This window comes from Ornithorhynchus anatinus, chromosome 5, assembly GCF_004115215.2.
Source record: "Ornithorhynchus anatinus isolate Pmale09 chromosome 5, mOrnAna1.pri.v4, whole genome shotgun sequence".
In the NCBI taxonomy this organism is placed as follows: Eukaryota; Metazoa; Chordata; class Mammalia; order Monotremata; family Ornithorhynchidae; genus Ornithorhynchus; species Ornithorhynchus anatinus.
Window position 1 is genome coordinate 17,400,387 of NC_041732.1, and position 60,586 is coordinate 17,460,972.

General features: G+C 49.2%; 1 protein-coding gene and 1 non-coding gene across 2 annotated transcripts; one reads left to right on the plus strand and one right to left on the minus strand.

Annotated features, from left to right (window-relative positions):
• Positions 1 to 3,414: 3,414 nt before the first annotated feature.
• LOC114812598 lies at positions 3,415 to 3,552 on the minus strand. The gene has a single exon (XR_003760249.1). It is a non-coding gene; the product is annotated as a small nucleolar RNA SNORA7 (small nucleolar RNA).
• Positions 3,553 to 20,902: 17,350 nt separating this feature from the next.
• On the plus strand, positions 20,903 to 59,509 carry HDGFL3 (HDGF like 3). Its single transcript, XM_029066039.2, has 6 exons — positions 20,903 to 21,305; positions 44,119 to 44,195; positions 46,803 to 46,941; positions 48,735 to 48,893; positions 52,138 to 52,284; positions 58,248 to 59,509. The coding sequence occupies exons 1-6, from the start codon at positions 21,222 to 21,224 to the stop codon at positions 58,251 to 58,253; spliced, it is 612 nt and encodes a 203-aa protein (XP_028921872.1). The 5' UTR covers positions 20,903 to 21,221; the 3' UTR covers positions 58,254 to 59,509.
• Positions 59,510 to 60,586: the final 1,077 nt, after the last annotated feature.

Sequence of the window (60,586 nt, forward strand, 5' to 3'; positions counted from 1 at the left end):
GTTGCCTCGTTCCTCTTCTCTCCCTTCCTCCAGATGATGTGCAAAGCTTCAGTAGTAGCTCCTCAAAAGTTACTGTTAAATATTTGAAGAGGGAATCATTCTGGGGCAGTCAAGGTATCAATCGCTAGTACAAGGCAGGAGAGACCCGTCTGAAAGCCTTATCGGCAATTAAAGCCACAGAGCAGAGCTTTATTGCAGCCGATAACAGGGCACAAAGAGAAATGTCTGTCCTGTTCCAGACAGATGAGCTCTTAGCCATGCAATTAGGAGATCCTTGATGATCAGATGGAAGAAGCCCTCAAGGGTATTCCAAATGGTGTTCTTAATGAATCTATTATTTTTATGTTATTTGTTAAGCGCTTACTATGTGCCAGGCACTGTACGAAGAGCTGGGATAGGTACAAGCTCATCAGGTTGGACACAGTCACCATCCCACATGGGGTTCATAGTCTTCCTCCCCATTTTACAGATGAGGGAATTGAGAAATGAATTGACTTGCCCAAGGTCACACAATAGACAGGTGGCAGACATGGGATTAAAACCCAGGTCCTTCTGATGCCCATCCCCATGTGTTATCCATTAGGCAACACTGCTTCTTATAGTTGGGGGAAGAAAGTCAGACAATTGACACGTCTGGAAAATCCATTTCAGACTTCACTGTGAGCGGTAAGAAGCAGCCTGGCCTTGTGGATAGAGTATGGGTCTGGGACTCGGGAGGACCTGGCTTCTAATTCCGGCTCTGCCACTTCTCTGCTGTGTGACTTTGGGCAAATCTCTTTACTTTTCTGTGCCTCAGTTCCCTCATTTGTAAAATGGGGATTAGAACTGTGAGCCCTTTGTGGGATGATTGTATCCAACCCGATTTCAAAGAGCCTGAAATTCTACTCCTCCTCGAGCCTCAGCACCTATTGATTTTGGACTTATTTGGTGAGTTTGTCCATGTTGGGTTTTAATGTTTCATCATTCCTGATATGTTTGTCTCCAATCCCTTCTCTTCACTTGTACTCTTGGATTGTACTCTCGCCCCTTCCCTCCTCCCTTCCTTAACTCCCATCTTTAACCACTCACTCTCCAACAGCTCCTTCCCCTCTGCCTTCAAACATGCCCAGGTCTCCCCATCCTAAAAAAACCCTCTCTTGACCCCACTGCCCCTTCCAGTTATTGCCCTATCTCCCTTCTACCCTTCCTTTCCCAACTGCTAGAACAAGTCATCTACACTCGCTGCCTTGAATTCCTCAACTCCAGTTCTCTCCTGGACTCCCTCCCATCTGGCTTCCATCCCCTCCACTCCACCGAAACTGCCCTCTCAAAGGTCACCAATGACCTCCTTCTTGCCAAATCCAAAGGCTCCTACTCTATCTTCATCTTCCTCGACCACTCAGCTGCCTCAGACACTGTCAACCATCCCCTTCTCCTCAGCCTTCACGGACTCTGTCTTTTCTTGGTTCTCCTCTTATCTCTCTGGCCGTTCATTCTCAGTCTCCTTCACGGGCTCCTCCTCCCCCTCCCATCCAATAACTGTAGGGGTTCCTCAAGGGTCAGTTTTTGGCCCGCTTCTGTTCTCCATCTATACTCACTCCTTTGGTGAACTCATTCGCTCCCACAGCTTCACCTTTCATCTCTACACAGATGACACCCAAGTCTACATCTCCTCCCCTGTTCTCTCTCCCTCCTTCCAGGCTTGCATCTCCTCCTGCCTTCAGGACATCTCCACCTGGAAGTCTGCCCACCACCTAAAACTCAACATGTTCAAGACTGAGCTCCTTATCTTCCCTCCCAAACCCTGTCCTCTCCCTGACTTTCCCATCACTGTGGATGACACTACCATCCTTCCCGTCTCACAAGCCTGCAATCTCAGTGTCATCCTTGACTCTGCTCTCTCTTTCACCCCACACAATCCAATCCGTCACCAGAACCTGCCGGACTCACCTTCATGACATCGTCAAGATCCGCCCTTTCCTCTCCATCAAAACTGCTACTTTGCTGGTACAATCTCTCATAACATCCTGACTGGATTACTGCATCAGCCTCGTCTCTGATCGCCCATCCTCCTGTTTCTCCCAGCTTCAGTCTACACTTCATTCTGCTGCCCGGATTATCTTTCTACAGAAACGCTCTGGGCACATCACTCCCCTCCTCAAAAACCTCCAGTGGTTGCCTAGCGCTTAACAAATACCAACATTATTATTATTATTATTATTATCAACCTTCACTCCTCACTCTTGGCTTCAGAGCTCTCCATCACCTCGCCCCCTCCTACCTCACCTCCCTTCTCTCCTTCTACAGCCCTCCCTGTACACTCCACTCCTTTGCCACTAACCTCACTGTGCCTCGTTCTCACCTGTCATGCCATCTACCCCTGGCCCACGTCCTACCACTGACCTGGAATGCCCTCCCTCCTCACATGTGCCAAACTAACTCTCTTCCCCCCTTCTAAGCCCTACTAATAATAATAATAATAATGTTGGTATTTGTTAAGCGCTTACTATGTGCAGAGCACTGTTCTAAGCGCTGGGGTAAACACAGGGGAATCAGGTTGTCCCACGTGGGGCTCACAGTCTTAATCCCCATTTTACAGATGAGGGAACTGAGGCACAGAGAAGTTAAGTGACTTGCCCACAGTCACACAGCTGACAAGTGGCAGAGCTGGGATTCGAACTCATGAGCCCTGACTCCAAAGCCCGTGCTCTTTCCACTGTGCCACGCTGCTTCTCTGAGAGTTCACCTCCTCCAGGAGGCCTTCCCAGACTGAGCCCTCCCTTTCCCTCTGCCCCTCCTCCCCTCCCCATTGCCCCTACTCTCTCCCTCTGCTCTACTCCCTTCCCTTCCCAACAGCACTTGTCTATATTTGTATATATTATTGATTACTCTATTTTATTAAAGATGTGTATATATCTATGATTCTATTTATCTATTTTGGTGGTATTGATGCCTGTCTACTTGTTTTGTTTTGCTGTCTGTCTCCCCCTTTTAGACTGTGAGCCCATTGTTGGGCAGGGATTGTCTCTATCTGTTGCCGAATTGTACATTCCTAGCACTTAGGACAGTGCTCTGCACACAGTAAGAGCTCAATAAATACGATTGAATGAATGAATGAATGAATGAATTGGGATCCCCCAAGGGGCGGACCATGTCTGATTCCCACCTGTGTATTTTCTCCCACCACTTAGTATAGTGCTCTGCACATAGTCTTGTCTTATGCCATCGAGTCTTCTCCGATCCATAGCGACACCATGGACGTATCTCTCCCAGAACACCCCACCTCCATCTGCAGTCATTCTGGTGGTGGATCCATAGAGTTTTCTTGGTCAAAATCCAGAAGTGGTTTACCATTGCCTCCTTCCGCGTGGTAAACTCGAGTCTCCACCCTCGACTCTCTCCCATGCCACTGCTGCCCAGAACGGGTGAGTTTTGACTTGTAGCAGATTGCCTTCCACTCGCTAGCCACTGCCCAAGGTAGGAATGGAATGGATATGCTTCTGCTTGACTCTCACTCCTGAAGTCAAGACTGGTAGAGTACTGGAAACTCTCCAGGTGTTACCCTGAGAGGAGTCTGCAGTACACACTTAATACTATTCCTCCTCCTCCTTCTATTACTACTACTGTGCAGAGCACTGTACTAAATGCTGGGAAAGACAGTCAGTCAATCATATTTATTGAGCACTTACTGTATGCAGAGCACTGTACTGAGTGTTTGGGAGAGGACAATACATCAGTGTAACAGACAAATTTCCTACCCACAACGAACGTAGAGTCTAGAGGGGGAGATAGACATTAATATAAATACTTAAATTACAGATAAGTTCTGTGGGGCTGGGAGGAGGGATGAAAAAAGGGAGAAAATCAGGGTGAGGCAGAAGGGAGTGGCAGAAGAAGAAAAGAGGGCTTAGTCAGGGAAGGCCTCTTGGAGGAGATGTGCCTTCAATAAAATTTGAAGAGGGGAAGAGTCATTATCTGTCAGATACGAGGAAGGAGGAGGTTCCAGGCCAGAGGCAGGATGACATGGGCGAGAGTCTGGCGGTGAGATAGACGAGATCGAGGTGCGGTGAGGAGGTTGACATTAGAGGAGCGAAGTGTGTAGGGTGAGTTGTAGTTAGGAGAGTAGGGAAGTGAGGTAGGAGGGGGCAAGGTGATCGAGTGCTTTAAAGCTAACGGTGAGGAGTTTCTGTTTGACGTGGAGGGGAATGGACAACCACTGGAGGTTCTTGAAGAGAGGGGAAACATGACCTGAACGTTTTTGTAGAAAAACGATCCGGGCAGCAGAAGGAAGTGAGGACTGGATTGGGGAGAGACAGGAGACAGGGAGGGAAGCGAGGAGGCTGCTACAGTCATCAAGGCAGGATAGGATAAACTACTGGATTAAGATGGTAGCAAATTAGATGGAGAGGAAAGGGAGGCTTTTAGCGATGTTATGAAGATCAAACTGATGGGATTTAGCGATGGATTGAATATGTGGGCTGAATGAGAGGAGTCAAGGATAACACCAAGGTTACAGGTTTGTGAGACAGGAAGGATGGAGGTGCCATCAACAGTGATGAGAAAGCCAGTGGGAAGATAAGAAGTTATGTTTTATTTTACACCTGTTAAGTCTGAGGTGATGGGAGGACATCCAAGTAGAGATGTCTTGAAGGCAGGAGGAAATGTGAGAGTACAGAGAGGGCATGAGATGAGGGCTGGAGATGTAGATTTGGGAATCATCCACATAGTTGAAGCCATGGGAATGAATGAGTTCACCAAGCGAGTGAGTGTAGATGGAGAAGTCAGAGAAGAGGTCAGTGCTTGAGAGACAGAATTCAGAGTCATCCACACAACAATGGTAGCTGAAGACTACCCAGGAGATTGGGTGTGAAGTGAGAAAAGTGGGATCCTACAACAGAATCTAAGAAACAGAGGAGACAGCAAATGAAATCGAGACGGAACAGTAATAACGTTGGTATTTGTTAAGCACTTACTATGAGCACTGTTCTAAGCGCTGGGGTAGACACAAGGGAATCAGGTTGTCCCACGTGGGGCTCACAGTCTTCATCCCCGTTTGACAGATGAGGTAACTGAGGCCCAGAGAAGTGAAGTGACTTGCCCACAGTCACACGGCTGACAAGTGGCGGGGCCGGGATTCAAACTCATGACCTCTGACTCCAAAGCCCGGGCTCTTTCCACTGAGCCACGTACCCTCCCCAACATTTAACAGTAGGAGAGGTAGGAGGAGAAGGGAAGCAGAGAAGCAGCGTGGCCTACTGGAAAGACCATGGGCCTGGGAGTCAGAGGACCTCGATTCTAATCCCAGCTCCCCCATTTGTCTGCTGTGTGACCTTTGGCCAGTCACTTAACTTCTCTGGGCCTCAATACCTTGAATGGGGATTCAATACCGGTTTTCCCTCCTATTTAGAATGTGAGCCCCATGTGGGACAGGGGTTGGGTCCAATCCGATTAACTGGTATCTATCCCCGTGCTGGGCACATAATAAAGCAGCATGGCTCAGTGGAAAGAGCATGGGCTTGGGAGTCAGAGGTCATGGGTTCGAATCCCAGCTCTGCCACTTGTCAGCTGTGTGAGTGTGGGCAAGTCACAACTTCTCTGGGCCTCAGTTACCTCATCTGTAAAATGGGAATTAAGACTTTGAGCCTCACGTGGGACAACCTGATTACCCGGTATCTACCCCAGCGCTTAGAACAGTGCTCTGCACATAGGAAGCGCTTAACAGATACCAACATTATTATTATTATTATTATTATTAAATGATTCTTCTTCAAATGCCATCTAATCACTTCCGATCCATAGTGACTCCATGGACACACCTTCTCCAGAACATCCCATCTTCTGCCATAAAGTCGTTCAGATATGCATATTCATAGAGTTTTCTCAGTAAAGATCTGGAAGCGGTTTACCATTGCCTTCTTCTGTGTAAGAAGTCTCTGCCGTTGTCTCTGATCAACGTTTTCATCACTCGATCATCCATCTTGGACTCTTTCCCGTGTTGCTGCCACCCAGCCCCAGTGAATCGACTTTTCCTGACCCTTGGGCTTAGAACTTTCCATAATGGACAACACTATATGGTATAGCTCTAAGCTTCAGCAGCGTATGCAACCTCTCCTGCCGCGATACGGTGTCGATTCGTAGGCGAGAGTTGGTGCTTAACAAGTATTACAATAATAATAATACCCCAGTGCTTAGCATAGTGCCTGGCACCTAGTAAACATTTAACAAATAGCACAATCATTATTACTGTTACTGTTTTTGGAGGAAGATAGAGTGGTCTCTAGCATCAAAAGCAACGGAGAGGTGAGGAGGATCAGGAAAAAGCACTGTCCTTAGAACTGGGCTATGTGAAGGTCACTGGTGACCTTAGAGAGAGCCTTGCTCAGGTGAGTGAAGAGGCCAAAGTCAGACTTTAGAAGATGCGGAAGACAAATGGAGGAAAAGAAATGAAGACAAGGAGTGTATACCACACATTTCAAGAGTTCGGTCAATAATGCTCACTGTAGGCGGGGAATGTGTCTACCAACTCTGCTGTTGTGCACAGTAAGCACTCAATAAATATGATTGATTGATTGAATGGGAAGAGGGGCCCGTGGAGTTAAAAGGGTTTTTTTTTAACTTGGGGAGACTTGTGCAGAGTTGAAGGCAGAGGGAAGGAGCCAATGGAGAAGAGGTTAAAGCTGACAGTGAGAAAGGAAAAGAGAGTAGGAACAGGTGATTTTAGGAGGTAGGAGGGAACAGGGTCAGAGATGCAGATGGAGGGGGTGGATTCATCAAACACGTGGGAGACATAATTGATTTATTTATTTATTTACTGCAACGACATTTATCCAAGCACTTACCCTATCCCGCATTGATTTCTGTATCAGCCTCCTTGCTAATCTCCCAGCCTCCCCTTTTTCACCATTCCAGTCCATATTTCACTCTGCTGCCCGGATCGGTTTTCTACAAAAACGTTCAGGCCATGTTTCCCCTCTCCTCAAGAACCTCTAGTGGTTGCCTATCCACCTCCACATCGAAAGGAAGCTCCTTACCATCGACTTTAAAGCACTCCACCATCTTGCCCTCAACTACCTCAGCTCACTGCTCTCCTACTCAACCCAGCCGGCAAACTTCGCACCTCTAATGCCAATCTACTCACTGTACCTCAATCAATTTACCTATCATGCTGCCGACCTCTCACCCCACATTCACCCACATATCACGCCCTCCCTCTTCATATCTGACAGACCATCACTCTCCCTACCTTCAAGCCTTAGTGAAGGCACATTTCCTCCAAGGGACCTTCCCTGACTAAGCCCTCCTCTTTTCCTACTCCCTTCTGCATCGCCCTGACTTGATCCCTTCATTCATCACCCCTCCCAGGCCCATAGCAATTATGTTCATATCCATATTTTATTTATTTATTTATCTACATTAATGTCTGCCTCACACTTTAGAGCTCACTGTGGATAGGGAACTTGTCTACCAACTCAGTTTTATTGTACTTTTGAAGCACTCAGTACAGTGCTCTGCACATAGCAAGCACTGAATAAATACAAGTGAATGAATGAAGTGCAATTTAGGTTACTGTCTCTTGCAGAGGATATTGTAGAGTTGGAGAACATGTAGACAAGAGCATTTTAGACTGCAAGCTCACAGCTAAGTATTGAAACAGGCCTGTAAAGTGGGGATTAAGACTGTGAGCCTCATTCATTCATTCGAATGTATTTATTGGGCACTTACTGTGTCCAGAGCACTCTACTAAGCGCTTGGAAAGAACAATTTGGCAATAAAAAGAGATGATCTCTGCCCACAATAGGCTTACAGTCCGGGGGGGGGGGGAGACAGACATCAAAACAAATAAATAGGCATCAATATAAATGGAATTATGGATATATACACATGTATATAAGTGCTGTGGGGCGGGGAGTGGGGGGCAAGAGCAAAGGGAGCGAGTCGAGGTAACATGAAAGGGAGAGGGAGCTGAGGAAAAGGGAGGCTTAGTCTGGGAAGGCCTCTTGGAAGAGGTGCACTTTCAGTAGGGCTTTGAAGGCGTGGGGGAAGAGAAAGGATATTTTTTGATTGTCTGGCAGATTTGAGGAGGGAGGGCATTCCTGGCCGGAGGTAGGACTTGGGCCAGGGGTCGACAGCAGGACATGCTGGAACGAGGCACAGTGAGAAGGTTAGCACCAGAGGGGCAGAGTGTGCGGGCCGGACTGTAGAAGGAGAGAAGGGAGGTAAGGTAAGAAGAGGTAAGAATGCGGATGGAGAGTTTTAAAGCCAGAAGTGAGGAGTTTTTGTTTGATATGGACATTGATAGGCCACCACTGAAGGTGGTGGGAAGACATCCAAATAGAGATGCAGGAGGAGATGTGAGCCTGGAGGGAGGGAGAGAGAACAGGGGAGGAGATATAGATTTGGGTGTCATCCGCATAGAGATGATAGTTGAAGTCATGTGAGTGAATGAGTTCTCCAAGGGAGTGAATATAAATGGAGAATAGAAGGGGACCAAGAACTGACCCTTGAAGGACCCCTACAGTTAGGGGATGGGAGGGGGAGGAGGAGCCTGCGAAGGACACCAAGAATGAACAGCCAGAGAGATAAGAGGAGAACCAGGAGAGGCCAGAGTCAGTGAAGCCAAGGTTGGATAACGAATCGAGGCGAAGGGGATGATCCAGAATGTCAAAGGCAGCTGAGAGGTCGAGGAGGATTAGCATGGAGTAGGGACCGTTGGATTTGGCAAGCAGGAGGTCAGTGGTGACCTCTGAGAAGGCGATTTCAGCAGAGCAAAGGGGATGAAAGACAGATTGGAGGGGGTCCAGGAGAGAGTTGGAGGAGAGGAATTTGAAGCAGCGAGTGTAGACAGCTTGCTCGAGGAGTTTGGAGAGGAAGTGTAGGAGGGAGATGTGGCGATAACTGGAGACGGCTATAGGGTCAAGGAAGGGGTCTTTTTTAGTATGGGGGAGGCATAGGCTTGTTTGAAGGCAGTGAGGAAGAAGCCATTAAGACAGGGACTGTGTCCCAGCACGGCCTAGAGGCTAGAACACGGGCTGGGAATCTAATCCCAGTTCTGTCAGTTCTCTGCTGTGTGACTTGGGTAAGTCACTTTTAACTTCTCTGGACTTCCGTTACCTCGTCGGTAAAATGGGGTTTAAGACTGTGAGCTCCATGGGGGACAGGTGTTGTGTCCAACCCGAGTAGGTTTTATCAACCCCAGCACTTAGAAGAGTGCTTGACATGTAGTAATTGCTCAACGAATACTATCGTTATTATTACTGACCCAATTATCTTGTATCTATCCCAGCTCTTAGTTCACTATACATAGTAAGCGCTTGACAAATAGCATCATCATTATTATTGTTGTTCTTGTAGTTATTGTTGATATTATTAAATGCTGGCAAGGGAATTGCTGGGGAGGGCAAGACCAAAACAACCATAAAACCTATGATGTTGGTTTGGCCAAGTCTCCCAGAAGCTTTTGGGGGCATTCTGGGAGGAGTTATCCTCTTGGCCAGTAATGAAAGGGTTCCAATTTCATCTGACCAGAGCAGAGTTTTCCTCAGAAGGAACTTTGGAAAAAAACCTCAGTTTGTCTTGGGTTGCTGTTTCGGACTCCTGTTCCTCCCTATTGCTTCTCTAGAACCTGGCCTGAAGAAGCGTGGTAATAAAAAATAAAAACTAGGTGTACTAATTTGGGGTTTATTCATTCAATCGTATTTATTAAGCGCTTATTCTGTGCAGGACACTGTACTAAGCGCTTGGCGTTTATTAAAACTGAAACCTTTCCACTCAAACCCTCTTCTCTCCCACAACTTTTCCATCACTGCAGACAACACTACCAGGACCCCCGTCTCATAAATCCGTAACCTTGGCGTTACCCTCCACTCATCCCTCAATAAACCCGCATATCAGTCTGTCACCAAATCCTGTCGGTTTACCTCCACAACATCTCACACCTTCCTTTTCATCCCAACAGCTACCAAACCGATTTAAACATTTATGTCCTACCTTGACTAGCTGCAGTCAGAGATGATGCCTTTCGCGTTTCCTCACCTGTAGTTACAAGGGTCACTGGGCAAGGAGATGGGGTAGGAGAGGGGTATAAAGTCATCACTGATAATCCCTAGGATAGGTGCATCTCCCACCGGTCCCACCTTCACAATATCCGGTCCCACCTTCACCATATCGCCAAAATCCACCCTTTCCTCTCCATCCAAACTGCTACCTTGCTGGTACAAACTCTCATAATATCCCGACTGGATTATTGTGTCAGCCTCCTCTCGGATCTCCCATCCTCTTCTCTCTCCCCGCTCCAGTCTATTCTTCATTCCGCTACCCGGATAATCTTTCTTCAGAAACGCTCTGGGCATGTCACTCCCCTCCTCAAAAACCTCCAGTGGTTGCCTATCAACCTTCACCTGAAACAAAAACTCCTCACTCTTGGCTACAAAGCTCTCCGACACCTGGCCCTCTCCTATCTCACCTCCCTTCTCTCCTTCTACTGCCCACCCCATACACTCCGCTCCTCTGCCGCTCACCTCCGCACGGTCCGTCGTTCACGCCTATCCCACCATCGACCCCTGGCCCATGTCCTACCACTGACCTGGACTACCCTCCCTCCTCACATCCGCCAAATTAACTCTTCCCCTCTTCAAAGCCCAACTGGGAGCTCACCTCCTCCAGGAGGCCTTCCCAAACTGAGCCCTCCCTTTCCCTCCGTCCCTCCTCCCCTCCCCATTCCTTCTCCCGCCCTCTGCTCTTCCCCCTTCCCCTCCCCACAACACTTGTGAATATTTGTATATATTATTTATTACTCTATTTATTTTGTTAATGAAGTGTATATATCTATGATTCTATTTATCTTGATGATATTGACGCCAGACTACTTGTTTTGTTTTGTTGTCTGTCTCCCCCGTTTAGACCGTGAGCCCCTTGTTGGGCAGGGATTGTCTCTATCTGTTGCCGAACTGTACATTCTAAGCGCTTAGTACAGTGCTCTGCACATAGTAAGCACTCAATAAATACATGGAATGAATGAATCTCAAACTGCCTGCAGTGCAATAAGCAAATTGTATTATTCATTACACCGTCTGCAAGACCCACTTGCCATCCCCAGACAGCCCCTCACCTGATAGCTGCAGGGGATGGGAGGAGCCCCGTGAGGGGGAGAAGGGGTGGCATCTGGAAGCCCTAAACCCCCAACTCCAAGAGGAAAAACCAACCAAATTGGAGGTCCAGCTCTGGATCACCAAGATCTCCCCTCTGGGCTCTCTCTTCCTCATTCCAAAATGCATATATCTTAGTCAGGATGTTTACTGGAGGAGCAGCACAGTTGGACTCTAGTTTCTATTTCTGGGGTTCAGGGATGGGGGTGTGTGTGTTTGGGGGGGTGATTTTCTTGACCTTCCTGCCCCTGCTCTCTCCGCTGCCCGGATCATTGTTCTTAAAAACATGTCCTGCATATACCTCCCAGGGGTTCTAATCCCGGCCCGGCCACTTGTCCGCTGTGTGACCTTGGGCAAGTCACTTAGCTTCTCTGGGCCTCAGATACCTCATTAGTAAAATGGGGAATGAGGCTGTGAGCCCCATGGGGGACAGGGACCGTGTCCAACCCGATTTGCTTGTAAATCCCCACCGCTTAGTAAGCTCCTGGTACTTAATGAATACCGCGATTATAATTATTATTACCTCTCCATTCTTCAAAACCCCCAATGGCTCCCTTCGATCTCCCATGAAACACTTCTTAGCATTAATTCTAAGGCACTCGATCATTTCTTCCCATCCTACCTGACCTTACCTCTCTCCTACTTCAACCCCACCCCTCACAATCTGCTCCTCTAATGCCAAACGTTTCGCTGTAACTCCATCTCATCTTTCTCACTGTTGACACCTTATTCACTCTCGCTCCTAGTCTCTACTAGTTTATAACCGACAGACTACCACTCTCCTCGTCTTCAAAGCTGAGAAGCAGTGTGGCCTAGTGGAAAGAGTACGAGTCAGAGGACCTGGGTTCTAATCCCAGCTCTGCAACTCGTCTGCTGTGTGATCCTGGGCAAGTCATTTCTCTTCTCTGAGCCTCGGTTACATCTTCCTCCTTCCTATTCAGACTGTGAGCCCCAGGTGGGACAGGGATGGTGCCCAACCTAATCAACTTGTATCGGCCCCAGTACTTGGCACATAGTAAGTACTTAGCAAGTATTATTAACAAAAAATGAGCAGAGGAAGCATACTGTGAGGGTGATCCAGGGCTGCGGGTTAGTGGTATGAGATCAACGGAGGGACAGAGGAGTGAGGGTGTTGAGTTCAGTGGTGCTGTGAGTTTGGATTTGTACATTAGGAGAAGTTAAGTAGGACATGGAGACCAAATGGAGTATGATAACTTTACAGAATTGGAGGGAAGATCAGAGGTCTCTGTGGGAGACTAGGACAGATTTTTTTGGGGTTCTATGTGCCAGACACTATTCTAAGCACTGGGGCAGATGCAGGTTAATCAGGTTGGACCCAGTCCATGTCCCACATGGGGCTCACGGCCTTAATCCCCATTTTCCAGATGAGGTCACTGAGGCCCAGAGAAATGAAGCAATTTGGCCGAGGTCACATGGGGTGGAGCCTCACCCAAAATCCGGGTCTAGAACCTAGGTCGTTCTGACTCTGGGGTAGTTCTGCTCTACCCGGTGTGGGAGAAAATAATAATAATGATGGTATTTGTTAAGCGCTTACTATGTGCTGAGCACTCTTCTAAGCGGTCAATCAGACAATCATATTTACTGAGCACTTACTGGATTCAGAACATTATACTAAGCACTTGAGAGAGTACATTACAACAATGTAACAGACACATTCCCTGCCCACAATGAGTTTACAATCAAGAGGGGGAGAGAGAAGGCAGGTCAGGAGGTTGTTGTCTGAGAGTGGAATTTCAGAATTGGTGAGATTGGAGATTGTACAGTGAGTAATAATAATAATGTTGGTATTTGTTAAGCGCTTACTATGTGCAGAGCACTGTGCTAAGCACTGGGGTAGATACAGGGTAATCAGGTTGTCCCACGTGAGGCTCACAGTTAATCCCCATTTTACAGATGAGGTAACTGAGGCACAGAGAAGTAAAGCGACTTGCCCACAGTCACACAGCTGACAAGTGGCAGAGCCGGGATTCGAATCCATGACCTCTGACTCCCAAGCCCGGCTCTTTCCACTGAGCCACGCTGCTTCTCAGAGAGATTCATTCATTCAATCACATTTATGGAGCGCTAACTGTGTGCAAAGCACTATACTAAAGAGGTTAGAGATGATGATGAGATTGAGTGTGTGACCAAGTGGGTGAGTGGATGAGGTGGGATGGAGCAGGAGGCCAGCGTAAGCTTCTTGTGGGCAGGGAATGTGTGGGTTTATTGTTCCACTGTACTCTCCCAAGCACTTAATACAGTGATCTGCACACAATAAGTGCTTAACAAATATGACTGAATGAATAAATGAATGAATTCATTCATTTCATTCATTCAATCGTATTTATTGAGCGCTTACTGTGTGCAGAGCATTGTATTAAGCGCTTGGAAAGTACAGTTCGGCAATAGATAGAGACAATCCCTACCCAACAACGGGCTCACAGTCTAGAAGGAGAAGACAGAAAACAAAACAAGTAGATAGAAATCAACAGCATCAAACTAAGTAGAATTCTAGATATATACACATCATTAATAAATTAAATAATGTTGGTATTTGTTAAGCGCTTACTATGTGCCGAGCACTGTTCTAAGCGCTGGGGTAGACATAGGGGAATCAGGTTGTCCCACGTGGGGCTCACAATCTTAATCCCCATTTTACAGATGAGGGAACTGAGGCACAGAGAAGTTAAGTGACTTGCCCACAGTCACACAGCCGACAAGTGGCAGAGCTGGGATTCGAACTCATGAGCCCTGACTCCAAAGCCCGTGCTCTTTCCACTGAGCCACGCTGCTTCTCCAATATGTACAAATATACACAAGTGCTGAGGAGGTGGGGAAGGAAAGGGCAGAGGGAGGGAGTAGGGGCAATGTGGAGGGGAGGAGCAGAGAAAAGGGGGGGCTCAGTCTGGGAAGGCTTCCTGGAGGAGGTGAGCTCTCAGTAGGGCTTTGAAGGGGGGAAGAGAGCTAGTTTGGCGGATGAAAGGAAGGAGGGCATTCCAGGCCAGAGGTAGGACGTGGGTCGGGGTCGACGGCAGGAGAGGCGAGAACGAGGCACAGTGAGGAGGTTAGGGGCAGAGAAGAGAGTGTATGAGGTGGACTGTAGAAGGAGAGAAGGGAGGTGAGGTAGGAGGGGGCAAGGGGATGGAGAGCTTTGAAGCCAAGAGTGAGGAGTGAAGGTGGATAAGCAACTACTGGAGGTTTTTGAGGAGCAGAGTGATAGTCCCAGAGCATTTCTATAGAAAGAAAATCCAGGCAGCGGAGAGAAGTATAGACTGAAGCGGGGAGAGACAAGAGGATGGGAGATCAGAGAGGAGGCTGATGCAATAATTCAGTCGGGATATTATGAGAGATTGTACCAGAAAGGTAGCCTTTTGGATGGAGAGGAAAGGGCAGATCTTGGCAAAGTTGTGAAGGTGAGACCAGCAGGTTTTGGTGACAGATTGGATGTGTGGGGTGAATGAGAGAGCAGAGTCAAGGATGACACCGAGATTGCAGGCTTGTGAGATGGGAAGGATGGTAGTGCCGTCCACGGTGCCAGGAAAGTCAGGGTTTGGGAGGGAAGATAAGGAGCTCAGTCTTGGACATGTTAAGTTTTAGGAGGTGGGTGGACATCCAGGTGGAGATGTCGTGATGGCAGGAGAAGATACAAGCTTGGAGGGAGGGAGAGAGAACACGGGAGAAGAGATTTGGGTGTCATCTGCATAGAGATGATAGTTGAAGCTGTATGAGTTAATAAGTTCACCAAGGAAATGAGTGTAGATGGAGAACAGAAGGAAACCAAGAACCGACCCTAGAGGAGGAGCCCGCAAAAGACTGAGAATGAACAGCCAGGAGAACCAGGAGAGGACAGAGTCCATGAAGCCAAGGTTGGATAACGTGTTGAGGAGAAGGGAATGGTCAACAGTGTCAAAGGCAGCTGAGAGGTTGAGGAAGATTAGGATAGACTAGGAGCCATCGGATCTGGTGAGAAGGAGGTCATTGGTGACCACTAAGAGGGTAGTTTCGGTGGAGTCGAGGGCACGGAAGCCAGATTAAAGGAGGTCCAGGAGAGAGTTGGAGTTGAGGAATTTGAGGCAGCGAGTATAGATGACTCACTCTAGGAGTTTGGAAAGGAAGGGTATGACGAAGATGGGGTGATAACTGGAGGGGGCAGTGGGGTCAAGAGAGGGGTTTTTTTAGGATAGGGGAGACGTGGGCGTGTTTGAAGGTAGAGGGGAAGAAGCCGCTGGACAGTGAGTGGTTGAAGATGGAAGTTAAGGAGGGGAGGAGGGAAGGGGTGAGAGTTTCTATAAGGTGAGAGGGAATGGGGTTCGAAGCACAGGTGGAGGAGGTGGCACTTGAGAGGAGGGAGATCTCCTCTGCAGATACTGCTGGGAAGGATGGGAAAGAAGGGGAGGGGTTTGAGAGCCGGGGGGATGGAGAAGGGGGAGGGGTGACTTTGGGGAGCTCAGACCTGTTGGTGTTAATTTTTCTAATGAAGTAGGTGGCCAGATCGTTGGGGGTGAGGGATGGGGGAGGGGGAGGAACAGGAGGCCTGAGGAGGAAGTTAAATGTCTGGAACAGCTGATGGGGGTGATGGGCAAGGGTGTCAATAAGGGAAGAAAAATAGTTTTGCCTGACAGAGGAGAGGGCAGAGTTAAGGCAGGAAAGGATAATTTAAAGAGAACAAGGTCAGCTTGATGTTTAGACTTTCGCCAGCAGCGTTCAGCAGCTCGAGCATAAGAGCGAAGGAGGCGGACAGTGGCAGTGATCCAGGGCTGTGGGTTAGTGGAGCAAGAGCGACGGAGGGAAAGGAGAGCGAGCGAGTTAAGTTGAGTAGAGAGGGTGGAGTTGAGAGCTGTAATCTGATCTTCCAGAGTAATAATAATGTTATTTGTTAAGCGCTTACTATGTTCAGAGCACTGTTCTAAGCGGTGGGATAGATACAGGGTCATCAGGTTGTCCCACGTGAGGCTCATAGTTAATCCCCATTTTACAGATGAGGTAACTGAGGCCCAGAGAAGTTAAGTGACTTGCCCACAGTCACACAGCTGACAAGTGGTAGAGCCGGGATTCGAACCCATGACCTCTGACTCCCAAACCCGGACTCTTTCCACTGAGCCATGTTGCTGTAGATAGAGAGGATAGGGAGGCAAGGTGGGGTGTGATGCTTTGAGAGAGATGGATGGGGTCGAGAGAGCGGAGGTCTCTGTGGGGGAGTAATACAGATTTACAGGGGGAAGGGAGTGTGAGAGAGGAGGCAGGTGAGAAGATTATGGTCAGAGAGAGGGATTTCAGAGTTGGTGAGGGTGGAGATAGTGCAGCGGTGAGAGATGATGAGATGGAGGGTGTGACCAAGTCGGTGAGTGGGCGAGATGGGGTGGAGCAGGAGGTTGGCGGAGTCAAGGAGCGATAGAAGGCGGGCGGCAGAGGAGTCATCGGGTACATCCATGTGGATGTTGAAGTCTCCGAGGATCAGAGTGGGCAGGGAGAAAGAGAGAACGAAGGTGAGAAAGGGGTCAAAATGCTTAAAGAAGTTGGAGGTGGGATCGGGGGGCGGTAGATGATAGCCACGAGAATCTGGAGGGGGTGGTAGAGGCGGATAGTATGGGCTTCAAAGGAGGGGAAGGTAGAGTTGAGGGGTGAGCGGAAGCAGGGAGCTAAAAGGACATCAGGAACAACCAAGTGGATATTGAAATCCCCAAGGATCAGTGTTGGGATCAAGGAAGAGGGAAGGGATGTAGGAAATGGATTGAAGTTTTGTTTTTTTTTCCTCAAGTGGTATTGTTAAGTGCTTACTATGTGCCAGGCACTGTACTATGAACCAGGGTGGATACAAACTAATCAGGTTGGACACAGTCCATGTCCCTCATGGGGGTCACAGTCTCAATCCCCATTTAATAGATGAGGGAACTGAGGCCCAGAGAAGTCATGTGGTTTGCCCAAGATCATCCAGGAGACAAGTGGCAGAGCTGGGAATAGAACCCAGGGCCTTCTGACTCCCAGGTCCGTGCTCTATCTACTAAGCCATGCTGCTTCTCCAGGCCGTGCTGCTTTCCTGGGTCTGGTTCTGCCGGTTCAGAAAGGTGTATTTCTTAAGTGCTTTCCATGTGCAGAGGGAGAGAATAGGGAGCAGCTTGGCTTCGTGGAAAGAGCACGGGCTTGGAGGTCAGAGGTCATGGGTTCTAACCCCGGCTCCGCCACTTGTCTGCTGTATGACCTTAGGCAAGTCACTGAACTTCTCTGTGCTCCCCATAAAACTGTAAGCCCCATGTGGGACAACCTGATTACCTTGTATCTACCCCAGTGCTTAGAACACTGTTTGGCACATAGTAAGCGCTTAACAAACACCATCATTATTATTAATAATAGACTAGGCAGACACAATCCCTGCCCTCAAGGAGTTTATAATATCTGAGCTTATCTGACAGTCACTCTCCATCTCTTCAAAGCCCTATTGAAGGCCCATCTCCTCCAGGAAGCCTTCCCTAAGCCCCCCTTTCCTCTTCTCCCACTCCCTTCTGCATCACCCTCACTTGTTCCCTCTGTTCTTTCCCCCTCCCACCTCCTCAGCACTTACATGCACATCTGTAATTTTTTACAGATTAAAAATTAAAATCAAAAATTAAAAATATTCATTAATGTCCGAAGTGACTTGCCCAAGGTCACCCAGCAGACAAGTTGGCCGAGCTGGAATTAGAATCCAGGTCCACATAGTAGGCACTTGGTAAATAACACTGCTTAGGCTGTAAACTCGTTATGGGCAGGGAACTAGATTTAACTTCTCTGGGCCTCAGTTACTTCATCTGTAAAATGGGGATTAAGAGTGTGAGCCCCATATGGGACAGGGACTGTATCCAACCTGATTAACTTGGATCCACCCCAGTGCTTAGAATGGTTCTTGGCACCGAGTAAGCACTTCACAAGTACCATTATTATTATTCTCACTCTGTTGGATTGGACTCTCCCAAGTGCTTAGTACAGTGCTCTGCACAAAGCACCCATTAAATACCACTGATTGGGTCTTTTGGGGGGGATGGGGGAGGGGGCTTGGACAGGGAACAAAAGAGGGGCAGGAGGAGAGGTGGGGCTGTGTCGGTGTGGCCTAGTGGCTAGAGCCGGGGCCCTGGGCGCCAGAAGGACCTGGGTTCATTCATTCATTTCAATCGCATTTATTGAGTGCTTACTGTGTGCAGAGCACTGTACTAAATGCTTGGAAAGTACAGTATAGCAATAAAGAGAGACAATCCCTGCTCACAACGGGCTTACAGTCTGAGGGGGGGAGACAGACAACAAAACAAGTAAACAGGCATCAATATAAATAAATGGAATTATAGATGTATACATATAGATATAAGGGCTTTGGGGCAGGGAGAGAGGGAAGAGCAAAGGGAGCGAGTGGAGGTGAAACGGAAGGGGGGGGAGCTGAGAAAAGGGGGCTTCACTGTGATCCTGTGGTTGGGCAGAGATTGTCTCTATCTTTTGCCAAATTGTATATTCCAAGTGCTTAGTACAGTGCTCTGCACATAGTAAGCGCTCGATAAATTCGATTGAATGAATGAATGAATGAATGAATGAATGAATGAATGAATGAATGAAGGCCTCTTGGAAGAGGTGCACCTTTAGGGGCTTTGAAGGGGGTAAGATTGTTTGGCAGGTTGAGGAGGGAGGGCATTCCAGGCCAGCGACAGGACATGGACCAGGGGTTGGCAGCGAGACGGGTGAGAGCGAGGCACAGTGAGAAGGTTAGTGGCAGAGGAGCGGAGTGTGCAGGCTGGGATGTAGAAGGAGAGAAGGGAGGTAAGGTAAGAGGGGGCAAGGTGAGGGAGAGCTTTGAAGCCAATAGTGAGGAATTTTTGTTTGATTCGGAGGTTGATAGGCAGCCACTGGAGATTTTTTTGGGGGGGTGGTGGTGACATGCCCTGAACGTTTCTTTAGAAAGACAATCTGGGCTATGAGAGTGAATTATGGACTGAAGTGGGGAGGTTGGGACGTCAGAAAGGAGGCTGATGCAATCATTCAGGATAGGATGAATGACTGTCCTAATGTGATAGCAGTTTGGACGGAGAGGCAAGGACGAACCATAGCGATGTGGTGAAGGTGAGCCGGCAGGATTTGGTGACGGATACGTGGGGTGAATGAGAGAACGGAGTCAAGGGTGACACCCAGGTGGTGGGCTTGTGAGATGGAAAGGATGATTATGCCATCTCCGGTGATGGGAAAGTCTGGGAGAGGACAGGGTTTGGGAGGGAAGATAAGGAGCTCAGTCTTGGTCGTGTTGAGTTTGAGGTGGCGGGAGGACATCCAAGTAGAGATGTCCTGAAGGCAGGAGGAGATGCGAGCCTGGAGGGAGGGAGGAGGGAGGGAGAGAGAACAGGGGAGGAGATAGAGATTTGGATGTCATCCCCATAAGAGATGAGAGTTGAAGCCGTGGGAGTGAACGAGTTCTCCAAGGGAGCTAAGGTAGATGGAGAACTACAGATGGAGACGGGTTCTAATCTTGGCTGGGCTACCTGCCTGCTGTGTGACCTGGGGCGGGTCAGCTGACCTCTCTGGGCCTCAGTTCCCTCATCTGGAAAATGGGGATGAAGGCTGTGAGCCCCACGTGGGATGGGGACTGTGTCCAACCTGGTTACCTTGTATAATAATAATAGTTGCGGTATTCGCAAAGCGCTTACTATGTGCCAAGCACTGTATTAAGCGCTGGGGTGGCTAGAGGCCAATCGGGTTGGACACAGTCAGTCCCCGTCCCACGTGGGGTCACGGTCTCAATCCTCATTCTACAGGTGAGGAAACTAAGGCCCAGAGAAGCAAAGCGACTTGCCCCGGGTCACACAGGAGAAGCAGCGCGGTTCAGTGGAAAGCGCCCGGGCTTGGGAGTCAGAGGTCGTGGGTTCTAATCCCAGCTCCGCCGCTTGTCGGCTGTGTGACCTTGGGCAAGTCGCTTCACTTAATAATGTTGGCATTTGTTAAGCGCTTACTTTGTGCCGAGCACTGTTCTAAGCGCTGGGGTAGACACAGGGGAATCAGGTTGTCCCACGTGGGGCTCACAGTCTTCATCCCCATTTTACAGATGAGGGAACTGAGGCACAGAGAAGTTAAGTGACTTGCCCACAGTCACACAGCCGACAAGTGGCAGAGCTGGGATTCGAACTCATGAGCCCTGACTCCAAAGCCCATGCTCTTTCTCTGGGCCTCAGTGACCTCATCCGGAAAATGGGGATGAAGACGGCGAGCCTTGGAGCACCTTGGATCGCCCCGGCGCTTGGTACACAGTGAGCGCTTAACAAGTACCAGCGTGCTCCTAAGTGGCGGAGGAGGGATGGGAAGCGGCGAGAGTCCCAGGCCCGGGCTGGTCCGTTCTTTCACCGTTCGGACGGGGACGACGGTGTCTCTCTGGGGTCGAGTTGTCGGTTCCAAGCGCTCGGTCCAGGGCTCCGCACCCAGGGAGCGCTCAATAAATGCGAAGGGATGAGTTGGGGGGTGGGGGCTGAGCGCCGACTCTGTGCAGGGCGGCGGGTAAGGGGTGATGGAAGAGGCCCGGCCAGTCCTGGGAGAGGAGGAGGCGGCGGCGGCGGCGGCTCCCCCGGGGTTGGGTCGGGGGCGGGGGGCGTCGAAGGCGGTGTTGGCGGCGTCCGTCCGGGGCCCAATCCGGAGCGAATCCATGTTCCCGCCGAGCCGGGGAGGGGAGAGGCGGGAGCGGGAGGCGGGGTAGGGCAGGCCGGGCCGGGGCACCATGAGGACGGGCGGGGGGACGAGGACGGGCGGGGGGACGACGCCGCCGCCGCCGCTCTGAGAGACATACACAGAGACGGACGGACGGACGGACAGAGGAGGAGAGCGAGCGAGGGGGACGGACGGACGGAGGGAGGCGGCCATCGCCTCAGCAGCGCCGGGCCTGGGGCTGGGCTGGGGCCGGGGCTGGGCCGGGCTCTCCTCCCCGCCCCCCCCGGGGGAGGTCTCCGCCTCAGCCGGCCTCGGCCTGCCTCCCGCCTGTCGCTCGGTCTGTGTGCCGCTCGCTCGCTCGGTCGGTCGGTCGGTCGGTCGGCCGGTCTGTCGGTCGTTGGGCCGCCCTCAGGGCCCGGCGCCATCGCGGGCGGCCGAGCAGGGGCGGCTCCGATGGCGCGCCCGCGGCCCCGCGACTACAAGGCGGGGGAGCTGGTCTTCGCCAAGATGAAGGGCTACCCGCACTGGCCGGCGCGGGTGAGTACCGCACCGCGCCGCGCCGCACCGCCCCCTTCTCCTCAGCTCCATTTTCCCCGCCGGGGCCGCCGCAGCCCGACGCCGCCTGAGGGGCACCGGCGGGGGGAGGCCTCCCGCACCCCCTCCCTCCCTCGGTCCCTCCCGCACCCCCGGCAGGGACCCCCGCACCGGGCCCCGCCGCCCGCCCTCGGCCTCGGCCTGGCCGTTGTTGGCGGCGGCGGGCGCGGCCTAGTCCGTCGGCCGCGGCGGGGCTCGATTTGAGGCAAGGCCCGGGGCCCGCTCAGCCATCCGGACGGGCTACTGACTGAGCGCCTCCGAGGGGCCCGCCGCCCGGGACCCCACCACAGTGCCACCCGCTTGGCCGCCGCCGCCGCCGCCGCCGTCGCCGAGAAGGACAAATAATAATAATACAAACGAGGGCATCTATTCAGCGCCGGGGCGGGGGTATTTACTGAGCGCCTACTGGGTCCCGAGCGCCCCGGGCGGGACAGTCCCCCGGAGTCGGCAGCCACCTTCCCGACCCCCCCCCCCCCCAGCAAGAGTCGGGGGGCGGCGGGACGGCAGGGAGAGGAGGAATCAGAAGATTCGTGCTACTTAGTAGGCGCCGACGATGTGGCGGGTCAGCCGTCAGTCGGTGCTATTTGTTGAGCGCCCCGGGGAGGACGGTACGGCGGAGTTGGCGGGCACGTTCTCTGCCCACGGCGGGAGCGGGAAGGGTTGGGGGGTAATCAGGCAGTCCGTGGGATTTAGTGAACGCTTACTGCGTATGGAGCACTGGACCGAACGCCCCGGGGCGGACAGTACAGCAGAGTTGGTAAACACATCAGTCAGTGGTATTTACTGAGCGCTTCTCGGGTGCAGAGCACTGGACCGAGCACTCGGGGCCGGGGGACGGCGTAACAGAGTTGGTAACCCCATCAGTCAGTCGGTCGTATTTATTGAGCGCTTCTTGGGTGCGGGGCACTGGACTGAGCGCCCCGGGGGAGGACAGTACAACAGTTGGTAAGCATGTCAGTCAGTGGTATTTACTGAGCGCTTCTTCAGTGCAGAGCACTGAACTGAGCACTCGTGGCTGGGGGACAGCGTAACAGTTGGGCAGCACATCAGTCATTGTGGTATTTATGGAGAGCTTCTTGGGTGCAGAGCACTGGACTGAGCGCTCGGGGGAGAGTTGGTAAGCACATCAGTCAGCTAAGTGGTATTTATGGAGAGCTTCTTGGGTGCAGAGCACTGGACTGAGCGCTCGGGGGAGAGTTGGTAAGCACATCAGTCAGCTAAGTGGTATTTTTCGAGCGCTTCTTGGGTACAGAGCACTGGACTAAGCGCCCGGGAGAGGGCCGTACCACAGAGTTGGCAGGTGCCCTGCCCAGAGCCGGACGAGCAGGAGGGAGAGGAATCGGTCTGTCAGTGGTATTGAGCGCTTATGGAGTGCAGAGTACTGTACTAAGCCCTTGGGAGAGGACAAGAGAACAGAGTCGGTAGGCCCATCTCCTCTAAGAGCACACCACGATTTTTGAGAGTTGGTAGCCATGGTCTCCACCCACGAGCTTCCAGTCAGTGGTATTTAGTGAGCGCTTAATGTGTGCGGAGCACTGTACTAAATGCTGGGGAGAGTATAGTGTAACAGTTGGTAGGCATGTCTCCTCTAACAACACAGTGACCATTTGTGAGTACGGATGTATGTCTGTTTTGATGTCTGTCTCCTCCCCTCTGGACCGTAAACTCCAGGTGGGCAGGAAATGTCACTGTTTATTGTTGTGATGTACTTTCCCAAGCGCCTAGTACAGTGCTCTGCATACAGTAAGCGCTCAATAAATGTTTGAAGGAATGAATGGGTATGTGTGCTTGCCTGCTTTCTAGAAAGCAGCTGGAGGAGTTATCCCGATGGGTCCTCTAAGGAGCGGAAGCATGGCCAAACACTGCTCGTTATGGGCAGGGAAGGTCTCTGCCAGTTCTGTCGTATCATCCACTCCCAAGTGCTTAGTACAGTGCTCGGCACAGAGTAAGCGCGCAGTAAATACCATTGACTGTGAGTTCGCTGTGGGCAGAGAATGCGTCTACCGACTCTGTTGTATTGTACCCTCCCAAGAGCTTACCTCTGAGCACTCCCCAAAATAAGCACCCAATAAATATGATTGATTGCGCTGCACGTAGTAAGCACTCAATAAATACCACTGGTTGATTGCACTTGGTGGAGATTTGATTGATTTGGCTCGGAGATTTTGCTGGATTGATTGGACTTGATGGGGATTTAATTGATTGATTGGGCTTGGGAATTCGGACTTGGTGGGCATTTGATTGAACTTGAAGATTTGATTGATTGACTGGACTTGGGGATTTGATTGATGGATTGGACTTGGAGACAGGGATTGTCTCTGTTGCCTAATTGTACATTCCAAGCGCTTAGTGTAGTGCCCTGCACATAGTAAGCATTCAATAAATACAAATGAATGAATGAACTGACTGAATGGACTCGGAGACTTGATAGATTGGACTTGGTAGGGATTTGGGGGCGGGAGCCGGGTGTGCCAATTCTTGTAGACTTGGAAGGAATCAGGATTTTCTAATAATTGTGGTATTTGCTGAGCGCTTACTATGTGCCAGGCACTCTACTAAGCGCTGGGGAGGGCAAGCGAATTGGTTTGGACGCATTTTCGGCTCGTTGTGAGCAGCGACCGTGTCCAACAACTCTGCTGTGTTGTATTTTTCCAAGCACTTGGTACAGTGCTCGACACACAGTAAGTGCTCAATAAATGCCACTCATTGATTCAGCTCTGTAATAGTTTGCAACCTATTGGGTGAGCAGGCTTTGGACATGTATTAATGAGTAGGGTCCAGGGACGATGAAAAGTATTCTCAATCAATCAGTGGTATTTTTTGAGCGCTTACTGTGTACTTAGCGCTTGGGAGGGTACAGTACAACAGAATTGGCGGACACCTTCCCTACCCATAATGAGCATACGGCGGTCTACGGTGAATTCTTGAAGAAAAGGAGAAATGGGTATAAGGGAGAAGAGGTATTAACTGTGGAGTTGCTCAGTAAAGCATTCTCTTCCATTCGAGTGCAAAATAGGGAAGTAAACTGTCTTGCACAGAATAGGGGAATTGATGTGCCCCAGGGAGTTATTGTGGTATCTGTTGGGCACTTACTATGTGCCAGGCACTGCATTAAACACCGGGATGGATGCAAGGAAATTGGGTTGGACACAGTCCCTGTCCCACGCGAGGCTCGCAATCACCATTTACAGATGAGGTCACTGAGGCACAGAGAAGTGAAGGACTAGGCCGCACATGAGAGGAGTGGCAGAGCCGGGATTAGAATCCATGACTTTCTGACTCCCAGACGCATCCTCTATCCACTACGCCGTAAGGCCTGGGAATTTAGGTTAAAAGCACCAGGGGATACCTTCTCAAGGAAGTCCAGTTTGATTAAATTACTGAACGGATGTTGGATGAAATAGTTCTAAACTCCCCCCCCCCCACAACCCTGTTTTGCTCAACAGAATGTTATCAGTCCTCTCCTTGTTGGTATCGTAGCCGCTGTAGCCTAGTGGCTAAAGCCTGGGCCTGGGAGTCAGAAGGTTCTAATCCCGCCTCTGCCGCTTGTTTGCTGGGTGCTCTTGGGCAAGTCGCTTCACTTCTGTGGGCCTCCCTTCCCTCCTCTGTAAAATGTGGATTAAGACTGTGAGCCCCGTGTGGGATAAGGAGTGGGTCCAACCCGATTAGCTTGTACCCACCCCAGCGCTTAGTACAGTGCGTGGTACATAGGAAGTGCTTAGTCCAATAACCAGTTATCATCAACATCACTTGAAAGGAAGTTTTCTCCACAAGTCGGTATTTTTCCTCCAAATGGGTCTCAGTGTCGATAAAAATAGAAAATTGAGGCCAGTTGAACTAGCTACTTTTTGTCTTCAATGATGCTTTAATAATCAAAGGACAGTGTAGAATTTCAATTCCACTGTTTTCTGGCATGTAGTATTTGAAACAGAACAGAAAGCCCTTTGGCATTGTGTTTCTCAATGAAGAGGTGAGTTTCCCCCACCCCAGCACTGGGAGAGGTGTTTGAGGACTGAAGAAAGTGCTCAACAACTGGAAGGAAGGGATTAGGGAGAGGAGGTTTAGACACAGCAGTTTGGATGGGAGGACTTGGTAGGGGTAGCCGAATCGATCCTTTAATGAATCCGTGGTGTGAGTGCTTAATAATAAAAGTATGGTACTTGTTAAGGGCTTACTATGTGCCAAGCACTGTTTTAAGCACTGGGATAGATCCACGTTAATCAGGTTGGACACAGTTCCCGTCCCACATGGGGCACACGCTCTTAATCCCCATTTTTTCCAGATGAGGTAACGGTGGCCCAGAGAAGGGGAATGAACTTGCCCGAGGTCACACAGCAGATATGTGGAGGAGTCAGGATTAGGACCCAGGTCCTTCTGACTCCTTAGTGTAGCCACGAAGCCAGGTTGCTTCTGTGGGATATTGGCAAGGGGGAAAAACCATGGTTCAGGGCAAGAGGGAAGAGAAACCTGAATGTCAACATGTGAAAAGACTACCACTGAAATAAATCAGATGCCCACAGGCTCCGCGGGGGAACTGGAGGAGGCTCAATACTAAATAATTACCATTTCTTCATGGAACGATGAAATAATTCAATAAGAGGAAGCGCTGGTATTATTTAAAAGGCATTGTTATTATTTTTGCAAAATAAAAAGAGAGAGAAAAGCATCAAAGTAGATGCCTGCCATTACTCATTCATTCAATTGTACTGTGTGCGGAGCACTGTACTCAGCTCTGGGGAGAGTCTAGTACAACAATAAACAGACACATTCCCTGCCCGCAACATGCTTACAGCCTAGGTGAAACTCCTTCCTCCCTCAAATCTGCCTAGCCACATCTCACTCCTTCAAAAACTCTTAAAAAGCCACCCCTCCTCCAGGGACATACTCCTACTAACCGCCGCTCCCCCCCCCCCCCTTCCGTGTACATTCCGTGTTATTTGCGGTATATTTAATTGCTTGACAAGTTGCCCTCATTTATTGAAAAGTCATCGACTGCGTGAGAAGAGGATGGGGTCTGGGCGTCAGAAGACCCAGGTTCGAGTTTCGGTTCTGCCCCTTGACTGCTGCGTGACTTGGGGTCTCAGTTTCCTCATCCCCCTAGGCTGTAAGCACCGTTCTAGTCAGGGACCGTGACTGCTAATTCTGTGGTATCATCCACTCCCAAACACTGAGTACAGTGCTCTGCACACAGTAAGCACTCAATAAATACCCATGATTGATTGACCTGTAAAAGTCCCTTCCTCCTAGACTGCGAGCCCGTGTGGGGCAGGAACTTTTTCTGATCTAATTATCCTAGAATCTATTCTAATCCATGTCGTACAGTAAGCACGTAATATGGGCAGGGAACATGTCTGCTAATTCTGTTGTACTCTCCCCAGCATTTAGTACAGTGCTCTGCCCCTAGTAAGCATTCGATAAATACGATTGATTTAATAAATCCTGTCATTATTGCTGTTATTTGTATCTATGTTCTTGCTCTTGTACCTGTTGCGTATTTGGCACTTTAGGATAGTTTGTCTCCTCCGTAAGATTGTAAACTCCTTGAGGGCAAGGGCAGCTTCTTATTTCTATTGAATGTACCCAAACTCATAATCCGGGTCTCTACATAATAATAATAATAATAATTGTGGCATTCGTTAACCAATTGCAACGGGCCTGGCACTGTATTAAGCCCTGTGGTAAAGACAAGATAACCAGGTAGGACCCAATCCCTGTCCCACACAGGTCCCCCATTCTAATTCCCATTTCACAGATGAGGGAACTGAGGCCCAGAGAAGTGAAGTGGTTTGCCCAGAGTCACCCAGCAGACAAGAGGCGGATCTGGGATTAGAGCCCATGACCTCTGACTCCCAAGCCCTTGCTTTTCCCACTAAAGCACCCGTTAGGCACTCTGGAATGCTGTTGGGGAATGTGAGGCGTTGAACAGCAGGTAACGAGCGATCCACAGTCATGGATTCCTCAGAGTGCTTTTCACGGTGCACCTTGGAAGTAACATAGCCTAGTGGAAGGTGCTTGGGCCTGGGAGTTAGAGGACCTAGGTTCTAATCCCGGCTCTGCCACTTGTCTGCTGGCTGACCTTGGGCAAATAACTTCACTGCTCTGTGCTTTAGCAGTTATCTGTAAAATGGGGATTAAATATCCACTTTCCCTCCCACTTAGACTGCAAGCCTCATAAACGACAGGCCCCTAACAGATCCCCTTATTATTATTATTCTTACTCCATGCACTTGAAGTGTTATCTGATCTAACCTATTCCCGCTTTGATATCTGCAAGAAGTTGGCTATGTGTAGTTTGCCACTATCCTTGAGGAAGAATCAGTCAATTGTATTTAGTGAGCGCTTACTCTGTGGAGAGCACTGTATTAAGCACTTGGGAGAGGTCAAGCCAACAGGATCAGCAGAGACCTTCCATACCCTTAACGAGGGGAAGACAGACAAGGACAAGAGAAGCGTGCATAAGGGGCAAGGTAAAAAAGCTTTTTCAGTATTTTGTATTTAGTCATCCCCCGTGAAGTTATTGAAATGGATCATTTCAAAACAAACCCACCGGACACACTCTCCTGAGAGCTTAGAAGGAGAATCAGAAAAAGAAAACAAGGAATATACCGTAGGGATCGGTTTAAAAAATAAAAAGTAGCACATCAAAGGTGAACAGTCTGGAACACTCCTGGACCGCGTGTGAGATCTTTAAGGACGGGATTGTGTTTTTTATGTAAATTGTCTTCTACTTTACAGGAGACATATTTTGAGTGCTTAATAAATAATTGATGACGGTAATTGGATTTTCCTAAAAGAGGGGAATTAAGAAAGTGAATGTTCTAAATTAAAAGGCCAGGGTTAGGAGAGATTTGTCCTTATATTCCGTAATTTATCTGTCATTAGCGTGTGTACCCTCGCCGTCATTTTGAAGCGATATTTTTATTAATTCTCCACGTGGGAGGCAGCGAGGCCTGGTGGAAGGAGCATGGAAGTGGGAATCAAGATATGGGTTCTAGTCACAGCCCTGCCACTTGGCTTTACGCGATTTTGGGCAGATCTCCTACAAACCTCATTCTTTAAATTTTCTCATCTGCAAAATGGAGCTAAAGTGCCTGCTGACCCTCTCTCTCAAACTAGCTCGTTATGGTCAGGGAATGTGTCCCTTACATTGACCTCTCCCAAGCACTTTGTACGGTGCTCTGCATCCCGTAAGCTCTTAATAAATGCCATCGATTGATTAAACAGTGAGCCCCGTATGGCACAGAGATGGTGTCCAGGCAGATTAATTTATGTCTTATCCCAGTGTTTGGAGCCTAGTAAATACTAAATGAATACCGTTATTATTATCATTATTATTACTGTTATTATCTGAGTTACCTTAAAAATAGGAAAGCATAACTTCTTTGACTCTATGCTGTTAAAGCCTTTTTGGACGGAGGGTTGAAGATTGGCCACCACTGAGGATCTAGGAGGGACTGAGAAGAATGTGAAAAAGTGGCAAAATAATATAATGTTATTCTTATTGTATCTGTTAGGTACTTACTGTGTGTCAGCTCTGTTTTAAGCACTGGGGTGGATACACGTTAATCAGGGCAGGCACAATACTTGTCCCGCAAGGGGCACCCAATTTTAAGTCATGAGAATTTAGAATAATGTAGGAAGAAAAATCCCAAACTGAAAAGGAAGCTGAGAAACCATCGGGAATGTGATGCTGGTGAACACAAAGTCAGCAGTAGAGAAGATATTTGTGATGCTAATTGTGGACGAAATAGGAAAATACCTAAGCAGTTATGGTTTAATTAAGGATCTCGGCATGGATTCACAAATGGTAAATTGTGGTGAAGAAATTCGACGGATCAGTTTGAGGAATTGATGAGATGCCTTCAAGTTTTTTGTTTTGTTTTGTTTTGTTGACTTTAAAAAACCTTGTGCTTCTGTGCATTTGTTCCTAAATGACTAATTTCCCAAATCAGTAAGTATGGAATCAGGGGCCAGCAGCTTGGTTAAAGAAGTGTCAGGCTGTCTAGGTAAAAATTGGCAATTTCGGATACGCCCTCCCATCCAACCTCTGAGGTGTTTTGGAGAATGCCATCCGCAACCTTAGTGGCTTGGAAACCAATTGGGGCCACAGACGGGATACAGTCTCTTAAAAATACCAACCTCTTCTCTGAGTGGCCCAGAGATATTAGAAACAGCGGCGTGCTCCCCGGTGGCTGTGCCGTCAACTTTGTTGTCAGTACATTCCGGCTCTCCTCGGTCGCCCCAGTTTTCCTTTCGGGGCATCTCTGTGTGACTCTGCCCAGCCCGTGGCAGTCCTCAGCTTGGGATGGAACCATAGGACTTGAAAAAAACAGCGAAAGCCACTGTTTTGTTGACACCCACCTGAAAGTCAGTTGTCACGGCACAGTGGACAGAGCACGGGCCTGGGAGTCAGGAGGTCATGGGATCTGAACACGGCTCCGCCACTTCTCCGCTGCTAGGGGACCTTGGGCAAGTCACTGTGCTTCTCTGGGCCTCAGTTAACTCTTCTAGAAAATGGGGATTGAGAGTGAGCCCCACATGGGGCAGGGGCAGCGTCTAACCCGATTTGCTTTTATTCACCGCAACACTTAGTACAGTGCTTGGCACATAGTAAACGCTTAACAGAAACCACAGTTATTGTTGGGGGAACTAGCGGGCCTTTCCCGCTCTTTATCAACATTTATGGAGTGCTCATGGTGAGCACTGTACAAGGTGCTTGTGGACAGGGAATGTGTCATATTGTTATGTAGTCCTCTCCCAAGTGCTTAGTACAGTGCTCTGCACAGAGTAAGTGATCAATAAAGATGATTGACCGACTGACCACCACAGGGTGAGAAGACCCCCATCCCCGCCCTTGAGGAAGGGGCTTGTAATCTAAAGGCAGCCACAGATGGTAAAAATATGGACAGTACTAGTCTGGGAGCTCATTATAATAATACTAATAATAATGATATTTGTTAAGCCCTTACTATGTGTCTGGCACTCTTTTAAGCACTGGGGTGGATATAAACCAATCCGGTTGGACTCAGTCCCTGTCCCATGTGGAGCTCACAGTCTCAATCCCCATTTTACAGATGAGGGAACTGAGGCACAGAGAAGCGAAGTGAGTTGAACAAGGTCACACAGCAGATAAGTGGCGGAGCAGGGATTAGAAATTTCTGGCACCAGGCCTGTGCTATATCCACTATCCCACACTGCTTCTCAGTGATTAAATGAATGAAATAACTTTTAAAATCGTTAAGCGTTTATTGCTTGCTTGCTTGAGTCAGTCCATGGTGTTTACTGAGCCCTCGCCGTGTGCAGAGCACTGAACTAAGCGCTCGGGAGAATCCAACAGAGCAGAGTTGGGAGATGTGATCCCTGCCCACAGACTAAGCGCCGGAGACGATGACAGACATTAAAATAAATTACAGATGGGGAAAATGGCAAAGTGTCAGGCTACGTACAGAAGTGTACATATAGAGAAGCAGGGTAGTCTAGTCTATAGAGCCTAGGCCTGGGCGTCAAAAGGACCCGGGTTCTAATCCCACCTCCACCGCTTGTCTGCTACATGACCTTGGGCAAGTCACCTCACTTCTGTGCCTCAGTTTCCTCATCTGTAAAATGGGGGTTGAGACCGGGAGACCCACGTGGGACAGGGCCTGTGTCCAACCCAATTTACTTGTATCCAGTCCAGCACTCTGTACAGTGCCTGGCACATAAAAAGCGCTTAACAGATACCACAGTATTATTCTTATTATCGATGATCCCTGTCACCCAAAGCCATACGATCCCTGTCACTTCTCAATCCTGTTCACCTCCTGCCCCACCCCGCTTCTGCCACCAAGCAGCGTGGCCTTAGAACAGTGCTTGGCACATAGTAAGTACTTGACAAGTACCGTAATAATAATAATAATCGTATGTTATAGTCATTAATGTTATCCCCCCGGCACAGAGTAAGTGCCTGACACATAGGAAGCACTTAACAAATTCCATAAAAATACTTATATGCTTATATTTAAATTATATATTTTAAATTCATTATATTAATAGCTGTTTCCCCTCTACACTGTGACCTCCCGGGCAGGGAATGTGTCTGCCAACTCTGTCGTATTGTACTCTCCCAGGCTCTTAGTACAGTGCTCTTATGCGATGAAACGGCCAACTCTGGGTGCTCCAGTTCTTTAGCCTCATCTCGAGCCAATCGTGGACATTCCCCTAGGTGGGTGTTTTTGAATTTCTGTCTCATTACAACTTCTCCATGGAGCAGGGTTGTTGGTATTCTCCACTGTACTTGCGTTGCACTTGGGGAGGACAATATAACGCGCATTCCCTGCCTACAAGGAGTTTACAGCCAAAACGTCATATGCCACTTGTAAATAAATGAGGAATTGGAATGATGCATTGTCTTTGCAGAAAGGTTGTTCCACTGACTGTGATCATGAAGATTTTTGTCCAGCATAGGTCGAACCATAGCCTTTTTCTTCGCAAAGAACACTTGGGTCTCGCTAAGGGTCTTCTGCAATAATATTTATAAATTCACCTACTTTCACAGAAAGCTATGCCAGATCTTAGCTGGCAATAAAGAAACCATAACCACTTCTTCATCCATATCGGCATCTCACGGTCATACGGTGGATTGTTGATCCAATGGATGGTTGTTAGCGAAGCAGCGTGGCTCAGTGGGAAGAGCACGGGCTTGGGCGACAAGGGTCGTGGGTTCTAATCCCAGCTCCGCCACTTGTCAGCTGTGTGACTTTGGGCAAGTCACTTACCTGCTCTGTGCCTCTCTTCCCTCATCTGTAAAATGGGGACAACCTGATTTCCTTGTATCCCACCTGCCCCCCAGCGCTTAGAACAGTGCTTGGCACACAGTAAGCGCTTAACAATTACCATCATTATTATTATTATTATTATTATTCTCAATGCCTCAGTTCCTCATCGGTAAAATGGGGTTTGAGACTGGGAGCCCCACATTGGACAGGGACTGTGTCCAATCCGATCTGCTTGTATCCACCCCAGCGCTTAGTACGGTGCCTGGCATATAGTAAGCGCTTAACAAATATCACTATTATTATTATTATTCGAGTTGGATATGGTCTTCTGTAAGAGATGATACATGGCTCATCAGTCAATCAGTGGTATTTATTGAGCACTTACTGAGCGCTTGGGCGAGTACAGTAAAACAGATTTGGTAGGCATGTGCCCTCTCCACAGTGACCTTCCAGTCCAGAGGAGAACTTTATGGTCTAGTATTGCGCTTATAATCGGCACCCTCTTAATTTCCCATTGTTTTCCCTTTTGCCTCTCTGAAATGGGAAGGGGAGATGGCTCATTAAAAACTTGGCTAGCGGCTTGCACAGCTGTGCATTCGTTAGAAAATGATGTCATCAGCCCCACCTGAGCCCAGAGAGCTTCCTTTTTGCAGGGCTTCCACCACTGTAGTCCCCCACCCCTTCTTAAGGCATTTGTTAAGTGCTTACGATGTGCCAGGCCCTGTACTAAGCACTGGGGTAGATGCAGGCTATTCTTCCCCTTGACTCTATTAATTGCCATTGTTCTTGTCTGTCCGTCTCCCCCGATTAGACCGTAATCCCGTCAGACGGCGGGGACTGTCTCTATCTGTTGCCGACTTGTTCATTCCAAGCGCTTAGTACAGTGCTCTGCACATAGTAAGCGCTCAATAAATACTAATAATAATAATAATGTTGGTATTTGTTAAGCGCTTACTATGTGCAGAGCACTGTTCTAAGCGCTGGGGGAGACACGGGGGAATTAGGTTGTCCCACATGTGGCTCACAGTCTTAATCCCCATTTTACAGATGGGGTAACTGAGGCCCAGAGAAGTTAAGTGACTTGCCCACAGTCACACAGCTGACAAGTGGCAGAGTGGGATTCGAACTCATGACCTCTGACTCCAAAGCCCATGCTCTTTCCACTGAGCCACGCTACTATTGAATGAATGAATGAATAATCAGTTTGGACCAGGCCCTGTCCCACTTGGAGCTCACAGTCTTCAACCCCATTTTACAATTGAGAGGACAGGCCCAGAGAAGTGAAGCGACTTGCCCAAGGTCACGCAGCAGACAAGGGGCGGAGCCGGCATTAGAACCCAGATCTTCTGGGGCCCTTCACCACTCTAGCTGACTCCCCTTTTGAAACCTCTCCTGGCGGTCTTTCCGTACGTTCACCTTCGGTGGTGTCAATCGGGTTGCATTAAAATATGAAGGAATCGATCTATTGCGGACAGTTATTGAGCTCTTGCTGTGTGCAGAGCACTGTACTAGGCACGGGGAAGCAGGGTGGCTCAGGGTAAAGAGCCCGGGCTTGGGAGTCAGAGATCATGGGTTCGAAGTTAAGTGGGCAGGTCACTTAACTTCTCTGTGCCTCAGTTACCTCATCTGTAAAATGGGGATTAACTGTGAGCCTCACGTGGTACAGCCTGATTACCCTGTATCTACCCCAGCGCTTAGAACAGTGCTCTGCACATAGTAAGCACTTAACAAATACCAATATTATCATTATTATTATTTGGAAGACTGCCGCTTAATAATGCTTTGAGCCCCTTATGGGCCAGGGACTGTGTTGGCTTGTGTTTAACCCAGGGTTTAGTAGAGTGCAGGGCACATAATAAGCGCTTAAAAGACACCATTTAAAAAAAGCAACAACAAAATATAACAGAGTTGGGAGATGTGTTCCCTGCCCACAACGAGTTTACAGTCTAGAGGACATTTGTATATTCATTCCATCGTATTTATTGAGCACTTATTGTGTGCATAGCACTGTACTAAGCGCTTGGGAGAATACAATACAGCAATAAATCCCATTCCCTCTAGAGTCAGGGAAGACAATTGTAGATGTATTTGTATGTTCATCCATCAGTTTTATTTGGGCCAAATCCCTTGGATCCCCCTCCACAAAAGACAGCTATTGGGCCCCTGGCTTCCTTTGTAGTCCTTCCTCTGGTTGGTGTTTTGTTTTAAAGGTATTTGTTAAGCGCTTACTCCGCGCCAGGCACTGTACTTAGCACTGGGTAGCTACAAGCTAATCGGGTTGGGCAGTCCCTGTCCCACATGGGGCTCAGAGTCGGAATCCCCCTTTTCCAGATGAGGTCACTGAGGCCCAGGGAAGTGAAATGACTGGCCCAAAGTCACACTGTCCACGCGTGGCGGGGTCCGGATTGGAACCCAGATCTTTGTAATTAAGCATCACCATCCCCCGGTGGTTCTTTCCTCTCCCTGCCCCCGGGAAACGTTCTAGAACTGCAGGCCCTTACCCGTTGTCTGTCCTCTCGGACGCTCCACAGTTCCTCCTCGTATCCCGGCATGGGTGTCCTTTATCATTTCTTGGTCTTGCTCGTTATTAATGGCCTGATTTGTTGCGCCTTAAAAAGTATATTTAGCGACACTTGTGTGCATATCTTTCAATCATATATTAGAAATTATTTATATTAATGTCTTTCCCTTTAGACATTGTGGTCAGGGACTGTGTCTGTCTTATTGTTCTATTGTCCTCCCCCAGGTGCTTAGTACAGTGGCCTGCACACAGTAAAAGTTCAGTAATAAGATTGATTATATCAATGTTTGTTTTCCTCTAGACTGTAAGCTCATGGTGGGCAGGGAATGTGTCTGTATAGTGTTCTTTTGTCCTCTCCCAAGTGCTTAGTACAGTGCTGTGCACATTGGAAGCTCTCAGTAAATACGATTGACTGATTGCTGTATTGGCCTCTCCCGAGCGCTTAGTACAGAGCTCTGCGCATAGTAAATGTTCGATAAATACCATTAATTGATTGGCTCCTTAAAACCAAAAAAACCTTCCATTTTCCCTCCCTCAGATGACCTTCCAGATGTGTCTCAAGAAAATTTCCCCCCATCTGCTGCCTTTTGATGATTTAATAAAACCTCCCACCCTTTGATCAATTCTTATATAAAATCTCTTTGATCCTTAAGGCTTTCGGATAATTTGTGCCCTTACTCAAACTTGACAAGATCCCTAAAATTTACAGTTGGTCAGAGAAGTAAGCCTCCCTCGTCCTTTTTGGTGACACCCTCTCCTCATTCCCCTGAATATATCACTCAGTCAATCGGTGGTATTTATTAAGCGCTTCCTAGGTGCAGAGCACTGTACTAAGCTCTTAATGTATATCTTATCTTGTGCCAGTCCATCTGCTCTTTTAAAAAAAAAAATTTGATATGTGTTAAGCAATCACTCTGTGCCAGGCACTCTGCCTGGGGTAGATACAAGCTAATCAAGTTGGACATAGTCCGTGTCCCACCTGGGGCTCACAGTCTTCTTCCCCATTTTGCAGATGAGAGAACTGAGAAGTGAAGTGACTTGCCCAGGGTCGCACAGCAGACGAGCGGCGGAGCCGGAATTAGAACCCAGGTCCTTCCGACTCCCAGGCTCGTGTTCTGTCCATTAGGCCACATTGCTTCTCCCGTCATTGTTTCTTGCATCAACAACCCGTCCCATCCCCCGTCTTTTATTACTCTCTGCCACAGCTCTTGTGTGCCAGGATCAAATGCCATTCACATTGTTCAGGCCAACTGACCCACTTGGCTGAATCCGTTTCAGATTTTTGTGTGTGTGGTTTTCTTTTTATGGTATTAAGCGATCATCGTGTGCCAGGCACTGCACTAAGCACTGGGATAGATGCAAGCCAATCAGGTTGGACACAGTCCAGGTCCCACCTGGGGCTCACAGTCTTAATCCTAGTTTTTACAGACCGAAGGCTCAGCGAAGTGACTTACCCAAGGTCACAAAGCAGACAAGCAGTGGACCCGTTGTTATAACCCCGGTCCTCTGACTCCCAGGCCCGGGCTCTACCCATTAGGTGACACTGCTTCTCATGGCTGAGTGGAAAGAGCCCGGGCTTGGGAGTCAGAGGTAATGGGTTTGAATCCCGGCCCCGCCGCTTGCCAGCTGTGTGACTTTGGGCAAACCACTTAACTTCTCTGTGCCTCAGTTACCTCATCTATCAAATGGGGATTAAAAACTATGAGCCTCATGTGGGACAAACTGATCACCTTGTATCCCCCCCAGCACTTTAGAACAGTGCTTTGCACATAGTAAGCGCTTAAATACCACCATTATTAATATTCTCTCCCCTCCTCTTCCCTAGTCTTCTTTGGCCTCTGCATCAACCTTTTCCTCTCCTGTCTCTTTTTTTTTCCCTCCCTTTTCCCCCAGGCTCTGACTTTCCTTTTTGCTCCTGTGCCTTTGCCTGTTCTCCTTCTGGGGCAGTGGGTTGGAGGGATCAACCAATCCATTGATTGTATTTATTGAGCACTTCCTGTGCGCAGACCACTGTACTAAAGGCTCGGGAAAGTCCATTAGAACAATAAACAGACACCTTGTCTGCCCACAAAGAGCTTACAGACTGGGGAGATGGCTCAGAACTTGCTCTCTTATTAATAATAATAATAATAATAATAATAATAGTAAGTGTGGTATTTTTACTAAGCCCTGGGGTGGATACAGGCAAATCAGGTTGGACACAGTCCCTGTCCCACCTGGGGCTCACTGCCCCACAAGCCCCCTTTGCTTTTTCCCGATCTGTCAGTCTTTGCTTGTTTTCTTTTCTCTTCTCGCCTTTCACTTCAAACTCTTCCCTTCTCTTTTTTCCAAGGTTCTTTTAGCTCCTTCCTTCCTCCCCTTCCTCTTCATCCTTGCCCTTTTTTCGGAAGCGGGGGGAGGGTTTACCACCAACTCCTCCCCCTCTTCTATTGTGCCCCCTTCCTCTCTCTACTTAATTTCCTTAATTGGGGTCTCTCCTACCTGTGGCTTCTCCCTTCTTTGCTCTTCTCCTCCTCCCTCCCTCCCTCCAACTTGGTATTCCCTCTTCTCCTGATGCAATCTAGGTAGTCACATGGGGCAAGTGGATGTACAGTTGTCTCCCTCCCTCTCTGCCTGCCTGCTAGGTACAATTAGCTCCTGCTGTTGAGTGGCCATGGGGAAGAGGCAAAACCTTCTCCTCCTCCTCCTCTTTTTCCTCCTCCTTCGACTCCTCTTTCTCCTCTTCTCTTTCTCCTCATCCTCCTCCTCTTCTTCTCTTCCTTCTCTTTCTCTCTCCTCCTCTTTTTCATCCTTTTCCTCTCCCTCCTTCTCCTTCCCTTTCCCCTCCCCCTCCTTTTTTCTCCTCCCCCTCGTCTTTCTCCTCTCCATGCTTCTCTTACTCCCGCCTTTCCTCCCCCTCCTCCTGCTGATCCTCCCCTTTCCATTCTCCATCCTCCCCTTTCCATTTCTCCATCCTTTCCTCTCCTCAGCCGGGAGCTCGCAGTGCCTAGCAGGCAGCCAGGTACCTGTAGGTCCCCCTTCCCCAGAGATTGCCCCTGGCGCGGTCAGTCATTATGACCCGTCCCCACCGCTGCACACCTGTGTACCAGATAGGGAGGGATGTTACCCTCCCAGCCCCATCCCCTGGGGCAGCACCTCACCGGCTCCCCACAGAATTTAGAGATGGCCCTTTCCCCTGCACAGACAAAACATCTCCCCCCTTCCAAATTCACACCTTCATTCACTTATCGAGCGCTTACTGTGTGCAGGGCACTGGACTAAGTGCTTGGGAGGACACGTCGCAACAGTATCACAGACGTGGCTTAGTGGATAGAGCCCAGGCCTGGGGAGTAAGAACGACCTGGGTTTTCATCCCGGCTCCGCCCCAGGTCTGCTGTGTGACCTCGGGCAAGTCACTTTACTTCTCTGGGCCCCAGTTCCCCCATCTGGAAAATGGGGATTGAGCCTGTGAGCCTCATGTGGGACAGGGACTGTGTCTAACGTGATCAACTTGTATCTACTCCAGTGCTTAGACCAGTGCTTGGCACATAGCGCTTAACAAGTACTGTTGTTAATAATACTGTTAATAATAATTATTATTATAAGTATTATTATTAATAATATAACAGACATATTCCCTGCCCACAACAAGCTTCCATTCCAGAGGGACCAGGTCCGTATCCCAGCGTGTGGACATCGCTCTAGCGGCTACCACGTGGCCTGGTGTAGAAAGAGCCCGGGCCCAGGAGGCAGAGGACCTGAGTTTTAATCCCGGTTTCACCATTCGTCTGCTGCTGTGTGACCTTGGGCCAGTCACTGCACTTTTCTCCAAAGCTTCTGAAAACCCAGCCGTCCGCTCCCGGAAGTCGGAGGGGGAGAGGCAACCGCTCCCTCCCACTGCCGCTCTACACCTGCGGGCAGCGCCGTCCAACACCAGACAACATCACCGCAAAAGGCCATTCCAGCCCTGAAAAATCTGGCTGGGGACTGTCAGCTGCCCCACGCTGGTTTATTTTTTTTAATGGTATTCATTAAGTGCTTACTATGTGCCAGGCACTGTATCGAGCACTGGAGGGAGCGGAAGATAGAAACTAATCAAGTTGGTCACAGTCCATGTCCCACATGGGGCTCGCCGCCTTAATTCCCATTTGACAGTTGAGGTAACTGAGACCCAGAGAAGTGAAGTGACTCTCCCAAAGGTCACACAGCAACAAGCATTGGCCGGATTAGAATCCAGAACCTTCTGAGTCCCAGGCCCGGGCTCTTGCCACTAAGGCCACGCTGCAAGTCCTTGGCAACCTCACCTCGTTTGGGAAGACCGTTCAATTCCTTCCCGGAATTCCAGACTTCAAGTAGCGTAGACAACGGGCTCGAGTCCTCGGCTATCACACCGTAGCTGACCCAAATAATCATGCCGTGGCAGAAAGAGAATGCACGCTCCTCGTCGAATAAGGGAATAATTCAAAATAAATGAATATTTATTAACGGCGCATTAAGTGGGCGAATTCGCACAACCAAACGTTCCGCTTTGAGTCCATGGTTCCAAAGTTTCCCATCCTACAAATTGTCAAGAGGTCTCCAGCAGACATGAATACAGTTAAAAGCTCATTAATTAGAATTCAGGGAACCAAAAAATAACAACTTCAAATTAAAGGGGTGGAATGATTGGATCTCATTTTAGCTGCAGGAGAGCAGAGTTTTAATGAGCTAGCTTTTTCCAACAAAGAATCCTGATTAACTTGTATCTTCCCCAGTGCTTAGAACAGTGCTTGACACATAGTGAGCGCTTAACAAGTACGATCAATACTACAACTATGACTACTAATAATAGTTATTAATTTGGCAATAGGGAGAGGAGTAATGGATAGAGCACGGGCCTGGGAGTCAGAAGGACCTGGGTCCTAATTCCGGCTCTGCCACGTGTCTGTTGTGGGACCTTGGGAAGTCACTTCACCTCTGTGGGCCTCAGGAACCTCATCTGGAAAATGGGGATTCAGACTGTGAGCCCCATGGCTCATATCTATCCCTGTGCTTAGTACAGTGCCTGGCATGTACCACAATTTAATTTTTGTTGTTGTTGTTATAGTCTCCCTTCGAATTTTGTTTCAGTTCAAATGACTCGTTTATTCCTATTACTGTCTGTATCCTCCCCCCACCAGAATGTAAGCTTTTTATGAGCAGGGAATGTCTGCTAATTCTCATATATTGTCCTCTCCCAAGCGATTAGTACATTGCTGTAAAAAGAGCGTAATAAATACCACCGATTGAGTTCAGAGCTGATCTGAGACAGTTGGTTACCAACAAATTTCATAATAATAATAATAGTGGTATTTGTTAAGCCCTTACGATGTGCCAGGCCCTGGACTGAGCGCTGGGTGGGTACAAGCAAATCGGGTTGGACACGGTCCCTGTCCCACGTGGGGCTCCCAGTTTCAATCCCCATTTTACAGATGAGATAACTGAGGCCCAGAGGAATGAAGTGATTTGCCCAAGGTCAGTCAAGTGGGTACAGCTGGCCACACAGAAACGGCTTGGCCTAGAGGTGAAAGTACGGGCCTGGGAGTCAGAAGGATCTAGGTTCTAATCCTTGCTGTGCCGTTTACTGTGGGACCGTGGCCAAGTCACTTCACTTCCCTGGGCCTCAGTTCCCTCATCTGGAAAATGGGGATGAAGACTGTAAGTCCCCGGAGGGGCAGGGCCTGTGTCCAACCTGATTAATTTGTCTCTACCCCAGCGCTTAGAACAGTGACTGGCACATAGTGAGCGCTTACCAAATACCATATAAAAAAACTTGGGCTTCCATCTGTGGATCCATCTACCTGGCTTTTTGTGTGATCTGTGCTGAGGATAAGGTTTCTGAGGAACCGGGAGGTTTTAGATTGCAGTGATGAGCTGGTGTCAAAATCAGGACTAATCCTGAAAAACAGAGCTGTGTTAATCCTCTTTCCCTATTCCTGTCTCCGCTTCCTACCAGAAACCTCTCTCTCACTATCCTTCTCTCCCCTCCCTGCCTCTCAACGCTTCGTCAGTCTGATGGTTTCTTCCCCTCTCTCTCTCCATTTGCCGTATTCATTTCTAATTATTTGTCAGTCGGGTTTCTTCGTCTTGTGTATCTCTGTCCATCCTTCGGGTCTCCTCGTGCTGCCCCTCCGTCTCCTCTTTTCGTATTCTTTTTTTCCTTCCCCACTGGCTGCTCCTCTCTCGTCTCTCCCTGTTTGCTCTGGCCCTTTGTCCCTCCTGGTCTTTGACAGCTGTTCGCATGTCCCTCTCTCCTTCTGCTTGGTTTAGCTGAGGCTTCTCTGTTCCCTTTCCTGGCCTGTTAAACCTTTTTTTTTTTTCTTTTCCCTTTTAAGTTCCTGTCCTTTCCCCCTCCTCCTCCTCCTTTCTTCCTCTTTCTCTCTCCTCCTACCTTCCTTCTCCTTTGTCTTCCCCGTTTCTTTCTCCCCTTACCTCCCTGCCTCTTCTTTTCTCTTCTTTTATCCCCCTTCTCTTTCTGCCTCCCTCTTTCTCCTCTTCTTTCTGTCTCTCCCCTTTCCTCCTCTTCTCTCTCTCTCTCCTTATCTCTTCCCTTCTCTCCTCTCTCTCTCCCCCCTCCTCTCTTCTCTCTCCCCTTCCCATCGCCTCCCCCTCTCCCCTTTTCTCTCTTTCATCTGTCTCCCTCCCCCTCTCTCCCCTTTCCACCTTTCTCCTCTTCTCCTTTGTAGTCTCTGTTCTCCGACATACCCCAGAGCCTCCCTTCTCCTCGTGAAGTCTCCCCTTCCCCTCTGCCTGGCCGCCGCCAGACTGTTTCCTTGAGGACGGGGCAGTCCCCGGTCTCAGTGGACTTTTCCTTGCTAGAGGGGTTGACGCTTCTCGGGCAGGAGGAAGCCACTCGCACATCCTACAGGACACAAAGCATTTTTGTATGGTATTTGTGAAGCGCTTACTATGATCCAGGCACTGTACTGAGCATTGGGGTAGATACGAGCTAAGCAAGTCAAGCACAGTCCCTGTACCCCATGGGGCTCCCAGTCTTCATCCCCATTTTCCAGATGAGGGAACGGAGGCCCACAGAAGTGAAGCGACTTGTCCACGGTCCCACAGCAGACAAGCTCTGGTGCCGGGATTAGAACCCGTGTCCTTCCTACTGCCAGGCCCGGGCTCTATCCACTAGACCACGCTTATTCTCCATTTTATGGGTACCTAGGAGTTCTTGGATGAATAGCGGTTATTCTGCTGAATCAGCAGCATTTTGGGTTTTCAGAGAGATTGTTAATTATGTCTGAACTGTCGATCATTAATATTTGAAGGCAAGTATAATAGAGAGAAAAATCACAATCCCTATCCCCAAGGAACTTACTGTCTAATGGGCAGAGAGATACAAAATCAGTCAATCATTGATATTTATTGAGTGCTTCCTATGTGCAGAACACTGCAGGAAGCACTTGGAAAAGATAAGTGAGTCATTCCCTACCCACAGAGAGCTGACAGTCTAGAGTTGGGGAGGCTAAGTGGCTGATCCCTGACCCAGGTCTCCTTCATTCATTCAGTCGTATTTATTGAGCACTTACTGTGTGCAGAGCACTGTACTAAGCACTTGGGAGAGTAAAATTCAACAATAAACAGACACATTCCCTGCCCTCGGCAAGCTTGCAATGTAGAGTTGCGGGGACTTAGTGGTAACTCTGTCTGGTCCCTGACCCAAGACTTATTCAATCAATTCAATTCAAGGTATTGAGCACTTACTGTGTGCAGAGCACTGTACTAAGCACTTGGAGTGTTCAATACAACAATAACGGACACGTTCCCTGCCCTCAATGAGCTTACAGTCTAGAGGACTCCATCTCAGGGCTAGAAATCACGCTCCTTTGCTAAACTCTGCGCTTTAACTCTTAGGTCCGTATCCATAATTTATTGATTTCTGTTAACGTCTCTTTCCCCCTTCTAGACTGGAAGCTCTTCGTGGGCAGGGGAAATGTGTCTGTTGGATTGTTCAAATGTACTCTCATTCATTCATATTTACTGAGCGCTTACTCTGTGCAGAGCAGTGTACTGAGCACTTGGGAGAGGACACCAACAATAAACCGACAGGTTCCCTACCTATAGCGACCTTACCGTCTAGGGGACTGACTCTAAGATGCCGCTGATGGCATCTTGTGCCGTCCCCTCCCTCAGCCCCACAGCACTTACATCCGTATCCATCATTTCGTTATTTCTGTCAGTGTCTTTCTCCCTCTCGAGACCGTGAGATCGTGGCGGTCGGGGAACGTGTCTAAAAACTCGGGCGTATTGTCCTCTCCCAGTGCCCCGCACGTAGGAAGCGCTCGATAATTGCTGTCGATTGCATTGACCGATCGTTGTTATTAATGAAGTTTTAATGACAGGGAGAGGCCAAGGCCCGGTCATCCAAAAGAGGCAAAAGCAAGGAATGGGAGCAGCGTGGAGGATGAGACCGTTGAATCAGTCAGGGGTGTTTATTGCACACTTACTTTGTGCAGAGTACTGTGCTGAGCTCTTTGGAGGGGCAGCACAAGCTCCCATTTTCAAAAGAGCAGTAAAACTGTGGTGCTTGTGTGTGTGCGCGCGTGCGTGCGCACACGCCTGCACATTCACCCACTCAGTTGTTCTAGTGGTGTGGGAGCAACATGGAGAACAAGACTATATTGAGCGCTTAATATATACAGAGGACTGTACTAAGCTCTTGGGAGAGGACAATGCAAAAACGATTTGTAAAAAAGCAGTAAAACCCCCACCTCCCCCGCACGCAGGCACATCCATCCGTCAAGTTCCGGTGGTGTGGGAATAAAATTGAGAATGAGGCTGTTTGCGAAACCATTTGCAGAAGAGCAGTAAAACTGTGGCTTAGTGAGAAGCAGCATGGCTTAGCGGCTAGAGCCCGGGCCTGGGAGTCAGGAGGACCTGGGTTCTAATCCCACTCCGCCACGTGTCTGCTGTGTGACCGTGGGAAGTCGCTTCACTTCTCTGGGCCTCAGCGACCTCATCTGTTAAAAAAAACAGGGATGAAGAGTGCGAGCCCAGTTTGGGACAGGGCCTGTGTCCCACCTGATTAACTTGTATCTACCCCAGTGCTTAGAGTAGTGCTTAGCACATAGTGAGCGCTTAACAAGTACCATCATTATTATTATTATTGCGGGCGGTGGGGTGTTTGTGTGTGCCCGCCATCCATCCAGGTGTTCTAGTGATGTGGGAGCAACATGGAGGACGATTCCGTTCGAGAACCACTGGCGAGAGCAAAACGGAGACAATTGCCCTTGGGCGAGCTAGTCCGGCTCTTGGGCGCTTTGGCGCCTTAGCTCAGAACGGTCCGGGCCGGCCGGGAGATCGGGGGACCCTGGGAAGCGCAGGGCCGACTCCGGGCTGGGGAACCACAAGGAGACGGGCCAGAGCCACCGTGTTCTTCATCGGCCCCGTCCCTGGGAAAGACGTCCCCACCCCCCGGGGTTGACGTGATCGACGTGACGAGGATTTCGCTAACGGGCCCGGACACCTCTCTTTCCAACAGATCGATGAACTCCCGGAGGGAGCGGTGAAGCCGCCAGCCAATAAATACCCGATCTTCTTCTTCGGCACTCACGAAACGTAAGTCGTTAGCCCGGCCTGGTCTTTCCCTCCTCACTTCTCCCCTGGCCCTAGCTTTGGACATCACTCTGGGGAAAAGCTGGTTCCAGGCAGGGAACGCGCCTGCCTATCCTGTTGGATTGTCCTCTCTCGAGCGCTCAATACAGTGCTTGGCACACAGTAAGCGCTCAGTGGATCCCGTTGATTGATGGATTGATATTTATGTCTGTCTCCCATCTAAGACGAAGCTCGCTGTGGGCAGAGGATGTGTCTGTTATAGTATTATACTGTACTCTCCCAAGTTCTTAGTACAGTGCTCGACACACAGTAAGCGCTCAATAGATACCCTTGATTGATGGATTGGTTATTTACATTGATGTCTGTCTCCCCTTCTAGACTGAAAGTTCATTATAGGCAGGGGATATGTCTGCTCTAGTGTTCTATTATACTCTTCCGAGCACATAGTAGAGTGCTCTGCACATAGTAAGTGCTCAATAAAAGCCATTAATTGATTATATTAATGTCTGCCCCTCTAGACTATAAGCTCATGGTGGGCAACGAATACACCTGCTAACTCTGCTCTGTGTTGTCCTCCCCCGAGTGCTTAGTACAGTGCTCTGGCACACAGTAAGCACTCAATAAATACTTTTGATTGACTGATAGAATGATAATATATATTGGTCAGGGCTATTTTAGCGAAATGCGTTTGCGAAAGGTCGAAAAACAAATCGTGTCTTAAAGAAAATGAGAGCATCTTCTGCCTTGAATGTCATTCTTTCCTTCAGTCTAATGCCAGGGTTGAACCCCCTCATCTTCTTCCCAGTCTTGCCCCCCACGTTTTTATTTTAAATGATAATGTTAAGCACTTACTGGGTGTCACATGCTCTTCTAAGCGCTGGGGTAAATACAAGTAAATTAGGTTGGTCACAGTCCCTGTCCCATATGGGGCTCCCAGTCTAAGTAGCAGGGAGAACCGAGGCCCAGAGAAGTGAAGCGACCTGCCCCACGTCACACAGCAAGCATTTGGCAGAGGCGGGATTAGAATCCAGGTCCTCTGACTCAGGCCCGGGCTCTGACCACGAGGCCACGCTGCTTCTCCTTTGCCACCCTTCTTACCTCTACTGTCCCATCCCTCCCTCCACCCTTCCCCTTGCTAGCTTCACATTTCTCAGCCTTTCCTGCGGTACGACTCTCAGCCCTGAACTCATTCCTTCATCTCTAGACTGTGAGCCCGTTGTTGGGTAGGGGTCGTCTCTATTTGTTGCCAAATTGTACTTTCCAAGCGCTTAGTACAGTGCTCTGCACTCAGTAAGCACTCAATAAATACTATTCATTCAATTCAGTCGTATTTATTGAGCGCCTATTGTGTGCCAATAAGCATCTGGGAGACTACAGTAGACCAATAAATAGACAATTTCCCTGCCAGCGACGAGCTTAGAGTCTAGAGCTACTCAGCTCAGTGTCATCCCTCACAAAGAGTCACCCTCCTCTCCCTTTCCTTTCCTGGTTTTCCTCCTCCAACCCTACCTCTGCCTCATCTATTCAATCAATCAAAGGTATTTATTGAGCACTTGATGTGTGCAGAGCACTGTCCTAAGCACTTGGGAGAGTGCAATAGAACAGAGTTGGTAGACATGTTCCCCGTCCACAACGAACTTACAGTCTATATGTCTTCAGACATGTACCTATCCTTAGATTCTACTATTTCTCCTATCTGAAATACATTTAAAAATTTTTTTATGATGCTTGTTAAGCACTTACTGTGTGCCAGGCACTGAACTGAGCACTGGGGTGGACACAAGCCAATCAAGTTGGACACAGTCCCTGTCCCACATGGGGCTCACAGTTTCAAGCCCAGTTATAGAGATGAGGTTACGGAGGCACAGAGAAGTGAAATGACCTGCCCATGGCCACAAAGAGGACAAGTGGTGGAGTGGGATTAGAACCCATAACCTTCTGACCCTCGGGCCCGTGCTCTATCCACCGCGCCGTGTTACTTCTCCAAGCGGTTTGTACTTAGCGGTTGGGAGAATAGAACACCACAGAATTACCCGACACAGCGCCATGTGGTTTAGTGGATAGAGCACAGGCCTGAGGGTCAGAAGGATCTGCGTTCTAATCCCGGCTCTACCTCCTATCTGCTGCGTGACCCTGGGCAAGTCGCTTCACTTCTCTGAGCTTCAGTTCTCTCATTTGGAAAACTGGGGTTAAGACTATGAGCCTTACGTGGGACAGGGACCGTGTCTAACCCAATTTCCTTGTCTCTACCCCAGCGCTTAGTACAGTGCCCGACACAAAGTAAGCACTTAAATACCACAATTATCAGTATTATTATTTCTGAACACAAATTAAGCCGCTCCAGTCCACAATACCAGCCATAAAGCAGACAAGTCAGCCAAACACAATAGCACATTTAAGGTTGGGACAGCACTCCTTTCCAATGTTTTTTTTTTTATCGTATTCAGTGTGCTTAACTTGGGCGTGTAATAGAAATGTAATTTGTTTGCAGACCAAAGAAAGATCTGTTTATTGTTGTACCGTACCCCCCTAAGCACGTAGTACAATGCTCTGCGCTCAGTAAATACGATTGAGTGAATGAATGAATTCATTAACGTTGTCTGTGTGCAGGGCATTTCTGGGTCCGAAAGACCTTTTCCCGTACAAGGAATACAAAGATAAGTTTGGAAAGTCAAACAAGCGAAAAGGATTCAACGAAGGTTTGTGGGAAATAGAAAATAATCCCGGAGTGAAGTTTACTGGATACCAGGTAAGTGCCTTGCTCTGGGGAACCTGTCTGGGCTTCTCGCGGCTTCCGGTTTCTTTCCCATCTTTGCTCTTCTTGCCTCGCCTCCCCTTCCTCTCCACAGTGAGCTCGATGTGGGCAGTCAGTCTGTCCATCAGTCCATCTTCCTGTGTGCAGGGCAAGGAATGGGTGTGTCAACTCTGTTCTGTTGCACTCTCCCAAACGCTTAGTCGCAGTGCTCTGCGCACAGTCAGCGCTCAGTAAATACTGTTGATCGAATCCTCTTTCCAGCCCTCCAGGCTCTTCATCGTCTCTTTTTAATCCTTCCCTTCCCGACTCCTCTGATGGCAGTATCCACTAGATCATAGGCTTCTTGAAGGCGAGGATGTCTGCATATCCTCTTGTCCTTTCCCAAGTACTTAGAACAGTGGTGCGCGCATGGTAATTTCATTTATTTATAGTAACGTCTGTATCTCCCCCTCAACCGCAAGCTCCCTGTGGGCTGGAAATGTCACTGTTTATTGTTGTATCGTGCTTTCCCAAGCGCTTAGAGTGCTTTGCAAACAGTAAGCGCTCAATAAATACGATTGATTGAATGAATGAATGGTAAGCACTCCCAGTTTTCAAATAATAATAATAATAATAGTGGTATTTAAGTGCTTACTCTGTGCCAGGCACTTTACTAAGCGCTGGGGTAGATACAAGGTGACGGGGTTGGACATCATCCCTGTCCCACATGGGGTTCACACTCTTATTCTCCATTTTTCTGAGGAGGGAACTGAGGCCCTGAGAAGTGAAATGACTTGGCCAAGGTCACACAGCAGACGAATGGCGGAGTCGGGTTTGGAACCCAGATCCTTCTGACTCCCAGACCCTGGCTGTATTCTCTAGGCCATGCTGCTTCTCTCACACATCCTACAGGAGCCGAAGCATTTTTTTTGGTGGCGTCTGTTAAGCACTTACTACGTGCCAGACACCGTCCTAAGCGTTGGGGTAGATACAAACTAATAGGTCAGGTGTCCACCGTGGGGCTCACTGTCTTAATCCCCATTTTCCAGATGAGGGAACCGAGGCCCGGGGGGGGAAGTGACTCAGCCAAGGTCACACGGAAGCAGCACACAAGTGACAGTGCTGTGATTAGAACCCAGATCCTCCGGACTCCCAGGCCCTAGCCCTTAGGCCACACTGCTTCTCTTGCAGCCTCTAGACCGAAAGCTCGTTGTGGGCAGGGAACGTGTCTGTTTATTGTTACATTATTCTCTCCTAAGCGTTTGGTACAGTGCTCTGCACTCAGGAAGCGCTCAGTAAATACGATTGAATACGATCGAATCTTTGTGGTTGCCCCAGCGGGGTCAGAGTGTAGGATCTCTGGGATAAGAGGTGGCCACAGAATTCCTTCCTGACTGTCCGTTATGTGATTCTTTCCATCTGTCTAAGATCCGAACGTTCTTTGCCTGACACAGTAAGCACTTAAAAAGTAACACGATTTATTATTGTTTTTGCTACTATTATTGTAGTTATTTAACTCCCGAAGCCCTTTTAAGAAATGCCCACTTTCAAGGAATCATTTGCCCCCCACCAGAGGAAATAATTCTCAATAAAAATTAGATCATAAAAAAGGTGGGGCTTTTTTTCCAAGCGGCCAGTGGGAAAGTTACTTCTTTCAGTCCCTCCTCTTGAGGTGCTGAAGAATAAGCCGTGTTTTTTTCCAAGGACAGCTGTTTCTTATCCCTATCTTGGCACGATGGGTGGTACTTTAGAAGTAATTAGCTGCTATTTTTCTTTTTCTTTTTTTTTTCCCCTTTTTCATTTCTCAGGCAATTCAGCAGCAGAGCTCTTCCGAAACCGAGGGAGAGGGAGGGAATACCGCCGATGCCAGCAGCGAGGAGGAAGGCGGGCGAGTAGAGGAAGATGGAAAGGGCAAAAGGAAGAATGAGAAAGCCGGCTCAAAACGGAAAAAATCATATACTTCAAAGGTAAAACGGGAGGTCTTCCGTCGTCGTGGACAGTCAAGACAGCTAGTTTGGGCTATGGAGGGCTCTGAACTTGAGAAGCAGCGTGGCCTAGTGGATGGAGCCCGGGCCCCGGAGTCAGAAGGACCTGGGTTCCGATTCTGGCTCCACCCCTTGTCTGCTGGGTGACCTCGGGCAAGTCACTTGGCTTCTCTGGGCCTCAGTTCCCTCATCTGGAAAACGGGGATTAGGACTGGGAGCCCCATGTGGGACCGGGATTGTGTCCAACCCGATTACTTTGTATCTACCCCAGCGCTTAGTACAGTGCCTGACATGTAGTAAGTGCTTAACAGATACCAATTTAAAAAAAAAAAAAAAGGCAGTACCAACCCAGACTGGGCCTGTCCTCTAGTAGCATTCTGAAGCAGCGTGGCATGTGGATAAGAGCACAGGTCTGGGAGTCAGAAGGTCATGGGTTCTAATTCCGGCTCCGCCCCTTGTCTGCTGTGTGACCTTGGGCAAGTCACTTCACTTCTCTGGGCCTCAGTTCCCTCATTTGGAAAATGGGGATTGAGACAGTACGATTTATGTCCACTCCTACTTCTGATGAGCCTTGGCTAGTAGAGGAAAAGACATCAGCAGAACCTCCTGTAAGGTAACTCGCCTTTAATACCAAGTGTCTCGGAAAAATATCTACGGTTCTCCATCCTATCCTTTTGCCCAGACGGCCCGGGAGAATTGAGGCCCCAACATTCAGCGTCTGCTTCCCGATAAACATCTCGCGTTTGGTCCACGTCACACGGGGTTCCCGTTACAGAAATTTGCCGTCCCCTGCCTCTGCTTAAAAGTGTCCCATTGTAGCACGTCTAGGTGTGGGGGGAACAAAACGGTCCCATAAGAAGGCGCTTTATAATTGTTCAATGAAAAGAGTCCGGTTCGACGGAAAGAGTCCAATTCACTAAAGTAGAAAAAGGTGGGGTCTGTTCTGCTAGAGTACTTGTTTTCATTGGAATATTTGGATTTCCTTACAAGAATTAATAATAATTATGATTATTTATGGTACTTGTTAAGCACTTGCTCTGTGCCAGGCACTGTACTAAGCGCTTGGGTGGATACAAGCAAATGGGGTTGGACACGGTCCCTGTCCCACTTGAGGCTCACAGTCTCAATCCCCATTTTACAGATGAGGGAACTGAGGCCCAGAGAAGTGAAGCGACTTGCCCAAGGTCACCCAGTCAGACCCGTGGTGGGGCCAGGATTAGATCCCATGACCTTCTGACTCCCAGGCCCGGGCTCTAGCCACTACACCATGCTGCTTCTCCCAGAATTAGGGAGAGTTCTTTCCCTAGGCCACTTCTGCCCAGGAGAGAGCACTGTCTGGTGTCGGAAGAAACTGGAGTGCTCGTGAATGGGGCGGAGGAGAAGCTGAAACAACTGTAATACATTCCTCCTTAATGTTGAGATTCTTTCAGGACACGGCCCCGTCACAGGGGAGAATCGACTGTACTCATAATTCCTTTAATTCACCGAGTACTTTTAACGGTACTTTCTTTGCAAAGCAGTGTTGCCCAGTGGAACGGGCACACGCCCGGGGGTCAGAGAAGCAACTTGGCCTAGTGGATAGAGCGCGGGCCTGGGCGTCAGAAGGTCATGGGATCTACTCCCGGCTCCACCACGTGTCTGGCTGGGTGACCTTGGGCAAGTCGCTTCACTTCTCTGGGCCTCAGTTCCCTCATCTGTAAAATGGGATGAAGATTGCATGCCCCAAGTGGGACGGGGACCGTGTCCAACCTGATTAGCTTCTACGTACCCCAGCCCGTACTACAGTGACGGGCACGTAGTAAGCGCTTAACAGATACCATTAAAAAAAAAAAAAAGAGGACCTGGGTTCTGTTCCCATCGCCACCCGGCCGGGGTGACCTCGGACAAGTCACTTCACTTCTGCTCCTCAGTTTCCTCCACTGTAAAATGGGGATTCAGTAACTGTTCACCGTCCCTCTCCGTCTTTGATCCCCATGCACGACACCTCCTTCCGATGTCAGCGAAGGACACAGCTCCACCCAAAGCCACGCTGCAATGTGGTGACTAGGCTTTGTCCCCTGGGGTGAGAACTGAAATTCCTACCCTGGCTTAGCGTTGAAGAAACAGGACGCTTTTCCGTGTATTACCTTAGGCTTCCGAAGCAGCGTGGCCTAGTGGACGGAGCCCGGACCTGGGCTCTCTTCCTGGCTGTACCACGTGACTGCTTTGTGACCTTGGGCTAGTCACTTCTCTGGGCTTCAGTTACCTCATCTGTAAAATGGGTATTAAGAATGAGCCCCGTATGAGAGATGGACTGTGTCCAACCTGATTAGCTTTTATCTACCTTAGCACTTAGAACAGTACTTAGCACATAGTAAGTGCTTAGCAAGTACCATAGTCATTAGTATTAATAATAATAAATACCACAATCATTGTCGTTATCATTGTCATTATTATTATTCCAGGACTCTTCAAAGTCCTCTGTTCACCGTAAGCGTTGAATAAATACGATGGATCGAATGAGTGACAGGTTCTCATCCCAGCCCTCAGTGACTCTGCTCTAGACTGTGAGCTAATTATGGGGAGGGAATGGGTCTGCTAATTCTCTTGGCTTGAAGCAGCGTGGCTCACTGGAAGGAGCACGGGCTTTGGAGTCAGAGGTCATGGGTTCGAACCCTGGCTCTACCACTTGTCAGCTGTGTGACTTTGGGCAAGTCACTTAACTTCTCTGTGCCTCAGTTACCTCATCTGTAAAATGGGGATTAAGACTGTGAGCCCCACGTGGGACAACCTGATTCCCCTGTGTCTACCCCAGCGCTTAGAACAGTGCTCGGCACATAGTAAGCGCTTAACAAATACCAACATTATTATTATTATTATTACTTCCCCAATCGCTTACTACAGTCCTCTGCATATAGTAAGGACACTCAAAAAATACCACTGATTGATGGATCGATTGCAGAGCAGTTGGGAAAGTCCAGTATAACTGAGTTGGCAGATAAGGTTCACTGCCCATAGTGAGCTTACAATCTAGAGGAGACTGTCTTCTGTTTTGAAATGCAAGGAGCCTACAACCCTGGCTGCCGAGACTATTATCATCATCATTATTAGTAGTAAAAATAGTAATTATAACTCCGGCTTCTGACACCACTGTTTGCACGTGCCCCCCCAGCGATCTCCCACCGCTCCAGTTGTGCCGTTGGCACTTTGACTTCTGACCCTTTTGTCGCTTTGTCTCCCTTCTCAGAAGTCCTCCAAGCAGTCCCGGAAATCTCCGGGGGACGAAGACGACAAAGACTGCAAAGAAGAAGAAAACAAGAGCAGCTCTGAAGCCGGAGACGCGGGCAACGACACAAGAAACACGTCTTCAGACTTGCAGAAAACCAGCGAAGGGGTAACTTGGTGGCTCATTTGATTCCCGGTCCTTCAGTCGCTCCCCAAAAGGCCCCCTACATCCAGCCCAACTCCATTTCAAAGAAGGAAAATTTGGAATCGAAGGGGAGATCTCACAAAACATGGGTAGAAAACAGTCAATACAGGCCTGCTTTCAGACTCCTCCACTTTTTTTTTATGGTATTTGTAAAGCGCTTACTGTGTGCCGGGCACTGAACTAAGCACTGGGGGAGATACAAGATCGTCAGGATGGACACAATCCAGGTCCCACATGGGGCTCCTAGACTTAATTCCCATTTTCCAGGGGAGGGAACTGAGGCCCAGAGAAGGGAAGTGACTTGCCCGAGGTCACGCAGCAGACGAGAACCCAAGTCCTCTGACTTCCAGGCCCGGACTCTAGCCACTAGGCCCCGAAGCTTCACCCTGAAGGACACCTAGAAGTCTCTAAAATTGTAAATTTGGGGATGTGTTTGTTACATTATTATTTTGTCCTCTCCCAAGCGCTTAGTACGGGGTCCTGCACACAGCACTCAATAGATAGGTTGACTGACTGACAGACACACTACTGACTACTCAGAAGATGTATGAGTAGCTCAGGAGACCCCTGCAGAAATTGGCCCCGGGGAATGCAAATTAGTAGCAGGAATAAGCTTTATTAAATGCTTACTATGTGCAAAGCTCTATACTAAGCGCTGGGAAAGAATACACAAGTGGGAATTAGACCCAGTTCCGGTCCCAGTCCAAAATTAGTAGGAGATGCAATAAAAGGAGCCACTACAGCCCGTAAAAAGGCTACGGTAATAATAATAATTTTCCCCACTCAGGAACTCCTTTAATAATAACAATACTAATAATGATGGTATTTGTCAAGTGCTCACTCTGTGTCGAGCACTGTTCTAAGCGCTGGGGTGGATATAAGCTAATCAGGTTGAACGCAGTCCCTGTCCCACATGGGGCTCACACTCCCAATCCCCATTTTACAGATGAGGTCACTGAGGCCCAGAGAAGTGAATGACTTGCCCAAGGTCACACAGCAGACAAGTGGTGGAGCCGGGATTAGCGCCCGTGCTCACTCCACTCCGCCTTGCTGTGGGAGCGGTTGGTATGAAAGAAAGTGGGAGTCAGGGAAGTCGCATCTGTGTTGAGAACTCGTAATAATAAGGCATGATCCTGTGCCTCCTCGGCATTCAATCAGTCGTATTTATCGAGTGCTTACTGTGTGCAGACACTGTACTAAGTGCTTGGGAGAGTACAGCACAGTAATAAACAGGCACATTCCCTGCCCTCAATGAGCTAAGGTCTTGTCGTTTCTAGTCAGTTTACCAACGAGAGCTTTCCCACTCTGTAGCCAGCGATTCACCTCGGGGGGGTCTCAGGAGCTCCAGTCAGTCAATCAATCATATCTATTGAGCATTCATTCATTCAATAGTATTTATTGAGCACTTACTATGTGCAGAGCACTGTACTGAGCTCTTGGAATGGACAGTTCGGCAACAGATAGAGACGATCCCTGCCCAAAGACGGGCTCAGAGTCTAAACGGGGGCAGACAGAGAGCAAAGCAAAACAGAATAAAACGAAAACAAGACAACATCATCTGGATAAACAGAATCAAGGAGATAGACACCTTATTAACAAAATAAATAGGGTAATAAATAATAATACATACCCTCACTGGGTGCAGAGCACTATACTAAGGGCTTGACCGCCTCAGCAGCAGCGTAGTCTAGTGGATAGAGCACGGGCCTGCGAGTCAGAAGAACCTGGGTTCTCATCCCAGTTCCGCCGCTCGAGTAGAGCAAGTCACTTCACATCTCCGGGCCTCCACTACCTCATCTGTAAAATGGGGATGAAGACTACGAGCCCCACGTGGGACAGGGACTGTGTCCAACCTGATTAGCTTGTATCTACTCTAGGGCTTAGTACAAAGCCTGGCACATCGTAAGCTCTTTAGAAATACCACAGTTATAATTATTATATCATCATCACTATTATTATTATTAAAGGAGCGCCTAGTGGGGAAAATCTTCCCCTAGGAAACCCTCAGGCTTTTACATTTCCCCTGGGAAAGCTCAGTGCTTGGCACATAATAATAATGTTGGTATTTGTTAAGTGCTTACTATATGCAGAGCACTGTTTTAAGCACTGGGGTAGATACAGGGTAATCAGGTTGTCCCACGTGAGGCTCACACTCTTAATCCCCATTTTACAGATGAGGTAACTGAGGCACAGAGAAGTGAAGTGACTTGCCCACAGTCACACAGCTGAGAGGTGGCAGAGCGGGGATTCGAGCCCGTGACCTCTGACTCTCAAGCCCGGGCTCTTTCCTCTGAACAAATACCACAATTATTGATCACCTTCTAGCCTCTCCAGCGCTGTGAACAGTGCTCTGCACATAGTAAGCGCTTAACAAATGCCATCATTATTATTATTATTATTATTATTATCATTATTATTAGGATGAAACGGTTTCCCGGCAATGAGCCGGCTCAGCCACCGGGTGGCACTGCGTTCACGCTGTAAGATGCCATGGCCATGTTGGATCAAGTAATACTATTTATTGAGCGCTCACTCTGTGCAGAGCACTGGACTGAACACTTTGGAGAATACAGTTGCCACCGTAGTGTTCAATCGAGCGATACTATTTGTTGAGCGCTGGCTGTGTGCTAAGCACTGTACCGAGCTCTTGGGAGAATACGATATAACAGAGTCGGTAGACATGTTCCCTGCCCACGACGAACTTACTACAGTCTACAGGGGGAGACACCAATCAGTCGATCAATCAGTGGTATTTATTGAGTGTGCAGAGCGCTGTATTAAGCACTTGGGAGATACAATACAACGGACACATTCCCTGCCCACACCGAGCTCACGGTCTAACGGGGGAAGAGATCAATCAGTCGATCAAGTCCTATTTATGAAGCACTTACCTTGCGCAGAGCACTGTACTAAGTGCCTGGGAGAGGACAATGCAACAGAATTAGTAGACACATGCCCAGCTCCCAACGAGCTTACGGACTAGAGGGAGAGCTAAAGTAAGACTTGGAACTTGGGGAGGATGGTGTTCCTTTGGATATGAATGGGGAGGGGATGAGAAAAAGGATTGTCAGCGCGAGAGACAAGTTTGAGCCACAATAAGTCGAAATTAAGCGTTTACGGTATGCAGAGCATTGTATTAAGTGCCAGGAGGACGATGATACAGTAGAGGTGTTAGACGTGATCTGTGCCTTAGACATAAAAGTAAAAGAAGATAGGACAAACAGAAGAGTCCAATAATAACTGTGGTATATGGTAAGCGCTTCCTATGTGCCAGGCACTGTACTAAGCACTGGGATGGATACAGGCAAATCGTGTTGGACAGAGTCCCTGTCCCACATGGGCTTATAGTCTCAACCCCTATATTCCAGATGAGGGAACTGAGGCCCAGAGAAGTGAAGTGACTTGCCCAGGGTCATACAGCAGACAGGTCAGAACCCAGGACCTTCTGACTCCCAGGCCCGTGCTCTAGCCACTACGCCACGCTGCATAAGGATATGCCCACAAGAGCTATGGGGCTGGGGGCGGTGAGAGTATGAATCTAAGAGGTTCAGATCGGAGTGAATAGGCAACACGGGAGGGGGAGCAAGTAGGGAATGGAGGGATTAATCTGGGAAGGCCTCTTGGAGGAGATGCGACTGTAGATGCTCTTAGAAGATGGGTGAGTGGCGATCTGTCAGCTATGAAGGAAGAGGGAGACTCTAGCTCGTTTTGGCCTCGGTTTATTGTTGTAGCATAGTCTCCCAAACGCTTAGTACGGTGCTGTGCATACGGAAAGCGCTCAGTAAACACGACTGAACGAATGAGTTCCAGGCCACAGGGAAGACATGGGTGAGGAGTCGGAGGTAGAGTGAGTAGGTCGGCGAGGGAAGAGCAAAGCGAGCAGGTTGGATTGGGTAAGTGAGGTGAGGCAGGATGGGAGAGGTGATCGAGCTCCTTAAAGCCGGCGGTAAGGAGTTTTTGTTGGCTGCGGAGGTGGATGGGCGGTCGTTGCAGGTTTCTGAGCCCGGGGGAGATGTGGATTGAACGTTTTTCTGAGCAAAATGATCTGCCCAGCAGAGTGAAGACTGGACTGGAGAGGGGAGAGACTGGAGGCAGGGAGGTCAGCGAGGAGGCCGACGCAGAAGGTCGAGATGGGGTAGGATAAGTGTTTGGATCAGCGTGGGAGCATTTGGGATGGAGAGGAAGAGATGTTTTGAACTGGGTGACAGATGGAATCCACGAGTTGAATGAGAGGGATGAGGTGAGGGTCATGTCAAGGTTACGAGCCTGCGGAGCCGGGAGGATGGCGGTGATGGGGATGGGAAAGTCGGGGAGAAGATCGGGTTGCGGTGGGAAGATGAGCTCTCTGTCGGGCCTTACAGTCCTCTAGACTCTGAATTCCTTATGGGCAAGGAACATATCTGCTGGTTTTGTTGTATTGTCCTCTCCCAAGCGCTTAGTACAGGGCTCTTCACATAGTAAGTGCTCAGTGAACACCATCGATTGATGTGTTTGGCTTGAGGTGATGGCAGGATAACCAATTTGAGAATCATCCGCAGAGAGAGATAGTAGTTGAAGCCGTGGGAGCGAATGAGTTCTCCAAGGGCGTGAGTGAGGATGGAGACTAGAAGGGGACCCAGAACTGAGCCTTGAGGGACCCCCACAGTTAGGGGGTGGGAGGCAGAGGAGGAGCCCGCGAAAGAGACTGAGAAGAAGCGGCCAGAGGGATCAGAGGAGGCCCGGGAGAGGACAGTGTCAGCGAAGCGGAGGTTGGATAGCGTTTCCAGGCGAAGGGGGCAGTTGACAGCACCGGAGGCGGCAGATAGTTTGAGGAGGATTAGGATGGAGTAGAGGCCGTTGGATTTGGCAAGATCTGAGGGATTTCCACCAACAGCGCAGTTTGGGCACAGGAGGAAGTGGACTTTGATCGAGGAAGTGTTTTGGTGACATAGGACAGTTTTTGTGGAATGCAGGGAGCACAGACCAGATTTCAGGGGGTCCTAAAGAGAGTCGGAGGAGAGGAAGTGGAGGCACCTCAAAGGGAACAATTCGTTCGATGTGTTTGGAAAGGAAAGGTAGGAGGGAGATGGGGCAAGAAGAGGTCGGTGCTGTGGAATCATGGGAGGGATTTGCATTATTAATAATAATAATATTAGTTGTGTTTGTTAAGCACCTGCTGTGTGCCAGGCACCGTTCTAAGCGCTAGCGTGGATAGAAGCAAATCAGTTTGGGGACCGTCCTTGTCCCATGTGGGGCTCACGCTCATATCCCCATTTTCCAGATGTCACCGAGGCCCAGGGAAGTGCCGTGACTTCCCCAGGGTCACACATCAGACACGTGGCAGGGCTGGGATTGGAACCGGGATCATTCATTAACTGGGATCATTCATTCATCCCATCATATTTATTGAGCGCGTACTGTGTGCAGAGCTCTGTACTAAGCGCTTGGGAAAGTGCGGTACAACCAGAGACGCGTTCCCCGCCCACAGTGAGCTTACCCTTCTGACTCCCAGATCCGTGCTGTATCCACTAGGCCGCACAGCTTCTCAAAGGAGATACGGAAGCGTGCTTGGTAGGGAAATGGCGGGGCCTAGTGAGAAGAGCACAGATCCGATCTCTCAGAACATAACCTCCTCATCGGCTCTCTTTCCCACAAACACTCACCCCCCGCTCCCCGCCACTCTATCCTGTTCCCCCGTAGAGACGTCTGTTCTTTTGACCCCCACCTCCCCAGTATTCCACGTTTCCAACTCCGAACTGCAGGTCCTATTTTTTAAGGCACCTCCACCCAATCACTCGGCTGACTCCGGTTTTGAGAGGAGCCTGGCCTGACCCAGAGCGGAATTTTGGGCCGGCCCAAGGCGGATCCCACCCATCTTCCTCCCAGCCCTCCTCCACCCCCACCCCCATCCACCCCTCTCAAGGTCCGTTCCCCGTCTCTTCCCACAGACTTAACCGTCGGAACGAACGCCGCCCGCTAAGGAAGATCACACGGAGGTTCCACGTCCGGTTGTCTGACAGTCTTGGATTTGATAGAAGTCGCCCCATATAAGTCACAGTCCCCATCGACCGAGTCCCAGTTTGTATATGCACATCAGTCCCACCCCCTCCCTCTCTGTTGTATTTGCCGAACTCAGACATTTTAGCTTTTTCCGAGGGTCACCTTTCATCCCCTATCGTTTGCTTGCATGAAGTCGTCCCGTCCCACCAGCGGGTGGGGGGGGGCCCGAACTTTTTGCCCCAACCGGTGTCCGCGTTTGAGGGGCCCCCTTCCCACCCCCACAGGAGGCCCCGTTCGATTTGATTCTACCTTTTTTTAGACAGGTGGGCGTCGGGGGGGGGTGGCGAAGAATGTCTCCCTCCTCTCCCGAGCGGAACTAAGGATCGATTCCAAATCGCCGGAGACACCCGATCGGCCGAAAACCCGAAAAACAAAGTCATCTGTTAGTGCCCGAGACCGAGGCTGTAAGATACGTATTCCCCGTTAGAGCTAGCTAGTTGAAACCCGAAATGCGTCTCCAAAATCATGTCGTCCTGTACCCACGCTCACTTAGTTTCTCTATGTGAAGTTAGTGAAAGTCTTTTTTGTGTTCCTTTAGATGAAGACCAGGATTTTTTTTTTCCAATGGCGATACAGTTCGAGCTCTTGGCTCAAGTGGATCCTTTTCAACGGTGAGCCTAGGAGATTCAGCAGTTACCATGGGAAAAAACCAAAACCCCCCTTCAATTTTCAATACTTAAAGCCTGAAAAAATAATTAAAAAAAAAAAAGGAACTTCTTCGGTTTTCTTTTGGAAATAGAGCTAGATTAGTAAGTAATCATTCCAAAATCCATGATTCTGTGTACATTATCGTTGCTATTGTGATAGAGAATTTTATTTATTTTTTATGCCAGCTTTTATCGTGAGAACATATTTAGTCGGTTTGGGTTTCCTCAGTCCTCGTTATGCTTGTCTTTGGAACATCTTTCGCGTATTCAAGGTTTGTAGTTGAAGAGTTTACTGTAAAAAAAAAACAAAAACTAAACAAAAAAAAAATGTATTGTTTTTACCGAATAAATTTATTGGAATGTGTATTGGGAGTAAGATTTGAGGTTGTAAGCAACTAAGTTAGTGTCATTTGACTTCATTCATGTAACAATGTGAGGTATTAATGTAACTCAAGTATTAAAGAAAAACATCGTCAACCCTGAGTTGCCGATAGTAGAATTAAGTGCAGGTGAGGTTTTTTTTGGGGGGGGGAGGGTGGTTGGTTGTGGGGGGGGTGTACCTTTTCCGGGAGGGCTCAGAGGCTCCGGATTCCTCCGCCCCCTCCGCAGTCCCCGCGGGACATTGGACGTACGGCATCGTGGCGTTAGGTCAGGTCTTCGCCCACCACGAACGGGCCCCCGCCGGCTCCCCTCGCCCCCGTCAGAGTCCCGCCCCGGCCGCCGCTCCTCTCGGCGATAGCGGAGAACCGTGGGGTGGCCAGGCCGAGTGACGTGGAACCACCTCAGGCGGAAGCGGGATCCTCCGCGGTCCGGGCCCTTCCCTTACTGGGGCTGGGATTTTTTCCACCGCCCAGCGGGTGGAACAGACGGGACCCACTCCAGCCAGGAAGGCCTTCGCAAGATCCCCTCAAGGTCCTCCAGATCTCCCCAGCCCCACACGCCCTCCGCCGGCTGTAGAAACATAGTGCCCTGGTATCCGTCGTCTGAAAGAGACAGACCACCGCGTGGGCACCAGCAGGGGAGGGGTCTGCCCGGGCTCAGAACCCAAGGCAAAAACGTAAGGCCATATTTCCAGAAATCCACCCCGGAAGCACTCGCAGCCAGGGGGACGGTCGACTGCTCTTAAAATCCAGTCAGCACGTTGTAATCATTAGAGAAGCACCCGCTATTTTTATTATCGGGGTACGAGAGTAGCAATGTGTCCATCCGCAAGTGGAGGCAGAGATTATGGTACTTGCTAAGCACTTACTATGTCCCAAGTGCTGTTCTAAGCCCTCGGTAGAGACCAAGTAATCAGGTTGGACAGTCCTGCCCCACATGGGGCTCACACTCTTATCCCCATTTTACAGATGAGATCACGGAGGCCCAGAGAAGCGAAGTGACTCGCCCTGGGACACGAAGCAGACAGGTGGTGGAGTCAGGATTAGAACCCAGGTCCTTCTGACTCCCAGGCCTGGATTATATCCACTAAACCACGCGGCCTCTCGATAGCCCCCGGAGCTAAGAAGAAAAAAATGAGGTGCTTCTTGTAGCCGAAAGGGTAACGGGGCTGTGGGTACAGCACGGTAGAGATTCACCCA

Excerpts from the sequence above, each read along its gene's own strand:
- HDGFL3 (XM_029066039.2), top strand. The coding sequence starts at position 21,222 with ATGGCGCGCCCGCGGCCCCGCGACTACAAGGCGGGGGAGCTGGTCTTC. Across the intron at positions 44,196-46,802 it reads TTCTTCGGCACTCACGAAAC|GGCATTTCTGGGTCCGAAAG; the intron begins GTAAGTCGTTAG and ends GTCTGTGTGCAG. Across the intron at positions 48,894-52,137 it reads AAAAATCATATACTTCAAAG|AAGTCCTCCAAGCAGTCCCG; the intron begins GTAAAACGGGAG and ends CTCCCTTCTCAG.